This window comes from Cenococcum geophilum, assembly GCF_001692895.1.
Source record: "Cenococcum geophilum 1.58 unplaced genomic scaffold K441scaffold_26, whole genome shotgun sequence".
NCBI classification, from domain to species: Eukaryota; Fungi; Ascomycota; class Dothideomycetes; order Gloniales; family Gloniaceae; genus Cenococcum; species Cenococcum geophilum.
Window position 1 is genome coordinate 1,963,150 of NW_027137584.1, and position 71,538 is coordinate 2,034,687.

Below are 71,538 nucleotides of genomic sequence, written 5' to 3' on the forward strand. Positions count from 1 at the left end.
ACGAAGGTATTGGTGGAGGAGATGCAGCTGGGCATGGCGGGAGCGGTGATCCAGGGAAGCGTGGAGAAGGAGAAGGAGAACCTAGCCTTTGTTTCCGTAGCTAAAAACATTCCTTCAGCAAGTTCAAAGCTTCATTGTTACGGCCTTGTGACTTCAACGTAAACGCAAGGTTTTTCATGCTAGTTAGCGTGTCTGGATGCCCCTCCCCCAACACCCTCTTACTTGTCTCTATTATTTGCATCTCCAGCTCTTCGGCCTTCTTCCATCGGCCTTGCTCCCGATACTCAACGCCGAATTAGCTATACTGGTAAGCATGTCTGGGTGCTCCTCTCCAAGCACCCTCTTTCTCACCTCCATCACCCAGTCCCTCCACCATCGCCAGGCGGGTAAAGTCCAGATCCACTGGCGCCACTCCCGCCAGCTCCACCACAAGAGCTGGCACTTTGCCAGCCCTCATTCTGATAGTGGCTTGGAGAGCGGCCGCGCACTACAACGGCGGCAGACCTGTGCTGTGTGACTTTAACCCAGGCGTCCAAAGGATCGCGGACATCGGCCCACAGCTCCACGTTGACGTGGTAATATTGTTGTCCGACGCTTCACTTGCGATTGTCACCCGTCACCGACTTGAATTAAATCTGCTCGAAAGTGTACTGGCAGGTTTTGGTGTTGTGGGATGAAGGTGAGAAGCGCCGGTGAACAGCCACAGGATCGTGTTCGGACTGGAGAGGCAGGTACAGAGATGCGATCTTGCTTAGTGTATAGCTGTGCGGCCCTCGCTGAGCCTTGCCGAGTGGTATCGGTGCGAGCTTCTCCTTCCTAATCTGCATCTGGGAGCTCTTGTTTCGCTCGGGAGTGTGTTGGACAAGCTCGATGGTTTTGCCATGGTTGCCAACGACTGCCAACAAAGACATTGCTAGAGCTCGTATTTGCTCCGGTTTTCCGCTGCGATTGACGTACATGCTTCCATTCGGAATGTGTGGATTCAAAGAGTACGAGCACAATACGGAGAAATAATTGCGCCTGTAGCAGGTCCATTTCCAGTCTAAGAAATAGAAGAATCCTTTCCCAATCTTGGCGCTAATATAAGGCCGTAGATGTTGGTCATTGCAGCTTATTTCTAGGAACGTCTCCTGTTCGGCGAAAGCAGGAGTCTCAGGGTGTCTTTTGTGTGATGGTTGACAACCAAGCACCGGCAAAACGTCTTTGGAACGGGCGCCGGTCAGGGTTAACACAGATACGGTGGGAGTGGATAGAGATCGTGGTGTAGTCCCTGGCAGCACCCGTACTGTGTCCTCGCCAGCAGTTCGGCGTTGCTGCGGAGAGGATAGCTAGGATAAGTGTATCACTGGATATGAGGGGTGGCGATAATCCAATTGTCCCCACCGGTCGCACCAAGCAATGGTGGAAACGAATTACCAACCCCAGATGATCGAATCAGAGGGGACATAGCCGAACTAGAGGAATTATCCCTTCTCTAGTGGATCGCACCGACTATACCCAGCCTCCTCTACAAGACGGACACCGGCGTAGACGAAACTTCCTGCCCGAGACATCACACTCAACGGGTAGTGAAACTTACCAATACCATAAACGGCATCCCTGCGCCAGCCCTGCTCGTCCTGATATCGATCAATCTTGGGGCCCGATTACTCTAGGTTTTCCGGGGCCTACCCACAATTCGAACACGCAGCAGATCAGCACCCCTAATCTCCCTTTTCCAAAGTATTACTGGTTAGGCTTCCAATACATCTGTGCAAATATCGGAACGCCGCACAGGCACAGAATGACGACTCCTTCTGCTTACTTCGGGCGGAGAAGCAGGATCCGCGAGTTGAATGCTCGGTTTGTTCTAAAGACAATAGGCTTCCGCGAGACCGGTGGGATTGTGCGCGGGATATCTCGCCTCGTACAGGCGTAGATGCTGGGTTTAGCTCAGGGAGTGATAGTGGTAGCCGCGAAATGCGACCATTCAGTTCGTGTGGACCTGCGATAGCGGGGAGATGCTATCTTGCCAAGGGGGGAGAGGTAGTGAGTGTATAAGAATGAAGCAGAGCATCGGGAAGGGGAAGGCACAGCGCGGGAACAGGCGGTTACTCTAACACTTTGCTCTGAGGGCAGCATATACTAGTTACTAGCGCGAGCTAAGAGACGGGTCTAAAGATGCTAAACGACGCTGAAACAGGGGTAAAAACATGAAGCCTTAGAACCAAGGGTGGAAGCTCAACTTGACCACACTGACACAAAGAAGGCAGAATGCGCCTAGAGATCAGCTGAGCCAGCCTGGCAAATATCGGCATCCGCTTCGACGACGAAGCTTGAGTTTCGGCTGCCCCTGCAGACAGTGTACTAGATGCGATTAAAGATACAACAGATGTGATAGGGATTGGACTCGGAGTGATGGATGACTCCGCGGCTAGAGTAGACGACAGAATAACCGACGATGCCGTAGCAGCGATAGCACCGTCACTCGTAGCTGGGAGTATTGCGCTGGTAAAAGTAAGGCTGGATTCGGCAATAGCAGATGCGTCAAAGGCGGTCGAACCAGATGTGTCAGAACTTATTGATCTGCAAACCCAATGTAGCTTTTAACACGCTGTCTCCGTAGAAAAACTCGGTTCTGCATCGGTTATAAATCGATTAGCTGTCTCACACTCACGAAATCAGCCAATGACCTTGACTTACCCGGCGTTTCCAACATTAACGTAAGTCGAATTTTTGAATCTCCCCAGTGTGACCATAGCTTCCAACCAATCTTTCAAATCACCCGTGAAGGACCCGTCAAACTGCACTTCGGGCAGTAAGCTCCGAACCATGATCCCTGTCTTCTCATTCAGGCCTTCGTATAGCTTCCAAGAAGTGCCGAATAAAGAATCGATAGTTGCCGTTGTGCCGTTACCCCAACCAATCGGAAGCTGACCGCCTTCGTATTGGAGCCAGAGCATGAGCTCTTGTGCGGCAGTGGAGGTAGAATCGCCTTTAGTATCACTAGTCATGAAGTCGAAGCAAACGTTCCCTAATTAGAGTCATCAGTATGAGCTCATGAGCTTAATCGGCGATTGTCATTTGCCTTTAAAAGTGGAGGTGTTAGTGCGAGTCCAATCATAAGTGGCGGGAATAGCACTGATATCGGAGATAGGAGTCTCGAGATTTTGGGTAAGTCCCACGAATGAGTATCCTTTTGGCACATTATTGCTGTCGCAGCCATGTTAGCACTAGGACGGCATACGGGTTCCAGTGACAGAGGTCGTGGACATACGTGCTCTCAATATATTTAATATTCGCCGTGCTGCTCCACACGACTTCTTGAGTCCCATCTGCAGCTGTTATTACATGATTATAGTAGGTGCATTGAGTGCCGACTGTCAGGTCTGCGTTGTAAAGCATGTTGTAGACAATCCAGGGTGTGCCTGTCAGGATAACATAGTCGTAGTCTCCGCAATGATTTGATGAAGGTAGAGAAGTCTGCCGAGATGAAATAGCTCGAAGGTCTGAGGGATGAGTAAGAGCTAGCGGCACTGCCGCCAGAGCTGCAAGCGCGACGACGAGTTGGAGGGAAGATAGCATAATGAGTGTAGAGAAGTGAAGATATACGAAAATAAAGTCCCGCGAGTGCACAATTGGACGGAATAAAGAGCAAAAATAAGAACTCTCACGAAAAGAGAAATGTAGCACAGCTACTGCTTAAGGGAAGATGTTGACCTTTGACGGCAGCGGAATGGATGCTTATTTCAACTAAATAGGGGCATGACTGTATAAGATGGCGACGCGGAGACGCCGAGGTTAACATGGATTCTTTATGAAAGGAAGAGATGAATGCGGAGATTGCTGAGGATGAAACACGCTTTTAATTTTAGCACATCTCTCCGGGGAAGAAAAATTTCCAAAGTACGATGGGAGAGATTTGCTGCATTAATTTAAAACTGATGACATGTTTGAATGCAAATACTGCAAACAAACACCGTTTATTCATTTTTTCGTACCGACCGTGTATACGTGCAACAGCACGTGCCTCTCGCGTCCTTTTAGAGCCTCGAAGCCTCCCTCAAAGCCGTCCTCAACACCACGCCAAGCCTTGTAATAACCATCTGCACCGTATTGTTACTATAATTTATGACTGTAGAGGAGCTTTAAGGCGACCGCAGCCTTAATTTTATATACACTAAAAATTTCTACACGAAATCAGTCAAGCGGCCAAGCAAGCAAGCAAGCCAGATGATTTAACCCAAACAAGCCAAGCCAGCAAGCTGAGGCCTCTCAGCTTGGCTTGCTTGCTTATTACCAGCTCTAGACCATTTCCGGCCTCATTGTTCAGAATGATATTCTCAATCGTCAAGTTTGCGCAAATTGATATGCTGAAGCAGTGAATTGGGTAGTTTTGAATGTAGAGATTCTTAATCACGGAGATCCCATAGACCTTATTCAGTGTCACGAAGTGATTGGGCCTCAACATGTAAGTATATCTTTAGAGTGCTCCATGATTTTGAGGGACTCACTTCGCAATATCGCCGTTAGATCCTAGGCCGTCCCACCAGGACTGTCGATTCCCGTTAGTAACTGCACCTGGTCTAGAAGTGACTGCGATATCGGTGCCGCCGATCTCAATAAGATTTACGTTACCGTTATAATAGTCGAAAGTCTACAGCTAGATTAGTGGTATGCCGCCAAACGATTAAAACAGCGAGAGCATAATGTTTGCCGGCAAAGGTCACGGTGGCGCCCATGTTGTGCTGGTGAAGCGCCGGAAAAATCATCTCCGTGTACCTTCTATTGCGGGGTTCAGGGGGTGAGGAATTGGAGCATGGAGAATTTTTTTTGCGAAGTGAGTCTGCTGAAAAGGAAAATACCAGAGCACCAAATTTCTTGAAGTATCGTTCTTTAAGTTCTCTCAACTTTACTCAACACCATGCCAAGCGTCACTATGCCAGGCATCACCAAATTATGAGGTAATCACGTGCAACATATCACCGACCTTGCTTCTCTCCTCCCTTCGCTTCTGGAAAACTAATTCCGCCTTAGAGAATCCTCATTATCAATGCACTGAATTTGTAAGCGTCCAATCCAGTTCGCCATCTCCCAAGCCTTTGCCGACTTCAACCCTCTCACCAGTAGTAATTGCATTGCCGCTCCGAAAACTACCGATAAATATCAATAAAACACGTTGAGGCTCCACATTGCGGGGTATTATGCTTATCCTTCACATACTTCCTTGCCGAATGCTTGCATCGGGACTAGTACGGCTTCGAATGCGTGGATGTTCCGGCTTTCGATCGTAAAGTTTAATGATAATCCAGGAACAAGCTGAGCTATCTCATTCCACTAGAGAGCTGGATCCTCGCAAGTGCCGAATCGTAAGGCCCACCTGAGCAGGATTCTGCTACTAATGCACAGGCATTACAGCGTGACGTGGTTTCTTTTGTCTCGGAAAACTGCCGTCGCGTCGGATGGCGGACAGAAAATGTAGGAGCAGATGCAAGAAATAGGACATGGATATCCCCATACATTACTTTAAGACACCCTGGCCGATTGGCATTGTTCTGTTTTCCCTATACCCAACTACACCCTTCTACTCTCCCATACAACAGCTCCAAGCTTTACCATGACTCCCATCCCTGCCCGGTACGCCTACCGCCAGGAATATCCTACGAAACCTTCTCAATCTTCATCCAATCCATCTGCACCCCCTCAAACATCCACATCATTGAGCCCTCCGACCCGCTCCATAATGGCGACTACATCACCCTTGTAAAGGACACGACATGCACGCGATCCTGGACCGCGACTACTTCGTTGCCTCCGCCGTCATCCCGCCCCGCTCAATTCCCGAGGTGCAAGCGCTGATGCGGTTGTGCAACGAGTTCTCGATGCCAGTGTGGCCGTATTCGATCGGGCGCAACGAAGGCTACGGCGGCGCCGCGCCGCGAGTCCCGGGCAGCATCGCGCTCGGCCTGGGCCAGCACATGGGGCGGATCCTGGAGGTCAATGTCGAGGACGCGTACGGTGGTCGAGCCCGGTGTCACGTTTTTCGACTTGCATGAGTACCTTCAGAAGCACGACCCCAGGAACCATGTCCGGCTGGACGTGCCTGATCTAGGTGGGGGCTCGATTATCGGGAATGCCGCGGAGAGGGGTGCCGGGTATACACCTTATGGTGGTCACTAGATGATTCATTATGGTTTGGAGGTTGTGCTGCCGAACGGTGCGGACTGGGACGGTGCGATGCCGGATTTGGATGATGCTAGGGCAGGAAGATGAGTCCAGACTTGCACCCGGGGAATAGAGCGTGGCACGTATTCAATTATGGGTTTGGGCCGTATAATGACGGCATCTTCACTCAGAGTAGTTTGGGAATTGTTGTTAAAATGGGAATATGGGTAAGCACAGTTATGTTGAAAGGAAGTAACCTGCTGATAAGAGTTAGCTGATGCCAAATCCTGGAGGTTATCAAGCGTACATGATTACCTTACCCAGTGATGAGGCTCTTTTTAAAGCTCTAGATATCACTCGGCCATTACGCACACAGATGGTACTTCAGAATGTTCCCACTTTCAGGCACATCCTGCTGGACGCTGCCGTTTATGGGCCCAAGTCGTCGTATAGCTCTTCAGAAAAGCCACTTACTAACGAGGAACTGGATAAGATTGCCGCAAAACTGAACCTTGGTCGCTGGAACTTCTATGGAGTTGTTTATAGTCCCGAGCCAGTACGAAAGGTGCTCTGGGAGGCCATCAAAGGCGCCTTCTCAACTATACCTGGCGTGAAATTCCTCTTGTCAGAAGACCATAACGAGACGAAGAGTGTGTTACGCACGCGGTCCGACACGCTTCAAGGCATCCCGTCTGTTGGCGAACTTAGCTGGACAGACCGGCTTCCAAACGGCGCACATCTGTTCTTCTCACGCATTGCCAAAATCTCAGAGAAAGACGCTATGAAACAGTATGAGCTCACGAACCGACGTTGTAAGGAGGCCGGAATAGACTTTATCGGCATATTTGTAGTTGGCATGAGGGAAATGCATCACATCGTTTGTATCGTCTTTAACCGCTCCTCTGCCGACTCACGTCGCCGGGCACATTGGCTCATCTGGACTCTAATTACGAACTGTGTCGCGCACGGCTGGGGAGAGTATCGTACGCATCTCGCGTTGATGGACCAAATTGCTAATACATATAACTTCAATGATAATGCACAGATGAAATTGAATGAGATGATTAAAAACGCTCTGGATCCGAAAGGTATTGGCGCAAAAACCCCTATACCGTAATAAATCCATTATTTACGCATCTTAACTCTCTCCCCTATTAAGGCACTAGCAGAACTTGGCAGAACTTTGCAGTCCTCTATACTGACAAGTTGCCACAAATTGCCGCATATTGTAGTTATGTAACGTGAAGATCTTATAAAACATTAAGCGGCGTTACTCTTCTTCTCCTTTCCTTTCTCTAGCTTTAGATCCTTGTTTATAGACATTCTAATTATATAGGCTTGCGCGTCCCTTTTACCATGCTTATGCCTTAATTAACTAAGTCGCTAATATCCCCTACGATTCTATCAAGTTATAATTATAGTAGTAATATTCTCTAGATACTTCCCTTTAAGAAACTAGTATACAGCCTAAAAAATACAATACTTTTAATTATACTGTTGGTCGTTCTTTTTAAAGTATTAAGGAGAGGCTAACGGGGGGGCTTAGCTATATATAGTGGAGCTAAGTATCAGAGCACGTTTCTTGTTCATACTTATACGAGATTGGTTTAATTAGTATTTATACGCAAGCCCCACCAAAATTACCAAAAAACCGAAGCGAATAATGGTTTTTTTAATAGTTTTACGACTTTTTTTTTAAATTAATTTTAGTTATGTTTTAATAGTATAGGCCTAATTAGCAACTTCTACCTTATTGCCTTAACCAAATTTATATACTGTACCCTAGTACTATAGAATTAATTAGCGGACATATATATATCTGCAAGCGGATATCGCTAACTCTTTTTGTTAAAAGGTTAATTCTATATAGCCCTTCGTGTGGCAAGAATTCAAGGACTTTTCGTATATGCACGCCTCATAAGCCAATCTAGAGGCTCTATACTGTATAGAGCTTGGTGTTGAAGCCTCCGGTCAGTGCGATTCTCGGCAGCAAGGGTACTGGCGCCTCATTAATGCTTGGATATTGAAGAACCGTTGGTTAAACCGTTTAACCACTTGTAGCACTTAATACACCTTATTTAACGTATATAGCACGTCGTCCCTGTAACCTGGAGCTGGTCCTTTACCGGCCTATCCTTATCGACGTTAAGAACGCGTATCCCTTAACCCGCCGGCGTCCATCTAGTAGATGGTCCGTGCGGAACAACAGAATCAAAAGTACGCGTGTGGTCACGGAGCCTTGATCCTATTGATCTGATTGGCTAAATCCTTATCGATAACAGATGAACGTAACTCGGCGGGTTAAGGGATAAAGCAACTCTAATAGAAGATTTTCCTATATAATCAGCAGCTAGTTAATGAAGGAAGGGTAGAAACCTATTTATAACGTTATATATTACGACTTTTTGCCTAGCTTCCTTAAAAAATATATATATATAGGTGTTCTTAGTGGTGGCCTTCTGCAGCATTTTATTGGCATCGTGTTTGGTGAGGCTTGCAAATAAAATCACGCTAGCTAGGGTGCCTGCAGTATGCTAACCCAGGTAGGAGCGCCTAAAGCGCCTAATATGAAAAGTCATACTTGCTAGACGAAGGGATGGGGTGTAGCCACTAGTCCCAAAAAGGAAATGGAAATCTCTTTTTGCTCCGTCCTCCGTATTGGCTATAGTATTGATAGGCGTTTCTTGCGAATTGAACGCCTTCTACTAGGCGGAAAGCACCCCTGTTTGGCGTCTAGAAGAGGCGCTTATATCCTGAAGATTGCGCCCAGGTGGGCCTTAAAATCGTCGACCTGGCTGTGTCTACCTGGTGGAGTCGACCTGGCTATAAAAAGTCATTGAACGTACCCTTAGATATATAGTATGCCTTTCTTCTTATCTGGAGAACCCCTAAAAAGAAACTTAAGAGGGTCTCACCGCCTACAATATATCATTACTGTTCTGCCTTATACCGGCACACGGCTCGTTCCGGATTATTTCTGCTTTATACCGGAACAGATCGTCTTTAAAAAGGAACAAATCGTGTATCGCTTTGAGCGTCTTTATTCCGGATTAATTGCGTTATTCTGGAAAAGATTTGATATTATATTGAACTTTTGAAGCTATATAAAGCCATTTAATAAAGCTTTTTAGTAGATTTTGGCCGTTTCTACGAGTTAATTTAGAAAGTATAGTGTAGTCAATGGTTATAAATAATGATTAATATATAATCTTATTGATTTTGGGCGCAAAATAAGTAATAATATATCCTTGATATTACAATTGATTATCTGGTGGAGCATATTTAGAATAAAAATATAAGATCTTGATTTTCTAATGAGATTTTGAAAGGTTCTAGAGATTACATTTTACTACCCCCCTAACCACCATAATATTATTAAATTTTATCTAAACTAGATTACGCTGCGATTGATAAGTATATTTAAAGGCTTTTCCGCGTTATAGATATAGCCTATAAGTGGTGAAAGCCAATTGGGTAGGGGGTGATTGATTGCGTTCCCTAATACTAAAAATTAAAAATCTTGTAAAGCTCTAATCCCACTAAGATCTATTAAAAACCGGGCCCTCTAAGGTTCTGCTAGCCGTAGACTGATTGCCTATTTAGGTTTAGCGTAATTGTAATTTAGATTTCTTCTAATTGTGCTAACCTTGCTTGCTTTATAATCTTCCTTTCCTTCGCCTTACGCAGCCTTTATAGTGGGCTTAATTAATTACCTTCTTAATTTGCTATTATTAATTAAGGTAGTATAGGGCTTTGTAATAAGGTCTCCCGTTAGACTTACTTTAATTAAGGGCTGAGCTAAGTACTAGTAAGTCTTTTATAGCCTCTTATAGGAGGCTCTACAGAACCCTTTGTTGGTTAATTTGTATAGGGCTTCCCTCTATAGCAGTATATAGAACACTCTGTATTTCCTTTTCGATAACTATATCGGTAATTACTGCATCCTTATTTATACGCACAGCTGGTAGGCTGTGTAGTAGTTAGATAAGCTTTTACTACTTTTAAAAGTGGTATAATCTTACTGACGCTTATAGGAATTTAAGCGTTATAGGTCTCTTTTAGTTTAATAAGCTCGCTGCTAAGGAAGGGCTCTTTTACAATTCTATATTAAGTACAAATCTTATAGTAGCCTTAATTTTAAATTTTATAGATGCAGCTAGGTATCTAAGAGATCTTAGTAACCTTTTAAAGCTTTTTAGGAATTGGAAAAAGGACTAAGTTACCTACACTAAATGTAGTAATAGAGTGCTGTGTACCGTACTTCTTCTTTATCTAGTTACAAGAGTAAGCCGATCGCTGTTAAACTCTCTTATAAATATCTAATATATTATAAATAGAGCCTGACTCTACTAAACGCCTCTACAGCCGTAGTTCCTTTTAGTACTCTTTAAGCTTCTTTAATACCTACCACTTAAGCTCTAGCTATGGTAGAATAGTATAAATAGGGTTATTAGAGTTCTTAATCGCCTAAATTAACTTACGCCTAAAAGTAGGTATAACTATATTATAATACTCTTAAAGATCTGCTAGTGGAACGCCGGCTCTACTAGCTTTGTAATAGAGCTATAATTATAGAGCTTTAATTTAAATAGTAAGATTATCCATAAAGTAGCCTCTAGGGGTATAGTAAGGATTATCCAGATCTTTAATCCAGTTATCTAGATATAATTGCTCTTGCCACTAGATAGATTATAGAGCTCTCTTAGCTATACGCTATAGATCTATAGTAGGTTTAGATTGTACTACTATTAAGGCTTCGGCCTCTCTATCTATTGTCTTAATTGCCTCCTATATACTAGCCTCTTAGCTTAGTATAAGAAAGCCTTTTAGTAAAGGTAGAGGCTGCCTAAATCCACTTAATCCTAATAATTAAATTTAACGAGTTTAAATTAAGATTGGTAAGTAATTAGGAGAGAGGCTATTATCTTTAAATAGAGTATGGTTTATAGGAGTCTCCTACCTTTATAATCTATTAGCTAAATCGCGGTCCTTTTTAGATAGATTGCGGTCGCCTATAGAGGCAGTTCCTAAATTTAAAAGGCTCCTATTATTAAAATCCTTATCTTCCTTATTAGAAGATTTACCTAAGGTTAAGAGCCAATTACTATTATCTCCTATATTAGAAATATTATTATAATCCTTATTAGAAGCAGTAAGGGCGCTTAAAGCAATAGAGTAATTATCCTCCTCATCGCGCTTCTGTTTGGCAGCCTCTTACCTATTACCATTCTCTTCTAGTAGAGGGCCCAAAACTTCCTTATTGCTATTTAGATCATTATTCTTAGCTTTAGAGACTTTAATATTAGGTAGAGGCTCTACTGTAGCCCTTAGGGTAGGCGCCACTAAAGTAAAAGCCTAAGGATCTCTCCTATATAGACAGCGAAAAGGCGTATAGCTAATTAATTCGTAGTACGTGCGATTAATTAAGGCCGCGACAATTAGGTAAGCTATTGCCTATTATAAAGTTTCTAAGAATCGCTTTACTATATAAAGCTTCTTCTTTATAAAGCTATTAGCCTGCTCTATAAGGCCTTATAATTAAAGGTAGCGTAGGCAGCTATTAATAACTTTTACTCTATAGCGACAAAGTAATATAAAAAGGGCGCCTTTAAACTCTATACCATTATTACTCTATTAAATACACGGGTAAACACTGTAGTAATATATCCATTATAACACAGCAGTAGTAACTTCCTTAGTAGTCTTCTGCTTAAGAGGGTAAAGGGCGCAGTATTTACTAAAGTAATCGCGTATCTATAGGATCTATTTATATTCGCTATCGGGCTTAGAGCGCATATTAATTAGATTGCCTTAAATGCGATTAAAGGGAGCTAAAGAGATAATTATATTAAGTAGAGGCCTTATAGTAAAGGAAGCCTTTTTATAAGAATATTAGCATATATATACAACTGAGATTTTTTCTAAAAGTAATACTTACTCCTTATAGATTTAACAGTACTTAAGCAGCTATTTAACTTTAATAAATCTTATACTATAATACTCGGTCGCAATTATACGGTAAGTCTTTTTTTGCCCTAAGTATTTAACATTACTATACTTTCTTATAATTATATTATAAATATCTGGCTTAGGAACTACCTTTAAGGCCCATTTATTAGGCCCTATTAAACGCCTCTAAAGACCTTATAGCTCTAGGGGAACATTCTCTCTTATATACCACCATTGCTTAGCCTTTAATTTAGCGTTGCGTTTTACCTATAAGTAGGCTATATAATTTAGATCTACGAGCTAGGAAATAAGATCATTATATTTAGGCTAGGTGACGCGCTTTATTAAGTTAACTCTAGTTTCTTTTAGATACTTAATAAAGGCAGGCTTTACTATAACTAAGAAGGCAGAAATAGTATAAGAGACGTTATAGGAGTTATCTATAGTAGAAGGAGAGGCAATTATATTAGGTGTGGAGGTGGTTATAAAGGTCGCGGAGGTTAATATTACTATTACTAGTATTAGATTTAAGCTGGCAATTAAGTTAATATATATTTAGAACTTATAGATAAGACATATATCTTATTAAGGATCTAATTAAGTTATATATAGAGGCGGTAAATAAGGACTAATAAGAAAATTTAATAGACGTTAAAGCTTGCGAAGTTTGACTTTTAGAGCCCCTGCGCTAGTCCCAATTAGGTAATTATAATAAGAAAATTAATACCTTAGGAGGCTCCATAAGAGCTCTACAAAAATGCCTTATACTTAGGTATAAAATATAAACTAACTACTAAGCTTAGGCTTATTAACTAGCCGTTTTAGCGACGTCGTGTACGCATAGTTGGGGTAATTTAAGGCTAGTTTAGATGTTATCCGATAACAATTTACTAATTAGATTAAGAGGGGAAGAAAACTAAAGTTATTAGTATAATATATTTTAAAGAGCTTTATAATTTGTGTATAGGCGTTAGTAAGCCTTACGTTGTTATACTACCTTATAATTAACTTAATCTTTTAAAGATCTTTTCTAGAATAAAGCAATTGTTCTAGAATTAAGACGATAAAACCAATACACGAATCGTTCCTTTTTAAAGACGATTTGTTTTAGTATAATGTAGGAATTTTCCGGAACGAGGCTTAAGCTAGTATAGGGCAGAATATATGCTTTACTAGATGATTAATTATAATATTAAGGATATATTATTACTTATTTTGCGCCTAAAATCAATAAGATTATATATTAATCATTATTTATAACCATTGACTGCACTATACTTTCTAAATTAACTTATAGAAACGGCCAAAATCTACTAAAAAGCTTTATTAAAAAGCTTTATATAGCTTTAAAAGTTTAATATAATATCAAATCTTTTCTAAAATAACGCAATTAATCCGGAATGAAGACGCTTAAAGCGATATATAATTTGTTCCTTTTTAAAGACAATCTATTCCGGTATAAAGTAGAAATAATCCGGAACGAGCTATATACCGGTATGGGGCAGAATAATATATTTAGAATAAAAATATAAGATCTTAATTTTCTAATAAGATTTTAAAAGGTTCTAGAGATTACATTTTACTACCCCCATAACCACTATAATATTATTAAATTTTATCTAAACTAGATTACGCTGCGATTAATAAGTATATTTAAAGGCTTTTCCGCGTTATAGATATAGCCTATAAGTAGTAGAAGCCAATTAGGTAGGGGGTGATTAATTATATTTCCTAATACTAAAAATTAAAAACCTTATAAAGCTCTAATCCTATTAAGATCTATTAAAAACCGGGCCCTCTAAGGTTCTGCCGGCCGTAGACTAATTACCTATTTAGGTTTGGCGTAATTACAATTTAGATTTCTCCTAATTGCGCCAACCTTACTTACTTTATAATCTTCCTTTCCTTCACCTTACGCAGCCTTTATAGTGGGCTTAATTAATTACCTTCTTAATTTGCTATTGTTAATTAAGGTAGTATAGGGCTTTATAATAAGGTCTCCCGTTAAACTTACTTTAATTAAGGGCTAAGCTAAGTACTAGTAAGTCTTCTATAGCCTCTTATAGGAGGCTTTATAGAACCCTCTATTAGTTAATTTATATAGGGCTTCCCTCTATAGTAGTATATAGAACACTCTGTATTTCCTTTTTAATAACTATATCGGTAATTACTGTATCCTTATTTATACGCATAGCTAATAGGCCATGCAGTAGTTAGATAAGCTTTTACTACTTTTAAAAGTAGTATAATCTTACTAACGCTTATAGGAATTTAAGCGTCATAGGTCTTTCCTAGTTTAATAAGCTCACTGCTAAGGAAGGGCTCTTTTACAATTCCATATTAAGTACAAATCTCATAGTAGCCTCAATTTCAAATCTTATAGATATAGTTAGGTATCTAAGAGATCTTAGTAGCCTTTTAAAGCTTTTTAGGAATTAGAAAAAGGACTAAGTCGCCTATACTAAATATAGTAATAGAGTACTGCGTACCATACTTCTTCTTTATTTAGTTATAAGAGTAAGCCGATTACTATTAAACTCTCTCGTAAATATCTAATATATCGTAAATAGAGCCCGACTCTACTAAACGCCTCTACAGCCATAGTTCCTTTTAGCGCTCTTTAAGCTTCTTTAATACTTACCGCTTAAGCTCTAGCTATGGTGGAATAGTATAAATAGGGTTATTAGAGTTCTTAATTGTTATAAACGCTTTAAGTACAATGTTATAACTACTTGGAGAAGAGACGGAAGAAGCTAGTTAGTTAATACAGGCACGGTCCAGGATGGAGCCGATAGAACTATGTGACGAGGAATGGTAACCAAGGTCATATGATGTGATCTATGTAATTTGTGTAATCTATGGGATCTATAATAGAGCAGATAGAGTACACGTATATTATATATAAGAAGGATTTCATAGAAGTATGGTTATGTATTTAAGGACCCTTAATCCCTACCTAAATAGTTCCTTCCTTATAGTAATTCTCAGAATATAATTAGAGTTAATCTATTGGGCAACCACTCCACTAGTTGTTATTACGTTGTTAACTTTTATACTTATATTTCCTACACACCTAGCCTAATAATGAGCCTATTGTAGTTCTTGCTATAAGGTTCCGTTACACAATCACTACCTAGTTATAGTATTAATATAAGAAGTCGAACAACATACCACTAAAAGTAGCCATTATAATGCCATTAACGGCAGCAACTACTTTAAGAATAGGAGGTAATACTAATATGGCGGATACTAACTTATAGCAACCTATGACGGTTAGACAGCTATAGGAGATAGTTAACTAGCTAATAGCTAACTATATAGTGTTAGAAGAAAGACTTAACGGAATAAGAGTAGTAAAGATTAAGCTACTATTAATTAAGAGATTTATAGGAGAGAAGTTAAAGCTTAAAGGATTCCTTACGCAGATGCACTTTAAGGTCTTATAGGAGGGAGTAAAGTTACCTATACCCGTGGATTGGATAGCCTACGCAGGACTATTCTTATTAGAAAAAGCACTTAAGTGGTTTAAACTTTACCTTATAAAAATATAGGTAAATAGAATGACGACCACTAACTAAGATATGCGATTTATGTTCTTAAGTTAGGAAGGATTTGCAGAACGACTTACGCAGATATTTGGAGACCCGGAAGAAACAACTATAGTAAAAAGAAAACTCCAGAACCTTATGCAATAAACTTTAGTAATTAAGTATATAATATAGTTCTAGACACTAGCAATATAAGTAGAGTGGAATAATAAGGCGCTTATAGCACAGTATAAATAAGGACTTAAGGCTAAAGTCTAGGACGCGATTATCCTAATGGAAGATGTGAATACCCTAAGGGAACTAATAGATTAGGCAATTAAGATTAATAATTAGATCTACTAAAGGGAATAGGCTAAGAGGGGCTAGGATAGGGTTTTATAGTTATATAAGGCGCAGAGTACGCAACGACAAAAGCTAAGTTAGAAACTATGGTATAGCGCCAAGCTAATGGACCTAAGTAGTACTAAAGAAGCCTATAAGAAATGGAGCAAACTATAGAAACCTAGAGGATAAGGATTAAGTAATTAAAGGTCTAAGGAGTAGAGGCCGAATTAGGGATCTTAATAGTAGAAGACATTTAGGCGGACTCTATAATAAGAGAAATAGTTTAAAGAAGGAGCTTATATAAATTGCGGAAAATAGGGTCATTATATTAGAGACTGTAAAAGTAGGTAAAGTTACCACGTAGTAAGAGGTATAAGACTAGTAGACAATATATACGTATAGAGGGACGATAATATGCTATAAGGAATAAAAGAGTGTTTAATTAGAAGTTTTGCGTTTTGTTATAATAATATATGCCGAATTTATAAGGACGCTAAGTATAGCGCAAGCTATTAGCTATAAGAGCTAGCACCTATAGGATATAGAGGAACTAACAAACCAGTTCGCAGATTGGATATTAAGGATGATGAATTTAACTTAGGTAAAATATTCCGTAATAATAAGGCAATAAGGGCCGCTTACTGGGAGCGAGTAGACCTTAGAGATGTTATACTAAAGGTAGAAGATAATTCTACTATAGAATAGGGAACATTAGTAGGGATTAAAACCCCACTAGATATAATGTCTATCACTTTATAAGACGTAAGAGAAGTAGGATAATAAACCACTTCGGCACTTAATAAAGGCAAAAGGCTAAAGGCTTAAGATTCTTAAGACGAGATAAGAGATAACTAAGATTCTTAAGACAAGATAAGGTATACCTAAGGACCTATAATAGACGAAAACCGATAGAGTAGGGCAGTAGCTTAGTTCAGAAACATATAAATAAGCTTGGGATAGAGTTTCCTATAGGTATAAGACTCTTAAGACAAGATAAGTGAGATTTAAGACTCTTAAGATAAGATAAGGACACCACGGACGCCTAATTAAACTAAGGCGGGAGCTAAGCTTAAGTTAGAAGCAAGCTTAGGATTAAAGAATTTAAGGGACTAAGATTTCGGAGTACAAATAAGGACACCTATAGGCGAGAGGCAAGGAGCTTCTTTATAGATCAGAGAATCTGTAATATAAATAGTAGTTAGACTAGGAGACAGATATATAGACCTAGAAGACTTACTAGGGGAACGCAGTGTTCAGCCTAAAGATTAAAAGTTTAATACTAGGATTAAGAAGTAAGATAACTTTAAGGATTAAAGCATAAGGCGCAAACTAAAAGAAACCATAGAAGAGTTTAGACAAAGAATTATTGTATAGTAAGAACAGAAACTAGATAAGAAATCTAGTACATTGGGATGTATAAAGGATAGAGTACTAGTATAAAGAATTACCAATAGGCCAAGAATAGGTATACTAAGAGCTAAGTGGCTTACCGAACTAGAAAATAAAGAAGATCTAGGGATTTTAACTAGGTTTGAGGAATAATACATAAAAGGCTGTCACGATATAGTAATAAGAAGATACTTCCTTACGGACAAGCCGTATACACTCTAGCAGCTATACTAAAAGTGGTATAGGCAGAGGCGCAATAATAAGTGGGAAGATTTCTATATATAGTTGGATAAAAAAGTTATCCAAAACTACCTAATTACAGAAAAGGCTATAACGCATATTAAAGGAGCCTTAATTATAACATCAAAGGATCTAAAGGAACGTTTAGAGGACTAGAGAAGTAAGAGATATATTTTAGTACCTATAAATAAAGTCGCAACATTTAGATTAGTATAATAAAGGTTTAAACTTAGGGATAAAGACGAGCTAAGAGTTAAGCCAAAGCACCTAGCACACTACACGTTATCATGGATTGCGTACGTGGACAACATATATAATATATATAAGAATCTAAAGAAAAAGAATCGGAAATACCCTATAAGGATATACTGGATAATAGATAAGTAATAATACAGGAATGCCAAATATATATATAGATGGCATCCAGCAGAGGACCAAAAGGAAGAAAGTTTAGTACTTTAATTAGGAAGATTTCTTACGGAAAAATGCTTAGACGGACAATAGTAGTGGGAATACCCAGAAAATACATATCTATAGTATATTAAAGATAAAAAGCGAACTAGGTATTGGCTAAAGAGCGAGCTAAGTGCACTAGGATTAAGTAGCTAATAGTTAGGAAAAGTAGAGGCCCACGGGACTAAAGGGAGCCAGTGGTAGAGCCTTAGACCCTTAAAGGAATTTAAGGACGATACCTAAATTTATAAATTAATTAATAAGATTAACAGTTTAAGGCGCTAATAGATAGTAGAGTAACGCGAAACCATATCTTACTAATAGCAGTTAAGAGAATGGGACTACCTTATAGATAAAGGGAGCAACCTTACCTATTAGTTACAATTTTAGGAGATTTAATAGCCTATAAAGGAGGGATCATTAACCTTAAAATAGGACCTATTTAGATAACTATTAAAGGAAGACAAATTAAGATGTCTTTTAATATCCTACTATTAGGACGGGACGAGGTAGTATTAGGTATACCTTAGTTACAGAAATATAATCTAAGGATTAATTGGATTATAGGTTAGGTTAATATTAAAGATACTTAATAATATAAGATGCAATAATAAGCCAAGTTAGTATAGTACTAAGTAGGGGCAACCTATAAAGAAATAGAAAAAGGACTAAGTCACGTACTAAAGAGATACTATAAGTATAGCAAAAAGCTATTAGAATATGCAGCATAAGACTATAAAATAGAATTGGAACCAGAAATAAGTCTAAAGTTCTTTCCAATCTACAAGCTTACTAAAAAAAAAGGTAGAGCATTAAAAGAGTTTGTCTAGGAAAATCTACGAAAGGGATATATTAGACCATTGCAGTTATTAGTGGGTTATCTAGTACTATTTATACTAAAGAAAAATGGCAAACTAAGGCTATATATTAACTATAGATAATTAAACAGCATTACTAGGAAGAATAGGTATCCTTTACCCTTAATTAGCGAAATCTAAGACAGGATAGGTAATGCGCAAATCTTTACAAAGATAGATCTAAGATAGGCATACTATCAAATTAGGATTAAGAAAGGCGACGAATAAAAGGCAGCCTTTAGGTTAAAGAAAGGACTATATAAACCATTAGTTATACAATTTAGGCTTATAAACGCACCAGTAACGTTCTAGAAGCGTATTAATAATATATTAGGAGAATACTTAGATGAATTTGTTATAGTATATTTTAATATTATTATTATCTACTTAATAATAGAGGAAGAATATAGAGAATATGTTAAATAGGTTTTAAGGAGACTATAAAAGGAATAGATGCTAGTAGCAATTAAAAAATACGAGTTCTTTACTAGGAAGACCGATTTTATTGGATTTATTATTAAACTAGGCTAACTTAGTAATAATAATAATAATAATTCATTGCTTAACGTCCAATTCGGATCCCTACTAGGCCTACGCAGACTACTCCTTATTTACATATAGGGAGAAAACTCTATTTAAGAAAAATGAGAAAACCCCGTAATCCATCTCCCTGCCTTTTAGGACTCGCCTACTTAGCGCCTATAAGTCGCCTATGGTGCTCTACTACCTTACTATTTGACCTCCTTGGGAACCACTACTGCCGTAACAAGCCTATAGACGCGCTAGTATCACAAACTTTTACTTTACTACTGTAGAGTTACTAGGGGGCACCTACTGCTCGCCCCCTTACCTTTTATTATTATTTCCCTTATAACCCGGAACTAATTTAGCATATTTTAACTAATAAGCCACTAGGTAACCGCCTTAAGGCCTTTTTATATTAAGAGCAGTGTATTATAGTTCTCTATACTAGCTGCTAAGAGCATTATTTCTTAATTAGTGCGTAGGGGGTATAGCAGTATTACGTGTTTTAGTGTCTGTCTTAGCTAGCTATATTTGCATCTCGGGCTACCTACTAGGACACCTACCTAGTAAAGCCAATCTTTTAGTCCTATTATTCCTGTTCTTAAGAGTGTTGCTATTATATTTTCTACCTTTATTAGGCCTTCTCAGAGCCCTTAGGTATTTACCCCCTATAGCATTAACTATACTATAGCTTGGGTTTATTTTACCTAAGTTAGCCTCTATACCTTTAACTCCCATTTACCTCTTTAATGTTAGTCCAACCAGTATTATATTGCGGTAGATGGTTTCCTGGCGTTCTTACGTGTTCTACTTTAGCTCCTTTCTCTATCTTACTATTATCTTTGCTAACCTCTTACGCGTCTCCCTTCCTCCTCTATATAGGCCTAGGCCCTAAAGCGGCACTATTCTTCTTCTGCTTTCTTTACCTATTTCTCTAATATCTCTTCCCTACTTTAGGGTTATTAGTTTATTCTCCTATAGGGCACCCTAGGGTCCCTCTATAGTTTACTTAGGCGTGTCTTAATATACTTTATAACATTAGAGTTATATTTATTTTACGTTCTTTATATTATAGCGGCTTTAATATATAACTATAGGGGGGGAATATTAGATTCCTTCTTAAGTAGTGCTATGGCCGTTCGCTTATACCCGCCTATAATACTCTAAAAGTAGGCTATTTAGACCTTTTAAAGTAGTTTAAGGAGTAATTTTAGGGGGCCCTTTTTAGTTTCTCTAATGGCCTAGATACTGGATCTATATATTATAGTTGGCCAGACAACTACTATATATAGTAGGCGTGACCTCTAGAAGCATAGACCCTAGATAAAGTAATAAACTATACTTAGCCTTTACAGGCCGCTTACGCTGCATATGCGCTTCACTAGAGCTTACTGTCTACCCATACTCCTAATACCCTTAGACCCTAAACTAGTTAACCCCCAAAGCCTTAGATACGAATTATATACTAAAGATCTGCAGATTAGTTACGTTTTCTTATAAAATAGATTAGCTAGTATTTCTCTAGTAAGAATTAGACTCTATAACATTTTGCCCACTCTATATAAGTGTTATAGGCTTTCTCTAGTATTCTACAGTTCTTTGCGGCTGTTGGCCCATATATAATTAGGTTTGTGTTATCAACAAAGCCTATCCCCTAGGTCGCCCCTTCCTTAAAGGAGTTAAGTAGGTTGCTTATAAAGAAAAGGAAGAGTATAGGCGAGAGGGGTGATCCTTATAGTATTTCTGTTGCAACTACAATAAGGGGGCTCTAGTATCCGCTAAAGACCAGTGATATTTCTTTCTAGCCTATAAACCCTTAGATAAATTATATAATTTATTCTAGGAAGCCCTTTACCCTAAGGATATATAGGAGACGCTCGTAGGGTATATTATTATAGGTACCACTAATATCTAGGCTAAGCATTAATACTACAAAGTCCTTTCACATCGCCTATATAGATTTAATAGTAGCAGCGAGTAGCGTAAGTGCTAATAGTGTTAAGCGGTTCTTTCTTACCCCTATTTAGCTTTATAGTAGTAGGGCGTATTCCTCTACTATATCTACTATGCGTTCCGCTATTACCCTTTCTAAGATCTTACTAAGGGTGTTTTCTAAGGCAATAGGGCGGTAGCTTCCTGGGATTAAGTAATCTACTTTACCTTCTTTTTATAAGACAACCGTCGTTATAGATCTTCTAAATCGCGGGTAGTAGCCTATAGCAAAGCATGCTCTGGCTATATCTGCAAGCTAAGGTACTATAAGTGGCCCATAGGTTTTTAGGGCCTTATTTAGAATCCCATCTAGTCCTAGTACTATATTATTTAAAAGGCGGCTAATAGTTCTAGCCATTTCCTCTATTGTTATATCGCTGTTAACCCACAGGCAAGTCACCGGTATTTCGCCCGTAATATTACTAAGGTCTACTAAAGCTAGTTAGGGGAAGAACCTTTCTATAAGGATCTTTGCCTTCTTATTATTATCATTTATAGCCTATAATTCTCCTACTCTTCGTAGGGGTAGTAGGTATAGGTCTTCTACTAGGCGCCCTACCTTTTTCTTTACCTATTTTACTATATCCCAAAGGCCCTTATTATAGGGGAGGCTTAGGTTAAAAGTATGCTTATTTATAAACCGTCTCCAGTTATTCCTTACTTCTTTTTTTAGGGTATTCTTTAGCTAGTTTCTTATGTCTTTATATCGTCTCTCGTCTTTAGGGTTGTGGCTGCTTATATATTTCCTTCTTACTCGTTATTAGCTGGCAACCAGAACTGCGCATTATATAGACTATGCGTATCGCGCGTAGGGGCCCGGTTTTAAGATTGGGCAGTGCTTTTCTAGCCTATTTTTAATTGCTGCCTAGATTCTTTTTAATCTTCGGTTGATTTCCTTAGGGGTAGTTAATAAGCCTCGCTTGTTTAGTATTAGGTGGATTTCTTCTAGGTCTTAGAGTTGTTATTTAACTATATTAAGGAAACTGTCTATTTTAAGCTTCCTTATTGCGTATCTTTTTCTATTTAGTTGCGCTTTAGTATCTAGATCTAGCTATATCTAGATAGGGATATAGTCTAGGGTAAGTGCCCATTCTTCTTCGGGGTTATACCTTTTAAGTCTTTGGTATAGGCCTTCGTCTATAAATATAAGGTCAATTATACTTCTAGCGGTGCCTTATTGCCATATAATTGCTCCTAGGGGGGTGGCTAGCTTAAGGCCCTAGATATCTATAGCTCTTAGTAGGCACTCTAACTGTTAGTCTACAGCAATATAGATACCCCCCTACCGCGGGTAGTGGAGGTTTATATCTCCTAATAGGATAGACTTTATACCTTCGGTTTCTAGTAAGCTTATTACTAATATAATATTCTCTATTTATGGGACCCCTTTAACCCTAGGGTTATATACATTAATAATTTATACCGGTCCCCTATATATTTAGATTATTATAACTGTAATATCTAGGTTAACTGCCTGCTATAACTATAAGGACAGGCTGATAGCCTTGCTAATTATAAAGCACACACGTATAGCTGCTTTTGGTTTATATAGGAGCTAGAATCCTTAGGGGCAGTATGTTGATTGTATAAAGGTATTATAATACGGCTCTTGTATAGCAAGGATATAGTATTTCTCTAGGTCTAGACTATCTAGTAGGGGCCTTGTAAGGCGGTAGTTTGTGTTGCCGCAGTTATACTATATAATGGATAGGTGGCGGACCCCCGGCAAGGGTCCTTCGACTCTCCTTTATTCCTTACTTCTTCTATTTCCACTTTCTCTAGGATATTTAGAGCTTCTATCTCTTATGTCTATACCCTAGTTACTACTTATTTTATATAGAGCTTTCTATTTTTATATCTTGTGTTCCTGTTAGCGCTTCTATATCTAAATCTATTATTATTACCGGTTCTTCCCCTATTCTTACTAGTCGGCTATATACCCTTTATAGGTCGGCTGTAAATGTTATATTTGCCGCATTAAGTCTAATTCTTAATTGTCCTGGTCTTAAGCCTGCTATTGCTGTCTATAGGGGTCTTCCTACGGGGCGTCCTCTCCCTTGTGTCCCCTGTGACCCTTATATCCCTAATTGGTTTAGTAATATCGCGCGGCATCGCTTCTAGCCCGTTAAGGCTTAGGATAGCTGGCCTAGCCCTCTAGTGTTAAAGGTAGGAAACGCTAGGAAGGCACTTGTGTCCCCCTAGCTTATCGCCTGTTATTTCTATTTATATAACTTAGCGTGCAGTTATTCCCGTAGCTGTTAAGCCCTTACCTTTTGTCTTCTATATTTAATACAGTCTTCTCTCTCCTACGCCTTATATATGCTTTAGTGGCAGTTCGCGTATTTTGTTTAGTCTTAATTTAAGCAATATCTTATATTATAGGGGCCTGCATAGTGGCCGCAGCACACCTGTGCTGCGCATATAGATTAAGTATGTCCCTATTATGCACAGCGATAGCATTATTCTAGGCGTAGTCTATAGTTATAGAGCCTTATGTTGTATATAAGGCCATTTATAATTATTCCTTTTTAGATAAGGAGTTTTTGCATTCCTGGTGTATATATGCTAATGATAAGGAAGCTATACGTTCGTCCGGCGTTTCCCTAGCGAGTCTCCGGCGACCCTTATATCCTCTTATTATTCTTATTATATACTTAGTTTATATTTTCCTATTAAAGCCATTAGATTTAGGTGATTTTAAGTCCTAGTATAAGGCGTTCCGTTTATCTTACTATCTCCTATATAATTACTGTGTTGTCCGCCTAGCGTCCCTTTTCTACCCTAAGGCTTATAGGAACCGCTGGGACTTTAACTAGGTAATCCTTACGGAGTACTTTTATGCTAATACGTTCTCCTAGCCTATCCCCTACCCTTACGGCTCATTCCTTTGCCTATTAGTTCTTTAAGGTAACTCTAATATCTCCGCTCTTAAGGTATTAGACTATAATAGCGTTATGGACCTCTTTGCGTATCTCTATAAGGACTTCTGTTTTTAATTATCCCCTAAGCCCCTCTGCTTATTCTATATTTGGTTATATTATAATTATATACCCGGTTATTAACTTAAGGGGAGTAGGTTCCCTATGCTGTAAAAGCACAGCTATGGCGGCCTAGGTGCGGTTCGCCGGTAAGGGGGGGTTATACTTATTTTTAATTTTGCTTAGCCGTTAGAGGATTTAATTAAGGGTTTACTAGAGGGGCGCCTAAGGTTTACTAGACTAGCGGAGCCATTTTACTAGCTGTATTAGTTTATTATAGCTAACGGTTACTCCCCCACAATTCTAGATACTAGACGCGTCCAATAGGCTTTATATTTTGTTAGATGCCTTCTTAATAGAGGTATTTCCGCTTTATAGTGTGGTATTTACCCATCTTTATTATGGAGGGCCATTGCTGGGCGTAGTTCTAGCGGTCGCGCGNNAGTGCGAGCCACNGTCGTTCGACGTGTGCCTCCCCTGCGATGCATGCATCTCAGGGGGATTCTCTGGGTGTTTTTCAGGGTTCTTTTGGTTGGTTTTGGTCTTTTTGGGCCGGGTGCAGCAAGAGCTCCTTAGTTAATATCACTATATATACCTGTAGCTTTAGGCTAACTTAGTATAGATCTAAAAAAGATTAAGGCCATAGTAAATTAGTAGGAACTAGAGAATGTTATATAGTTAAGATTGTTTCTAGGGTTTTGCAATTACTATAGAAGGTTTATAGCGCAGTAGTTAAAGGATATTAAGCTATTTACGCGGTTAATAAAGAAAGAAGAACTATAGGTATAGGGAGAGGAGCAAAGAGAACTCTTTAAGAGAGTTAAAAAATTATTCACCTAGGAGCCAGTTTTTAAGATCTATTAACTAGGACTAAAGACGGTTATAGAAATAGATGCATTAGACTATATACTAGGGGCGTACTTTATATAAAAGTACTAAGATAGATAGCACCTAGTGGCATACTATAGTCGGAAGATAACACTATTAGAGTTAAACTATAACATCTATAATAAGGAGTTATTAGGTATAGTTATAGTATTAAGGAAATAAAGAGCATTCTTATAAGGTATAGAGAAACTATTTATAGTTAAGACGGATTATAAAAACCTAATAGGATTTCTAATGACGAAGGAACTTAACCGAAGATAGGTTAGATAGGCAGAGATACTTATAGAATACCATTTTAAGATTTAGTATACTAAAGGTACAGACAATACGCGGGTAGATGCTCTAAGCCGTAAAGCTAAATTACAAAATAAGGAAAAGCCATTAGGGGCTTTATTGCGAAAAGATATAGACGGATTAATTAGGTATAATTATCTAAAAATTACAGTAACTTAAGAAGATAATAAACTAGAAAAAGTCTATAAGATACCGGAAAGCTTTTAGGTATAAAGAATTCTAGAAGCATAACTAGAAGATCTATAGATGGATATATATGAAAATTAAGAAGTAAAATATATCCTAAGAAGTATAGCAGAGCAGTTTATGGAAGACTTTTATAAAGAACTAACTTAAGGATATAATAGAGCCATAAGCTTAGTGTTAAGACTCTAGGAGGAGTATATTATTAACGGAATCTAGAGGATAGCTAGAAAAGTTATAAGAGAATATCTAGATTGCTAAAGGAATAAACTAATAAGGCATAAGCCGTATAGGGGGCTATAACCTGTCGAAATACCAGAGAGACCATAGGAGGTTATATTATGGGACTTTATTATTAAGTTATTAAAATTAAAAGATCCTATTACTAGATAAGATTATAACGCGATCTTAGTGATAGTGGATAAGCTTATAAAGTAGGGATACTTTATAGCGTGTACAGAAGAAATCTTAGTAAAAGATGTCGCTAGAATTTATGTTAAAGAAGTGTTTATAAGATATAGAGCACTAAGTAAGATTATATCGGACAGAGATCTAAGATTTATAGTAGCATTTTAGGAAGTATTTTTAGCGGAGCAGAGAGTCTAAGTAGCAACTTTTACCGCATATTATCTATAGACAGACGGTTAAATAGAAAGACTAAATTAGACACTAAAGTAGTACCTAAGGCATTATATTAATTATGTACAGAATAATTAGGTATCGCTATTACTAGTTATACAGTTTATATATAATATAACACCTTAAGAAGGGATAGGTATATTACTATTTAAGGCAAATTACGGATATAAGCTAAGAATATTGTTATTACTATAGTAAGTAAAGAAAACNAGTAGTATAGCTAAAGAAAGAATAAAGATATTAATAAATCTTTATATAGACCTTATAGAATCAATAAAGAAGGTATAAGAGAGAATAAAAAAGTACTATAATGCTAAGAGATCTAAGGGACCAGATCTTAAGGAGGGAGATAAAGTATAGCTACTATATAAAAATTTTAAGAGTTGACGACTAAGCAAGAAATTAGACTATATTAGACTAGGACCTTTTGAAATTACGTAGAAGATTTCATTAGTTATGTTTAAGTTAGACCTACTAGCTAAAATAATGATCTACCCTATATAGTATATTACAATGCTAGAGCTAGTATATAGGAATATTAAGCCACCGGTTTATAAAGCAGATATATATAGAGAATAAGAAGAAGATAAATGGCAAGTTTTGAAAATTATTAATTATAAGGACGTTAATAACAAAATATAGTACGAGGTTAAGTAGATAGGCTATATTAAGACTACCTAGGAGCTACTAGAGAATTTAAAGAATGCTATAGGAAAGGTATAGGAGTATTGGAAGAGATTAGGTTAGGCAGTATTAATAAAAAAGGATTACTAAAGAATAAGTTACCTAAGGGGGACCTAAGAAGAGTAGTTATTAAACTACTTAGATCTGTTTCCTTCTCTATTGGAAGAGAATCCGTTCTTTTATTACCTAGTTCCTGTAAACCTTATTTTATAAGTTTCCACTTCTTAAAACGGACCTTCTTACGCACCTTCTTAAGATAGATTAGCCGAGTGGACGCCACTAAACGAGACTTAAGAGCCCGTTACTGAGTATCGGCAGCCTCCTATTTAGCGTCCTAAGATTAGCGTAATTTAGTAAGAGTAACAGATAGTTTATTATCTAGCCGCGCAGCAGCAGATTAAATATAAAACCCTAAGACAAATTAATTAGGGAACTAGACAACTATTAAGAGTAATAGGTCGTATATATTTAGCATTAGAAGTAGAGTAAACATTATAGAACGAATAAATATTCGCTTTAGTGCACTTTAAATAAGAGGACGGTTATTGCGAGGATAGGTTCGCCAATGTAATATAGACTAACCCCTCTTTCGAGTAACGAGAACACGGAGACGGCATAATCTCACTAAGAGATAATATCGCAGCAATAGTGCGAGCATGACGAGCAGTTAAGGAAGAAGAAATTGCTTTAGGTATAATAAGTAATAATATTAACTAAATTAATTAAACGGATATCACACCTCTAAAGGACGACTTAGAGATATTTTAAATCTTTAAGGACGAAGATAAAGAGGAAGGAGATAGTGTTACGGACGCTTTAAGTATAATATTATAACTACTTAAAGAAGAGACGGAAGAAGCTAGTTAGTTAATATAGGTATAGTCTAGGATGAAGCCAATAGAACTATATAATAAGGAATAGTAACCAAGGTTATATAATGTAATTTGTGTAATCTATGTAATTTATAGGATCTATAATAGAGCAGATAGAGTATATATATATTACGTATAAGAAGGATTTTATAGGAGTACGGTTGTGTATTTAATGACCCTTAGTCCCTATCTAAATAGTTCCTTCCTTGTAGTGATTCTTAGAATATAATTAGAGTTAATCTATTAGGCAACCACTCCACCAGTTGTTATTACGTTGTTAACTTTTGTACTTGCATTTCCTATACACCTAGCCTAATAACGAGCCCATCGTAGTTCTTGCTACAAGGTTCCGTTACATTAATCGCCTAAATTAACTTATACCTAAAAGCAGGTATAACTATATTATAATACTCTTAAAGATCTGCTAGTAAAACGCTAGCTCTACTAGCTTTGCGATAGAGCTATAATTATAAAGCTTTAATTTAAACAGTAAGATTATCTATAAAGTAGCCTCCGGGGGTGTAGTAAGGATTATTTAGATCTTTAATTTAGTTATTTAGATATAATTGCTCTTACCGCCAGATAGATTATAGAGCTCTCTTAGCTATACGCTATAGATCTACAGTAGGTTTAGATTGTACTACCGTTAAGGCTTTAGCCTCTCTATCTATTGTCTTAATTACCTCCCGCATATTAGCCTCTTAGCTTAGTATAAGAAAGCCTTTTAATAAAGATAGAGGCTGCCTAAATCCACTTAATTCTAATAATTGAATTTAATAAGTTCGAATTGAGATTGGTAAGTAATTAGGAGAGAGGCTATTATCTTTAGATAGAGTATAGTTTATAGGAGTCTCCTACCTTTATAATCTATTAGCTAAATTGCAGTCCTTTTTAGATAGATTACGGTCGCCTATAGAGGCAGTTCTTAAATTTAGAAGGCTCCTATTATTAGAATCCTTATCTTCCTTATTAGAAGATTTACCTAAGGTCGAGAGCCAATTAATATTGTCTCCTATATTAGAAATATCATCGCGATCCTTATTAGAAGTAGTAAAGGCGCTTAAAGCAATAGAGCGATTATCCTCCTTATCGCGCTCCTATTTGGCAGCCTCTTGCCTATTACCGTTTTCTTCTAGTAAAGGGCCCAAAACTTCCTTATTGCCGTCTAAATCTTTATCCTTAGCTTTAGAGACTTTAATATTAAGCAGAGGCTCTACTATAGCCCTTAGGGTAGGCGCCACTAAAGCAGAAGCCTAAGAATCTCTCCTATATAGATAGCGAAAAGGTATATAGCCAATTAATTCGTGGTATATGCGATTAATTAAGACCGCGATAATTAGGTAAGCTATTACCTATTATAAAGTTCTTAAGAGTCGCTTTACTATATAAAGCTTCTTCTTTATAAAGCCATTGGCCTGCTCTATAAGGCCTTATAATTAAGGGTAGCGCAGGCAGCTATTAATAACTTTTACTCTATAGCGATAAAGTAATATAAGAAGGGCGCCTTTAAACTCTATACTATTATTACTCTGCTAAATATATAGGTGAACACTATAGTAATATATCTATTATAACACAGCGGCAGCGACTTCCTTAGCAGTTTTCTGCTTAAGAGGGTAGAGGGCGTAGTATTTACTAAAGTGATCGCGTATCTATAAGATCTATTTATATTCGCTATCGGGCTTAGAGCGCATATTAATTAGATTACCTTAAATGCGATTAAAGGGAGCTAAAGAGACGATTATATTAAGTGGAGGCCTTATAGTAGAGGAAGCCTTTTTATAAGAATATTAGCATACGTATACAACTGAGATTTTTTCTAAAAATAATACTTACTCCTTATAGATTTGACAGTGCTTAAGTAGCTATTTAACTTTAATAGATCTTATACTGTAATACTTAGTTATAATTATACGATAAGTCTTCTTCTGCCCTAAGTATTTAATATTGCTATACTTCCTTATAATTATATTATAAATATCTGGCTTAGGAACTACCTTTAAGGCCCGCTTATTAGGCCCTATTAAATGCCTCCAAAGACCTCGTAGCTTTAGGGGAATATCCTCTCTTATATACCACCGTTGCTTAGCCTTTAATTTAGCGTTGTGTTTTACCTGCGAGTGGGCTATATAATTTAGATTTACGAGCCAGGAAATAAGATTATTATATTTAGGCTAGGTGACGCGCTTTATTAAGTTAACTCTAGTTTCTTCTAGATACTTAGTAAAGGTAGGCTTTATTATAACTAAGAAGGCAGAAATAGCATAAGAGACGTTATAGGAGTCGTCTATAGTAGAAGAAGAGGCAATTATATTAGGTGCGGAGGTGGTTGCGGAGGTCGCGGAGGTTAATATTACTATTACTAGTATTAGATTTAAGCTGGCAATTAAGTTAATATATATTTAGAACTTATAGATAAAATATATATCTTATTAAGGATCTAATTAAGTTGTGTATAAAGGCGGTAAATAAGAACTAATAAGAAAATTTAACAGACGTTAAAGCTTATAAAGTTCAACTTTTAGAGCCCCTATACTAGTCCTAATTGGGTAATCGTAATAAGAAAATTAACACCTTAGGAGGCTCCACGAGAGCTCTATAAAAATGCCTTATACTTAGGTATAACATCGGCAAAATATGGTACCCTTTCAATGGCCTCAATGGTTGGTGGTTGACGCAATTGGCGCGCAGTTGAGGTCATTTGGCAACTCGACCGACTAGCCTATGTCATGTTTTTTTGACACGCAACCTGCGCGCAGCCTGCGCGCAACCTGCGCGCAACCTGCCAGCAATCTGCGTATTTGGCAACTATAATTATATTTACCTCTTTTATACTAATAGCATATTTTAAATAAATAAAAGCTATTTTAAAGCTATTTATAAGGCTAGCAAAATAAATATTATTTTAGATAATTTAATATAATATAGCGATGGTTCTCTTCTACCTATCTACTTATTGACTTACCTACCTGCCTATCTACCTACCTGCCTATATTGCCTACCTGTCTACATTACCTACCTGCCTACATCGCCTACCTATCTGCATTGCCTACCTATCTGCATTGCCTACCTGTCTGCATTGCCTACCTGTCTATATTACCTACCTGCCTATCTACCTACCTGCCTGCATTGCCTACCTATCTATATTGTCTACTTGTCTGCATTGCCTACCTGTCTACATCGCCTACCTGTCTGCATCGCCTACCTATTTATATCTACCTACCTATCTATATCTGCCTACCCGTTAGCATCTGCCTACCTGTCTGCATCTGCTTGCCTATCTGCATCTACTTACCTGTCTATATCTGCTTACCTATCTNCATCTGCCTACCCGTCAGCATCTCCCTGTTTGTGCCTACCTGTCTGTGCTACCTTGATTCGATCAATCGATCGAATCGTTTATAGTGTTCGCTGGCTAGTCGTTGTCGTCTGGTTCTGGCGACGGTCGTCTGGTTCTGGCGACGGTCGTCTGGTTCTAGCGATGGTCGTCTGGTTCTGGCGACGGTCGTCTGGTTCTAGTAACGGTCGTCTGGCTCTGGTAACGGTCGTCTGGTTCTGGCGACGGTCGTCTGGTTCTAGCGACGGTCGTCTGGTTCTGGCGACGGTCGTCTGGTTCTAGCGACGGTCGTCTGGCTCTAGCGACGGTCGTCTGGCTCTGGCGACGGTCGTCTGGTTCTGGTAACGGTCGTCTGGTTCCGGCGACGGTCGTCTCTAGCGACAGTTGTCTGGCTCTGGCGATAGTCCGTCTCTGACGACGGTCGTCTGGTTCTGGCGACGGTCGTTGGCTCTGGCGACGGTCGTCTGGTTTTGGTAACGGTCGTCTGGTTCTGGCGACGTCGTCTGGTTCTAGCGATAGTCATCTAGTTCTAGCAACGGTCCTCTGCTGGCTGCCGTTCTAGTGCCTCCTAGGTAGGAGGATGTAAGGAAGGAAGGGTAAAAATAAGCGGCTACATAGGCAGAGACACGTGTAGACGCTATCGGGAATATAGCGGGGACCCGATGCGCAGAGCTTCGTGTAGAGCCTCCGTACGCAGAGCTTCGCGCAGAGCCTCGTGCAGAGCTTCGTGCAGAGCTTCGTGCAGAGCCTCCGTACGCAGAGCCTCGCGCAGAGCCTCGTGCAGAGCCTCTGTACGTAGAGCTTCGTGCAGAGCTTCGTGCAGAGCTTCGTGCAGAGCCTCCGTACGCAGAGCCTCGCGCAGAGCCTCGTGCAGAGCCTCTACGTAGAGCTTCGTGCAGAGCCTCCGTACGCAGAGCTTCGCGCAGAGCCTCGTGCAGAGCCTCCGTAGGCAGAGCTTCGCGCAGAGCCTCGTGCAGAGCCTCTGTACGTAGAGCTTCGTGTAGAGCTTCGTGCAGAGCTTCGTGCAGAGCCTCTGTACGTAGAGCTTCGTGTAGAGCTTCGTATAGAGCTTCGTGTAGAGCTTCGTGTAGAGCTTCGTGTAGAGCTTTGTGTAGAGCCTTATGTAGAGCCTTATGTAGAGTCTCTAAGTAATAAAACTGTGTAAAAATTTATTTGCGTAATTAGTATATAACTTTACCTTAATTGCATGTTAAGGAATATACAGTTAGCTTTTAAAGTTGTTAAGTAGGTTAACTGCGTGTTATTTAACTTTTAAATATGTTAAGTAGGTTAATTGCGTGTTAAGGAATATGCAGTTAGCTATTAAGTAGGTTAACTACGTGTTATTTAACTTTTAAAGTTATTAAGTTAGTTAACTGCGTGTTATTTAACTTTTAGATGTGTTAAGTTGGTCAATTGCGTGTCAAGTTGGTTAATTGCGTGTTGAGTTGGTCAAATTGCATGTTAATTACGCGAAACGCGAAAACCAAAGTCTACTTGAATCTCATCCTGCGAATATTTTCCCGATGAAAATATAAACCAACTACTAAGCTTAGGCTTATTAACTAGCCGTTTTGGTAATGTTATATACGTATAGTTAGGGTAATTTAAAGCTAGTCTAGATGTTATCCAATAACAATTTACCAATTAGATTAAGAGGGGAAGAAAACTAAAGTCATTAGTATAATATATTTTAAAGAGCTTTACGATTTATATATAGGCGTTAGCAAGCCTTGCGCTGTTATACCACCTTATAATTAGCCTAATCTTTTAAAGATCTTTTCTAGAATAAAGCAATTGTTCCGGAATTAAGACAATAAAACCGATACACAAATCGTTCCTTTTTAAAGACGATTTGTTCCGGTATGACGTAGGAATTTTCCGGAACGAGGCTCGAGCCAGTATAGGGCAGAACATTACCATTTTCTCCATTCCCCTTCCTGTCATCATTTGTACCCTTATAGTCAAATTGCGACACTTCTCCGGTCCTCTATTTTAATCGATTGACAATAATGGCTGGGTTTAAGGCTGGATTAATGCTTACCGCTACTAAGCTGTCTAGGACAATCCTAATCCTAGAAATCCAGCCACTGTGAACTAAGCTTTCAACTTCACCGGCACCGGAATTAACGAGAAAACTTTGTGCTCTACTTTTATGTGATGTATTCTCTATCAAGCCACAGGAGACTATCTGTCTTATTAGTCTTCAGCTGCGAGTATCTTAGCGTTTATACCTACTATTGTTGGTTTACTTAGCAATAGTATTAAAGAAATAGTTGCTATTGTGTATGAAAGCAGAGTTGCTAATAAGCAATTCAGATTATTTAGATTGCTTGCTTAATTATATTATATAATTAATCTTCAATTCAATCTAAAGGGTTTAATTTAGGCAATCAATCTATTAAGGAAGGCTTAGATTAATTGATTGATTGTATATTTTATATATAAATTATATAAGATCTTAGTAATAGGCTTTTAGTTAGAGGTCTAAGTGTATAGGCGCTAAGCCTAATATAGCAGTTACTAGGCCTAATTAAATTATTTTTCTAGGCCGAAATTATATACCAGGGTCCTTAAATTTGCACTATTCCTAATTTAAACCTTAATACTAGCGTTAAATAATTATTATTTAATACTGCTATAATGGCAGAGGAACTATTATAGGCTAATATTAACGCGCTAAATATAGGAAATAGAATTAACGCTAACCTTACCCTCTCTAAAGCTGTTACTCCCACTAAAACCTCTATTAAGATTAACAGCGACTCTAAAGATAACGGGATTAATTAATATAATGGTATTAACTGGAAATAACTACCTAACCTTATAAAGCCTTATTATAGCCTACTATGGACGCCTAGCTAGATATATAAGTATAGATATTAGTTATAAAGCAGGGTTAATAATAAGCAAATTATCTTTATTTACAAGTACTACTATATCTATAAGATTATTAACTGCGGAGGCTAAGGCCGGTATAACATTATATAAGCAACTAGTGCTGCTACTGCCTATCTTAGGTAGAATAAGAAGGGCTATGGAGTTAATAAGCATGGTAAGATTATACTGGCTATAGAGGCTAGGTAGAGTACTCTTCTAGAGTAAGTTATAAGAAGTGGCTATTATGTCTCTTAAGCAGTTACTAACGCTCTAATTGGTGGCTTTAATACAGAAGCTTTTAAACAGTTAGCTGTTGATTAGATTATAGAAAATAATCACCCTTTACGCAAATTCGAGACGCCTGCCTTCCGTAAGATATTATAACTTATAAATCCTAAGGCTAAGCGGGTTCTATAGAAGAACTATTAAGCCGTTATAGATTTCGTTATAATAGAGTTTAAAGCCTATATTCTATCTATAAAGGAGTTCCTCTCTACTGTGTAGTTATAAATCTATATATCTTTTAATAGCTGGTTAACACTAAATAGTAGATACACTCTTACGGGTATATAGGTTTATTACCTTAACTATAAAGGCAAGATTCGCGACTATATAATAGCCCTACTAGCCTAACTCGGCCGTTACTTTGGAGAGAATTATACGGAGGTTATTAGAAGCGTTTTTAATATATTTAACATTATAAAAGAGCGGCTAGGCTATTTTGTTATAGATAATAAATTCAAAAATAACACCGTAGTAAAAGGCTTAGCTATTAAGTTTAACTTTATTACGGCTTACCGTTATAGCCAGTGTGCCTATTATATACTTAATCTTATAGCCTAGTAAATTATATAGTTAAAAAACAAGGACTTATTTAAGAATGATAAGAATATTCCTATAAGTAGCCTTAGCCTATTTTTTTACTGCTACTAATTTAGGCTAGGAAGAAGAGAAGTTTCTTATAGAGTGACGAAAGGAAGGTGCTCTTAGAGCCCTCTGTAATCTTATTGTTTCTATTAATATGGCTTAACAGATTAAGCTTTTTAAGTCCTTCCAAATTACATAAAACGTTCCTCCTAATTTAAACTTTAAGGTTAAGTAGCTAGTTAAACCCATTAAGACGCGCTAAAATAGTTACTTTAACGCCTTTAAGAGAGCTATAGAACTATAGCCTACCCTTAATGTATATCAAACCTTTAAGATTAATAAGTTCGAGAAGAAAAAGGCAGTATTTTAATCCTTTATAAGAAGCCGAGGTCAAGAGCCACCGGAAATAAAGGCACGCCTCTATATTAAAGTTGGCGGAATTACTACATATAATTAGCAAGTCGTAAATAACTACCTTAATATTCTTCGCCCTTTTTACAAGGCTATAAGTATGCTTAAGGGTAGAGGGAAGGTAGGCTCAAATGGTGCCATCTAGGAGGTTATTTCTACATTTAATTAGCTACTTATAGTTCTTAAAGAACAGAAGGATTGAGTTACTAAAGCTATAGAGGAGGACTACCCTGATTAGGAGGCTATAGAAGATCATATTAAGATTAACATTAATATGGCCTAGTTAAAGTTAAACGAGTATTTTAAAAAGCTTAACGAGACGCCTATCTACTACGCGGTAGTAATTCTGCATCCTTACACTAAGCTCTTCTACAAGAATGCTTGGAAGGATAGGCCAAATTAGCTTAAAACGAACGACGCCAATTTTTAAGCTTTATGGGTAGAATATAAAGCTCTTCCAAATAAAGCTTTGGGCGAAGCTTTAGATAAGCCTATGTCATCAGCTATTAAGCCGCTATGGAAGAGGCTACGTCTCTATACAGCCTGTGACTTATACGTTAAAGCTAACACTAGTGTAGCAAAGGGCTAAGCTAGCAACAACGATGAATATAAGACTTGGAAGAAGATTAAGCCACTTAATAAAGACCACCCTCTAGCGTAGGATCCTATTAAGTATTAGTAGCAGCTTTAAACTAAGTATCTACAACTTAGCCGCATGGCTCTTGATATACTAACTATTCCAGCAGCAAGCACTAACTATAAGCGAGGATTTAGTAAGTGTGGCGATTTATTAGAAAAGCGTCGATCTAGGTTACTGCCTATAATAATTGCTGCTCTTTCGTGTAATCGATTTTAGAAAAAGATAGGCTTTAAAAAGGCTGTAGCTGTTCCTGCTACACCTAGAGGCTTAACACCACGCCAAGATCCGAATATACAAGCTCTACAGGCTACTGCTGATATATAAGCTAGCGCACAGGCAACCATAGAAGCCGCTTCATAGGCTACTCGCGCCTCATGAGCTTATACTACATTATAAGCTCGTGCTTTATCGCGAGCCGTATCGCAGGCTTCCTCTTATAGCTTTTAAGCTGTATTACAAAACTCCTTATAAGCCTTATCGCGAGGATTATCACAAATTATACCGGTAACACTATAATTTTCTAGGTAAAACGGACGGTCAGGAGGACGGTTAGCATCACATTAAAGGATATAATGGATAAACAGTAAAGGAGTGGAGGATTCTGGGCGAATTCGAGGCTATTAGAAGGCAAATTTTAACGCTACGGCGAAGCGCTGCCAAATATTCGATAAGTCTATATATTAATCAATCAATCTTCAATCAAGCCTCTAAAAAAGCTAACCAATCAATCCTCAATCAAGTCGTGAGTATTAATTTATACAATCAATCAATTTCAAGACCTCAAGATTGATTGCTTGCTTATCAGCAACTCTGTATGAAAGCCCTATGCTGGCCCTGCTTCTTGCGTTGTCCAGTACCGTTTCTTTCAGCAGCCGATTCACCAATTCTGAGCCGCCTAATATTTTCGAGCAGCATACGGAGTACATTCTCACTGCGCAAAAGAGCATCGTGGATCTTGTATCAAAAAGCCTCAACAACGAGAGAGGTGGAAGAAGATGGTTCAAGAATCAAACATTTCATATGATTGGGGCGTTCATGTATCAAAAAGCCTCAACAACGAGAGAGGTGGAAGAAGATGGTTCAAGAATCAAACATTTCATATGATTGGGGCGTTCATGGCCTTGATCGCGTGTGCTGGGGGGGTCTGGTGTTCGGTTTGGAGACTCACCCGCTACGGATGTGTGGTATGGGCTTGTCCGGTCAAGGTCCACATTTCATTATGGGTAGCCTTGAGTCAGGTTCTCGTGGTTCTAAATATCGCCCTACGGCCGTGGCTTTTCCGCATCGAGCAAATCACGCTGCGTATCCCAAAGAATGCGAGAGCGGCCATATCAACGACATCTAGACCTGTCCTCTCTCATTCAGGACAGGGACGAATGCTGACGTCTGGGAGGCGGAAGCTGTTACCAGATGGGCCGGTTAGAGATCTTACCGTCGTTTTGCGGTGCCGTCACCACGGATGGAAACGCTGGATCACCCAGACGACCTCATCTGTCATCTCCTACGCGCTGTACACGTTCGCCACTGTTGTTCTGGCTAGCATGATTCTCATCTTCCCTATTAATGCTGTTTATACAATGGTTATTTTGAGTATTACAGGTGGTGTGGGGCGATTAATTGGATACTGGGCCAGGTCTTCATTGAGGTTGGAGAAGGTCGTTGTTGTTCTTGATGTGCCAGAGATACACATGAAGAGTTTAAGGGAGCGGTTGGAGAATGAGGTAAATTGGCAGAATTTAGATATTGGGTTGGTGAAGAGACAAGTTGCTGTATGACAAGGAAAACATATTGGTGGGCAAGGGACCATCGAACAAGTCAAATAGCATTGGAAAATAGGATATGAAATAACTATGCAGAATTTCACATTTCAGCTATAGCAATCAGGAAGCACCTCTAGCTCCTGGAAAAAACGGGATTTGGCCCCAGGGGTATGACGAGAGTAAGTGGGTGATTGGCGAAGATGGGTGGTGAAAGAAGGAAAGTAGACGTAAAATTTGGTGGGGAGAAGGCGAAGCTATGAAAGCAGAATAAGTCAGGGAGAGTCTATGTTGTTGTGAAAAATTAGAATGCTAGTAAATAAAACCAAACCAGTGGGGCAACCCCGTAACTAGGAGGTCGGAATTAAGACGATTGCTCTTTGTGTTGTTAATCAATGTCGCCGAAACTATTATCATCGCGCAGTGCCTTGTAAACTCTTCTTATATTGGGGCCACGAGAATTTATGACCGCGAACGTCCATATATTTATTCCAATACAATCCCTTGCTGTAGGGATAAAGAAGGACTAAAAGTGTTGCATTATAAAAGAGTGTGAGAGTACAACGCAGTAAGGAAATTCTCGTAACCTTTCAAACATTAAATCTCCATCGCGGATGTCTGTCACCTTTCAGTCCATCTTCACTGATGTCATGAAAGGAGCCTGTTGAAGGATTCTGCTCAAGATATAGACGCTTCTTCCTATTTTCATGGGCCAAGATATACCACAAAGTGCTGATTACTACAATATTCATAGCTAAGTACCCGAGCGCAAAGGAGTGCCCCAACACATATTTTGGCGAGGTATTTGGTCGGTACAATTGCGTTCCGAGAACTGCTCCAAGATTGCCAATGCTGATCTGCATTGCATTTGCAGTGGCGCGCTTGGTCTGTCCAGAGACGTTGTTTGCTGGCCAGGACAGCGCCAAGGCGGTGCTTGGGTAAATGCCAGCAGCAGCAAAAAAGGTGCCCAGATAGGAGACTCCGGGCCTCTTAGTAGGTGAAGGGTTTGCTAGAAGAATTATGTAGCCAAGTATTCCGATGCCGGACGATGCAATGATGAAAGGAGCCCGACGGCCACTCTTCTCGGAGACGACAGCCCAAATAACGGTAAAGATAGTTGCTATGGCATACGGCGGCACGGTAAGAAGTTGGGATTGGGCTGCTGTATACCCCATAGCTTTAATGATTGTTGGCTGAGTTACTGTGGTCAGCCCCTATTCAAGTATTGCACCTGAGGTTTCACCTACTAAAAATAATGATAGGGTGTACAAAGGGAGACTCAGAGTATGGAAGGCCAGGCCGTACAACCAGCACTTTGGGTCTTCAACTGCAAGCCAAACATCGCCCCAGTTGAACTTCTCGTCATGAGCGGCGTCGCTATCGGCTTTTAAGCGGGCATGGATGTATGACTTCTCCTCATCTGATAGCCAACTAGTCGTCAATGGATAGTTGGAGATGAAGAAATAAGCCGCGAGGGAGACCACAACCGTCAGTATACCTTCCTGGGATGGCGTTAGAAATATTACAGCGCCTGACAAATCTCCCACCTACAAGTATGAAGATCCAACGCCAACCATTTAGTCCTCCAACCCCTCCCATGTGCGCAATTCCCCATGCAAGGATGCCTCCAAATGCACCGGCTAAGGAAGCTGCGCTGAAGAAAAGTGCGATGCGGTACTGTCGTTCTTTGCGTTTGTACCACATAGAAAAGTAAAAGACCACACCGGGAAAGAGACCGCTTTCAGTCATGCCCAAACTGGAGATGTTAGTAAGTATACAAGATGGACTTCAAAAGAGCAATTACAAGAAGCGAACTGCAAAGAAACCCGCAAGGTTTTGCGTTACACCCATGAGAGTGGCAACAACTCCCCATGTCAGAGTCAAGGTAGGGAGCCATAGCTTTGGCGTCGTTCTTTTAAGAACGATGTTACAGGGTATCTGATATTCGTTAGCCAAGCTCAGCCTGCGGCCGCTTAGGAGGTACTTTCCTCGAACAAAACGTAACCAATGAAATAAAGCGTCAAACCAGTGAGGTACTGGTTGCCAGCTATGCGTTTGTCAGATGTGCCTGTGGTGCATGTTGATCAAGGAAAGCTTGCTCATATGCAAATCAGTCGTTAAGCCTTCCAGCCGGGCATTGGCAACTGGAAGAGTATCAGTAAGATCTTCAATTTGTGACCTATGGCTTAAGGGATAACGTACCGTTGCTTCTGTCAAGGAAAGAGAGCAAGTAGAGCACAGACACTGCTGGCAGTAGCCTAAGATCAAGTTTCCTCAAAAGCGCCTTCTCATTGACCGGTGATCCCGTTACTCCTTCAATCTCGGAGTCAGATGAGATCGTAGAAACTCCAGGCCTACTTTCTGCAAGGTCCCGATCTGCCTTTTCCAACACCATGGCTGTGGTAAGGGACCGGAGTGGTAAATGGAATCGTGCTGGAGGACTGGCATACTGGAAATCCGGAACAAGATTACATATACATACCGTTTGAAAAATGACCAGGGGGGCATAAGACTAGAAATGATGCAATACAGCAATGAAAGCCCACAATACAGCCATGTCGCCGTTGGATTGGCTGGATTTCTCTGCTAACGTCCTATATAGCCTGACCTCGAACCCATTACTGATTACACGCCAATTATCGCATTGCTGTGGTTGCTCCTTTGGCTGGCAAATTAGCTAATATGGACTGGTTGAATACGCCTTCGCAAGGTACAATGTCGTGATTAACGATCTGCGCTAGAGGGTTACAACATCAACATGNCCCGAGTGGATCGCACTAAGGATAAAGCTGCAGATGGGTCTCGATGAATGTATCCATTAGAACACTGGTTTTTAAAAGGTGCATTGGAGAAATGACTGTTAATTTATTTTTAGCATGAGGTATCCAGGTACCTTCCCGTGCTCGTATGCTTGAGCTTGGTAATATTCGGAAAGGAAGACCATGCCTAGGCCAGCCTAGGCCGGTCTTTTACTTTTCATTCATCATGATCAAACAATTGTGGTCCTAAATGATGTTGGATAGGATGTGTCGAGAGTAACGGGGACGAGACAGCGGAGACAGCCAGGAATAAACAATAAGTCGTGGCACATTTTTCTTTTAGCCTATGCGGAGAACACCAGAGGCTCAACGAGCCCAATATTTATCAAAATTTCTAAAAGTTAGCAAACTAGGTTTTTTGGTAGCATTATACTTAACGGGAGATTTCAAGATTTTATCTTTTATCAGCGTTGCGTTGTTACATCTTAGAATCGCAACTGACATACAGTAAATGTTTTGGAACTACAATTACCGATAGCAGCAATGGCCCAGTCATGTTTGGAGAAATATGCTCATCTAAGTTATCCAGGTTTTGTTTTAGGATTGTTCATTTCATCATAATGACCAAGACCCAGAAATTTTGTGACATGCTGTTGGTTATTGAGCTTAGGAATAAGTTTCCATGCCTAGTTCACCCGTAAGGGCCTAAGCATTCCGTAGCTCATGGTATGTAAAATGTATCGGATCCGTTTGAAGCCGTAAAGGAAAGAAACACGAAGAAACTTAAAATAAGTGTAGTCCCGTGGTGAACTTAACACTTCCAAAGTGCCAAGGCAAGTGTGCCCCTTAAAATTTAGCACCGCGAACTTTTATCAACGAAGCGAATGACACATTAAGTCGTTGGCAGTCAGAGAAAATATATCCTGGCCATATCATCCTACCGCTATCCTTCGACTAAGCAACTTCCTCCTCAGCAGCTTCCTCGGACTTGACGAGAGTAGTGGCTTCGCTGGCATCGGTGACAGCATCATCATTAGTAGGAGCTAAGTGAGAAGTCAGCTTTGGAGTTGGCTGTGAGATAAAGCTCCCGGAAACACTTACTGGTTTCAGTCTCAACATCTTTCTTGGGCTTGCGGCCCTTCTTCTTCGGTGAACCACCGTCCTCCTTATTCGCCGCGGGCTTGCGCTTACGAGGAGATGGGGTCTTCTTGGGAGCTCCACCGACTTCGCCATTAGCTTCGGTGGTAGGTGCAACGCCGCTCTCAGTATTTGGATTCTTGCCTTTCGGCTTCCTGGGGGTAGTAGGCTTAGTGGTGGTAGCATCACTGAATAACTTTGGCTTTATCTTAGCCCAAGCGTTGGAAGCAGACTTGGGGTTGGACATTCCAGCGAACGCGGCCAGCTTGTCGTAGTCTACCTGTGAAAGGCATTAGCGAGTCTGAAGGTGCTATATGAACAGTCGTTATAGTGCCAAAGGGCATTGAACCTCAACTGATGGTGCGCAATAGGAATAAGATGAGCCTCAATGTGAAATAGATCTATGTACGGACCTCTGGTGGTCCAGATTTGAGTGACTGCATGACCCATCCGAGCATTTTCGACTCTCTCTCAGTGAACAGCGTGTCTGCGGGGGTGCCTTGAGTGTCCGACATTTCGATGATGCTAGATGATGTTTGGAAATGTTTTGAGACGGTATGGATAGATAGAAGAGGGGTTTGAATGGATGGTAGAACTTGAGAACGAAGAATTCTGAGGCAAGACAGTTGGTGGAGTGAGGTGAAGGCAGCTCCTAGATTGTCACGGGTGCGGCCAATACCGTTAGCGTAGAATTTAGCATTCACTGGCCAGGTGTCCCGGAGGCGATAGGCCCAAATGAGGGGAACTTGGCGATGACCGAATTATAATTTCCTTCGCTAAATCTTTGAGCTATTCAGCAGGAATAAGTTTAAATCCAGAGCATATCAAGCGTCATAAGCCAAATCCAGGAACGGCCATATGTTTCAACATGTGCTTTGAAGATGCGTCTAGACTGCCTCCAATACAGCTCAATAACGTCTGTCGAATACGTAGACCTAGTAAATTGCTGATCTTTCTCTAATTGCAATAGCTGGATAAATGGAACTTTACGCTCACTCAGGGTCATTCTTCACTCCAGCCCCGCTAAAGTAACACCCTAACCTAATAGCATTGCTTCAAGGTCGAAGAAGAATCCTGCATTTCCACCAACTGCTGCTTGATTGCAGCTTCTGTTGTGGAGGAGTCCAGAATTTAATTAGAAGAAAAGAACACCATTATTAACTCGCTTGAAGCCATTGGCCTCCTTGAAACGAGAAATGAGTTGAGACACGAGACGCGAGCGTCGATTACAAAGCTGTAGTAATAATAGGAAGATGATATGCTTATAGAGGGATCCTGGTGTCCTTGAGCTACCTTTGATAGGAACTGGAGAAGCAATCCAAGGCGTCAGTTAGGTAAAACAGAATGAAGATGTCAATAGATACAGGGAATTAGAATCTGCGCTGGCGCTGGGCTGAAAATAAAGAATTCTAACATTGTGTGTTGTTTTCTCGTGGATATATGATCGATTACTTAACAGAGAACTCCAATCAAGATGCGGGCTAATAAGGCTCGCCTCATGAATAAATTTATGGAAAGAGTCGAGTACTTGAAAGGCCTATGCAGGAATTTCTGTATCTATCGTGCAATACTGAGATTATGGCACTGGTAAGCCAGCACAAAATGGTGATAAGATGGGATCTATTTAACACGGTTGCTGGGTGGATGTCCGCGTTTTATGTTACCGGATTATGGGAAAGAGAATGGAAAGAGCACCTGGGGGTCTCGGAGATGACAGGAACAACAAAGGGAACGTCATAATCTCTAGTGGAAGTTATAGGCCATCTCTTCACGTTTTTAGCATCCAACAATCATCAGCAGGGTTGTGAAATCTTCACCCCCGCATGTTTCTGAGGAAAGGGAATACAGACTGAGCAAACTTGCCAAGCCAGCCCACCAAACACTCGGTCTCATCTTCGAGATACAATGTTGACAACTCCATACCACCTCTCTTCAGAAAAGCTTTCTCGTAGCATGGCTTCTGCGGACCCACTAGACAGTGCTCTGTGAGTATTAGCATATTATTCAACCTCGATCCACCTAACAATTTACTAGTGACCTCCTTCGCCGCCTAAACCCTAAGGATGTTAAGAAGAACGTTGACTATCTCTGCCAACTGGCTCCCTCGCTCACAGAAGAACTCCTCGAATCTGTTGATATACCACTAGCTGTTAAGAAGTGCACAAAAACTGGCCGGGACTTTCTCTGCTGCGACTACAATCGCGACGGGGATAGCTGGCGAAGTCCATGGAGCAATGAATTTGAGCCCCCTGTAGAGGATGGAGAGGGTGTCGTACCCAGTGACCGTATTAGGAAGATGGAAATAAAGGCAAACGAAGCATTTGATGTCTACCGGGAGCTGTGAGTAAACGCAGATAGAGTTGGAGGAGAATGAGCTTGGAAAATACTTCGAATTCTATTATGGGAACATCTGGCTGATATTGAGGTCTCTATGATCAGATACTTTGAAGGGGGCATTTCCAGTGTGTACTTGTGGGATATGGACGACGGTTTTGCAGGCTGCGTCTTGCTCAAGAAGTGTACGTCTCCTTCTTGTTAATGACCCCCACACCATCCTATTAGTTTGAGATTTTAGGAGATGATTAATTAATTCTATAGCCGTATTCCCATCGTCCAAGAGCTCTGGTAGCTGGGACAGTATCCATGTATTCGACGCACAGGACCGTGCTCGTACAGCACACTACAAGCTCACGAGCACCGTCATACTCAGTCTTGGGACAGACTCAGAGAACCTGGGGACAATGGATTTGAGTGGCAACATGGTTAGGCAAGTAGAGCAAGATATGGCTGTTGAGGATGATGGTAGTCATGTTGCCAACATTGGCAAGGTGCGTTGTCCCTTAAAACCTTCAATACAAAGCTTCCGCACAATAAAATGCTGTTGCATTTCTATAACCCTAAAGGTTCGTGGAAGCTAACCCTTTCTTGATGGTTTTTAGATGGTTGAGGATATGGAGTTGAAGATGCGCAACCTCCTACGTAGGTCCACTCTATTGTTGGGCGTTTATCTAGCGTCACTTACTTACGAGAAGCTAACATTACATTTTAGAGGAGGTTTATTTTGGAAAAGGTTCCCTGTCCGAAACCCTAACTATGTTGCTCTTTACTGATGTCTCTTTCAGCGAAGGATGTGGTTGGAGATCTTCGAAGTACGTAGAACCGTACTGCCTCGAACTGTAGCATGTTTACTGACTCTCCTCACTAGGCATTCCAAGTTTGAGCGAGACAAACAGAGACAGAGCTACCCAGCGAGAAATGATCAACAGCATGGGACGATGATGAATGTAATCTTCTGGCTTGATATCCATGAATATTCTCTTACAGATAAGGAGAAATGCAACATTCAAAATCCCATAAGCTGCCATTACGGCTTGGGAAACCCGGGTAAGAACATACCTTTTTGCCATGCATAATGACCTGTGATGTCAAGTTTCTGCTCTTCTAGTTCCTCGCCGTTACTATGGTAGGAAGCGGAGGAATAATACGGCCTTGTATTGCAGCGCAGCCTAGGAGGCTGTTCTATATTGATATATTAGTACATTTACTGTGTAAAGCATAACGTACCGTTTGTGGTGATTTTACAATGAAATATGAATCCATTGGGCTCTTTGTGTGGTTTCTCTCTAGCCTCGCCTGAGCCAATGACATTTAGCGTGACTACTGATCGGCCCCATGTTGAGATTCCGATTGCTCTATCAAGTGTAGCCATTCGAAAGAATCTCTATATGCTAGAGATGCCTTGGCAAGGCTCTGTGCATAAACGAAAAAAGATCGTCCAATCAACTGCCGTGATCTTGGTCTTGGCGGAAAAGAAGACAGAAACGTCACACCTGTTACTACTGCGTCCCGAAAACTATCAACAACTTTTATCCTCGCAGTCATCCACCTCAACTTGCTAGATTAAATATACCAAGCCCTAGTGGATATCACCGTCACTTTGTCCCAAGGTCCCATCCAGAGTTGCCGTGCCAGTGACAGAAAATATCCTCCAGCCTAAAAACTACCGGTAGTATACGGGAATCCGCACATCATCCATATGAGAACTTCCTCTAAGGCTCTAGCATCAAATATAAAGCACCATTATGTTTTCCGCCACCCCACCTAGTATTGGATCATCTCGGCGGAAGCAAGTCTGCAAAAGCTGTAGACAACGCAAGAAGAGATGCGATGTATGTTGCTTCTCCCTTTATCTCCTCCAATTTGTGATGAGACTTGAATAACTTGTTGTTCTTCAGGGAGTCCGTCCAACGTGCACATTGTGTCGCAGGTGGAATGTTCATTGCGACTACTCCGCCCCCGCACCAAATTTTAGCTCGCAGCGGGCGTCGATGTCTGCTAGAAGCGACTTGACGTCTTCCGAGACACATGACGGCCAGCCTGAATGGCGTCTAAGCTCGGCAACCGTATTTCCAATGTTACAGCCTTCCGAGAGTAACTCCGCATGACGGCCAGCCTGAATGGCGTCTAAGCTCGGCAACCGTATTTCCAATGTTACAGCCTTCCGAGAGTAACTCCGGAGGCCTTTTATATCCAGTTCAGCTGCAGAAGGACTTGACAACCTCTTCTACAGCATTCCCATCATTTGATATCCATCCAACTACACTCTTTATTCCCGGTACGGACAGTTGGTCTCAAAATACACCTTTGTCCCCAAATGCGCAATACATGTCTGCTTCCGGTGGATTGCAAAGTCCAGAGTTCTCCAGAGATTTCTCTTCACATATAGAGATACCGTGGCAATTTCCTGAATCGAATAATTTTGAAGTGTCTGCGTCAGCAGAGTTGTCCCGCCCAAGCCTACCACCAGACCATCAGCTAATCGAGCTGTTTGAACTGTTCTTTTCGCACTTCTATCCTTTACTACCATGCTTTCATAAAACTACTCTTCTAGGTGAGGTCAAAAGTCAAGAGATACAAAAGCAGGCTCCCTTCCTCGTCTACGCTATCATATCAATGTCAGCGAAGGTCCATCCTAATCCGACAACTCAGGCCTACAGAGACGTATGGTTCAACCAAGCTAAAGAACTGTATGAACTCACCCAGAGAGATACTCTACCAGGTCTACGAGTAATTCAAACTGGGATTTGTATTGCATTTCATGCCTCCAAGCTTGGCCAGTATTCCACAGCTTGGCTATCTCTTGGTAAAGCTTGGAGGCAGGCCTGCGCTCTCAGTCTGAATAGACTAGATGATGAGACCGGAGGTAGGTTTGGGCTTGGTCCTCCGCCAAAGTCCAGTCTGGAGAGAGAGGAGTATCGAAGGACGTTGTGGAGCCTATTCATTCTTGATAGAAGCCAATCCTGGCCCATAGGCTGGCCGCATGGAATAGATGATCGGCAATACATGGTTAACCTACCGATTGAGGAGCGAAGGTTTCAATCGGCAGCAACGTTGGTAGGTCATCCGCTAATCAACACCTATAGATCCGTGATTAATATTTTCCTCTTTTCGATCTCTTTTATATCATAATTGCTCACCATATTTCAGACACTAGATGATATCCGATCCACTCCTTTCAGCCGGAATCTGAGCAAGCTTATTGCAGCGCCCAGTACGCAAGGTGGTTCGGCGGATCTATTCCAATACCTGATTAAGAGTTACGTTATTCTTGGACGTGTAGTGGAGCATGTCCATGACCTCCACGGATCTCCCGACGATGAGGATTATTTTCGTGAGTCCAATTATTTAGACTCGCAAATTATTCGATTTCGACTCAGTCTACCACGGGTAGCCACTTCAATTCTCGCAGCATCAGCTGATGACTACTTGCACGTGGCATGGCTCAATGTAATGCTTAACACAATTGCTATTCTTCTTCATTATCGAGCTACTGTGCTCAAGCCTGCATCGTTGGAGGCGGAAAATGATGAAGAGAATACGCGTTTTGCGCAGTGCGTTGCCGCAGCTCGAAGTACAATTCAGTTCATCAAAGACATGTCACGCGTCTCTCTCGATCCGCTTTTTAATCCTCATATTGCACCCGACATTTACCTCGTATCCTGAGCTCGCCTCATGTCACGCGTCTCTCTCGATCCGCTTTTTAATCCTCATATTGCACCCGACATTTACCTCGTATCCTGCGTCCTAATTATTGATTGGAGGCAAACGGGAGATGAAAATGTGAAGTCTGACATCGATATGCTTGATCTATTCTTCGACCGTCTATACGAAGTATACCCTATGGTAGGGAAGAAGTTCAAAGTCGCGCTCCGGTATGATCTGCAACGTGATAACGAAGGTGTGCGTAAGATGCGCGAAGCAGGCGCTAGAGGTTTACTCGCAGACTGCTCGACATTGCGACGTTTACTGAAGACGGATGAACAACTACAACAAGATAGCTTTCCATTAATCCCGAACCGGGGGTTGCAGGTGAATGGGCAGGTGATATGAGCTATATTCATTACGAAATTATATTCATTTCTCTGCGAAACTCATCCTTCAACTGCGTCCTGTGACCCCTTGAAACACGACTAAAAATATGGGAACCAAATCCTTCCTAGTCTTACCTACTACCTTCAAAACTCTCCATCCCCATTGAAGGCTCCGAGTCCTACGCTACAAACCTTCCTCCATTCGTGTCGATCACAGCTGCGGTCACAAATTGGTCCTTCATTGCATACAAATATGCCTCAGCTGTGTCTTCCGGCTTCCCGATCACACCCACCGTTGTCTGAGTCACTACATTCTTCATAACCATATCCAGCATCTCCGGTGAGAAGCTGTTAATCAACTCCGTCTTCNCCATGCCCGGACTGATCATATTCACCCTCAGCGGCTTCAAGTCGACCGCCAATCCACGCATCAGCCCTTCTATCGCTCCGCCCCAGCCAGCAGCTATCGACCAACCCGGCGCAGGCTTATGCGTGTTAGCTCCGCCGGTAATCGTAAAGGAAGAAGCGGGCGTGAGATTCATATATTTCGGGATCAACTTGGCAATCATGATAGGGCCGATGAAGCGCACACCCCCAAGCTTTATAACCGCAGCCGGCGTCGCGTTGGCGATAGTAGGGAAATCCAGCGCATCCCCGGCCGTGAAGGCAATATGGTCGATCTTCTTCTCTCCGCCCGCCGTCACCTTGCTCAGCAGCGCGTCGAGATTTGCTTCGAGGTTGCCAGAGTCGGCGAGGTCGCACGTGTAGCCGTTCAGCTTCTCGGCGGGGACGTCGGGGTAGGACGACCTGAGGCGGTTGAGGGCGTTGGAGAGACGGGTAGGGTTTGAGCTGGAGATTGTGACGCAGGCGCCATGCTCGAGGGAGGCTTCGGCGACGCAGAAACCGATGCCGGATGTTCCGCCGAAGATTAGGATGTTGCGGTTGGCGAGCTTGGAGGTGTATTTTTGGGCGTTGGCGGACATGGTGGGTGGTTTTCTGGAGCTGGAGTTGGATCGGTAGGGAGATTGTAATGAGAAGTGAACTTTTTGCACGGAAGGCTTGTTGCAAATGAAATCAGTGCGTCTTATGGATATCTTCGTGGGCTTTCCTTTCTTCTTAAATGCCTCTGTAGAACTCCCTCACCCCACAACGGCGTAAATATCCCTCCGCATACTGCCATCTTACAAATCCAGCGGAGATAATATAACCTATCATAGCAAATCCTACCTCGAATTCAGTATTCACTATGAGATCTAGCGGCGGCGACAATGGTGTTGAATTCGTCCGTGTCGGCGCCGCTATGTCTGTTTTCGGACCTGATACGCAGAGGCGGGCCGCTCGTGCGTTAGCGTCGCCGCTCGCGAGGCTGAGTTTTGAGGCGTGATGCACAATACTATCCCTCGTCTTTGTGAAGGTCCTCGAAAGCCTATTAGAGTATGTTTTTGTGATCGTATGGAATCCGAATGGACTCCATGCTCCCTTTACAAATTTTGAGCTTCTTGATTTGCCATATTCTGGAGACTCTTTGTCTTAATATTCTGCAGATTTACGAGCCCAGGGCTTTTACTTTTACCAGCTTCCATTCGTTAAACATTTTAGGTTTTCAGCATTAGACAGCGATATTAATGATCTCTGGTCAGGTTAAGGCTCTGCGTTGGATTGGCGAGGGCCTTTTAAAGGGTTTTAGGTGGCTCCCAGACGTACGTTTCGCGTAGTAGCTATTGAACGAATCGAGCTTGGAGCTTTGAGGTGCGGGGTTTTGAGCGATCACCGTAATTTGCGCAGGCCAAGGATTTAGGAATTGTGTTAGCGGCAGAACTAGATATTTTAAGTTGCGTGATGGCATATTTGGTCACTCAGCGCGCGGCATGATCTATCGGGAAATATCCATTCGAGTTGAGAATCTTATTTGCAAGCTGTCTATCGTCTACTTTCGCTAATTGAGACAACCCAAAGTCTAAAGTGGCTATTCTAATATTACTTGGGCAGCATATATTACAGATGTGAATAACTCTTTTGTTTCGTTGGAGGGTATCGATAGCGCTTTTGTTGCAAAGGAAGCGAAACATGCTAGCTTCTATGCGTGTAGAATATGATTTTAGGATGCAGGCGAGAGAGAGGGAAGGCTAGACAAAAAGGTTGCTTGGGCGATTGGGCGTGGTTTAAGTGTTTGTGGAATTTACTCTTTGACAGTTCGTTAAAAGAGATGAAACGGCGGGTATTGGTAAAACGAAAAGGTGTCTTTGCAAACCCGAGGATTACCTCAGCAAGCTTAGACCATAGAATCAATTAGCGGACATACGTATATCCGCAAGCGGATATCGCTAACCTTTTTTATTAAAAAGTTGATTCTATGATCTACTCGCCTAACGCGCCAACCCCTGCGGGGTTGTGTCGGACGGACAAGTCACTAAGAAGAACTCTGTCTATTGAATGTGGCTCTAGAGCCTCTATAAATACATAAGGAAAATAGGTAGTAGACTACTTCGCTGACCGTATCGTAGACCGAGTCGTAGACCGTGTCGTTGACCGAGTCGTTGACCGAGACAGTAGTAAGACATACGAGAACAAGGTGGTGAGTCATAAGGTGGTACCTGAGAGTGACCTCAACGTTCGACAGGTTGGCCCTAGCCAGCTCAACACCAAGGACCAGCTTAACGCCAATTTTGCTACACAACCTGTATACAAGTTACTCCTAAGGCCGCAAAACACGATATATTTTGACTATTTACGCAGTTCTTAGTGTTGTAATAGTATAGGATCCAGCCACTGTAGCTGTGGAGGCGCTCCCTGCTCTAAAGCCTTAGTGGCTGCGCTCTAAGCGTCCTGCTTAAACTTCCTTATAGCAGCTCTACCAGCCTTCTAAGCCTTTACCTTAATGCGCGCGTTAATAGCAGCGCAAGCGCTACGTGCAGTGATAACTCCACCCTTCTATACTACCTTTTAGTTTATTATTTAGCGGTGCTATTACTATTTTACCGCAGCTGTAAGTATTATAAGGTCCTCCTTAGCTAGGGTTTATAGAGCCATATTTATATTAGCAACGTTAAGGTATTTAAGCAGCCTAAATTTATTTATAGGCCTACTACGCTTAGCAGCCCTTCTTAGCTTTATGCTCTATCGTTTATAAAATTATACCATTATTAGAGTAGGCGTAGTAGGGTTAATTATAGGGTTATTATAAATATTAGGTGGTGGCGTTTAAGGCTAAGAAGGCTCTACCTTTTAAAGCATAATCTTAGGGTTATATAGGTATAGGCCAGCCTACTCCCAGCTTAACAATATAGAGCGTTTCTTAAAGGTTTATCACTATATAAAGTTAATCAGTGTAGTTAGTAATAATACAATAATTAATGATACAATTATCATTATTAATCATTATTGATCATTATTAATTAATTTAATTATAATAATATCTGTATTTCTAATCTTATTGCGTTACTTAGGCCTCTATATAATGGTGCTAGGGTATATTACCTACTACATTGCCGCATTACTGCATTCTACCATATTCTGCCAGTCCTATAGTTATTCCGAAAATATCAGTAAAAATTGCTAAGCCGTATAACGTACATCAATAGTATATCACCAAGTTCCACCATAACTTGTCTACTAGGTTCCACCACAACTATCCACTAAGTTCCACCGCAACTGTCCACCAAGTTCTGCCGTAACTGTTCACCAAGTTCCACCGCAACTATCCACTAAGTTCCACCGCAACTATCCACCTAGTTCCACCGCAACTATCCGCCTAGTTCCACCGCAACTATCCACTAAGTTCCACCGCAACTGTCCACCAAGTTCTACCGTAACTATCCACTAAGTTCCACCGCAACTATCTACTAAGTTCCACCGCAACTGCCGTTTTCTGCCTATACCGTAATAAGTAGTAAGTAAGCCAATAGTAGGGTGACAGAATATGGCAGAATATAGTAGAATATGGCAGAATATAGCAGAATATGGCAGAATATGGCAGAATATGGCAGAAATATAGCAGAATATAGTAGAAATATAGCAGAATACGGCATAATGCGGCATAATGCGGCAATATGTAAGAGGTAACCTGCCCTAGTACCATTATAGGCAGAAAATGGCAGAATATAGTTAATATGGCAGAATATAGCAGGAGACACGCCCAGATAGTATTCTATAAGCTTTACTTTAGATACTAGCTCTTTAAGCACTTAGTTTTTTTAACCATCTCTACTCTAAGCTGCATTCTTTCCTATAATATTGTACGACGCCTACTAAAAAAAACTCTCTCTGGCTTATCGCTTATTGCAGAAATTAATAGAACTTTAAATATAAATGCTAAAAGCCGCGGCCAACGCTTTTATTACTGCTCCTACGCCTACTACTAAATTGCAGAAACCTTAGGGTCGTACGGCTCTCCAGAACAGTAATCCTCGTACTTATCCTAACTTACTAGACGAGTATACTTATTATTAATATCCCGCTTAATACGATTAAACAAATTAAGCTATTCTTCCTATACCTCGGATTTAGGCTCCTTCTTATATAATACAGAAACTGGATACTTATCTTAGTGCTTTTCCTAAAGCTTCTTAACCCTTAATAGGGTATTATTCTACCACTTCTCTAGCCAATATCTCTTAATATAATTTATATAACGCTTTAGGTAAAGAATAAGAGCAGCTGCATAAAGAGGCGACTTATTAGTTTCTATATAGTACTTATTAAACTTTACCTAGTAATATATAATTCTAGAAATAAAGACTTTATTGCTATAATATAGTTTCTATTATAGCATTAGTTTTTATAAATAATAAATAAGAATAGACATATAAGAGCCCTATTTATATGCTTAATTAAAATATCTATAGTAGGAAGCACTTGGTTAAGTGTTACATTATTACCTTATAATTTCCGTATTGCTTTCTTAAAGGGTATAAAAAACTCCGACATTATATAAAGTAATTACCAGTCTTATAGAGTAAGACTATCCTTTAGGAGCGTTAATAAGTTTTCCTCTACATACTTGTTAACCGCACTCCTATACTTAAGTGCTATAGTAAGCATATAAAACTAGCTATTCCATTATATATAATTATTAAGTGGAATCCTTCTCCCTATATAACTCTTAAATAGTTTTATACGTGCAGCTAAGGAGCGTATATAGACAATAATATTATAAAGCTTACTAAGTACACCTATACGCGAAAATAAGTCTTACTTCTCCTTCTTTTCCTTTTTACTAAGTTCCTTCCCACTCTCCTTATCCTCTTTGTATAGCTCAATTTGCTTAATATTAATAATATCTTAAAATAAGAATGCTAGAATAGTAAGATTAATAATATAGCCCTAGCAACGGATCCGCTATTGCGTGGGATCCCATTTAATATCTTTATTCTTAAGAAGATACTAACTAATTGCACGGCAGAGAGTGTTATTTATACTAGAGTTATCGGCAATAATAGCTCTAAGCTTTTATACGATTCTAAAGTTCTTTAAAACTAGAAGTAAAGCATCCTATTAGTCCTCCCCACTATAACTAGCTACCGTATAAAAAGTAAAAAGAGCTTTTATTAGTACCTTCTGGTTGTTAATAAAGTAAGCACAGATTATAAGAAGAAGGTAGTTATTTAGTAAGATCCAGATATTAATAGCAAGATAAATATTTATTAACGTAGACTAAAGCTTCTTCCGTATAATATCCATTTGTAATTAGAATAAATTATTAACTATTTTAGTAATAGTTGTATAAGATACTGGGATATAGCTTCTTAATTCTGGATTTAGAGCCTAGTAGAGTATATAAAGTTCTAGCCATTTAATAGCCCGAAAAGGAAGGTTTCGTATAATAATTAAGTTAAGAAAAGCCTGTTTAATAACGTCCTTATTAAGAATCTTCTTAAGTACCTAGAAATTAAACTTGGTTATATTATTCTAGGCGGAAGCTTTATTATAAAGTTGCTTTAATTTCTTATATGCTGCAACTTTAGTACTACTATCGCTAACTGCCAGAATGATTTAATGCTTCGACTTTAAGTAATTCCGGAGGTTAGTAGTTACTAATACGCCGTACAAGCACTTAAAGCAGTAGATAATCTTATAGCCTTTTTTATTAAGCTTTGGCTTATTATTATTTGGTAGGCGGGAGTATTAATAAATTAGGGACCTTAAACTCCTCTCTTATTATATGCTAGAGGCGTTAATTAAGTTAAGAGTACCTATAAGAAGAGAGGAATCAGCTTCTAAAGCTATAATTATATATAATACCTAGAGAAACCAGGAGATTTGATATTTTGCTCTATAGTAGGGTGCGCTAAGAAATTATTAGTAATTATTAAAATAAGCGAGTAATAAGCGATAATCTTTAATAACGATTATTGATTAATCTTATCATGATAAGATTTATTACTAACTACACTAAAGTTAATAGTATAGAGAAACTCTACCTTGTTAAAATCTATATACCTAGTTTAAGTTACTACCTTAATAGCTTGCTTATAGTAGTGCTTAAATAGTTAAAATATAACTACGTTATATGGCTGTAGGTTGTGGCTTATATAAAGTAGTAGACTAAATAGTATAATTTTATAGTCGTTGTAGTAGTTAAGGAATTCCTTTATTAGGTATAAGCCGTAGCCGTTAAAAATTAGGAGCCGGTAAGCGCCACGCTATTACTTTACGCTCTACTTATTAAAGTACTTAAGCCATTTAATTAAAAGGGTATTATTTAAGTATCTAAATAGCAACGTACTAATTAGGTAGTTATTAGGCAGCGCGGTAGTAGCATACTATTACTAAAGGTAGTAGATGCCTTATATAATAAGGAGCGGAGGTAGAACCTTACTATTAGCTAAAATAGTCTCTACCAACGTAATATAATCGCGATTTAATTTTAACGGCGAGAGGTAAGTCTTCTGGTAATCTATAGTAATAATCTACTAGCTACTACTTATACTAATTCTAAAGCTAGTCTTGTCTATATTATATATATCTCCCTAAATAATGCCGTACTTATAGACTATAGCCTTAAACTCGTTAAAATAAGCCTTATATACCTCTATACTATTAGCAGCAACCTAATTAAGCTCCTTTAACTTTTACTTAACGCGTTTACAATTTAGGTTAGCAGCTAGCTAGTGCGTAATAAAGTGCTGCCTAAGGGGAGGTGCTTTACCATCAGGGTGGTTAAGGTTAAGGATGCGCTAAATAGCACCTTTTAGCTGCGAAACCATAGCTAGTATGCCTAATTTATTATAGTAAGCAATATAGGACCTAACTGCTCGCTCCTAGGCGTCATTTAATAGTTTATTTATACTAGGGCGGTTACTTTTGCTCTATCGGCCTCTAACACGTTACGTAAGTCGATTGTACAGCACGTAGAATTTACGCGAAAAAGACGTAATATTAGGCTTGTTAAGACCCTCTATTATATCTATTACATACTCTATACGCTGCTCGATAGAGCAATAATCTCCATACTATTAATTTATAGCGTGGTTGTGTATTATAGGGCGTTAAAAATAGATGGTATAGTAAAATTGGCGTTAAGCTGGTCCTTAGTGTTAAGCTGGCTAGGGCCAACCCCGCAGAGGTTAGCGTATTAGGCGAGTAAGGGACTTTTCTAACGTTTTTTAAGCGATCCGACTTTGTTTATATATAGAGTAGTTACCTTTTTTAACGAAATTAATCTACCACCCTATAGCAGCTATTATCTCAGAAATACCGTTAAATTAATCCGTAGAAGTAGCTCTATAATTAATAAGTATATCTACCTTATTAGCCCCCATAATGTTAAGTAAAAAGCGCCGCTAAACGGGTAATATGTTAATAATTAAATCGCCTATTCCCACTATAAATATAATATTAGTTAACCAGCGGACGCCTATCTAAACACTAACTGGGGCATCCGCTAAGCAGATATTAAAGGAAGAAAAGGTTAGAATTATTCTATAGTATTTATAGAAGTGGCGATAGTCCTTTAGTAACCTTTCTTTAGTATAGCTATAGCTTAGTGTTAATAAAAGATAAGGTATAAGAAATAATAAGGCGTAAAAAAAGAAGAAAGAAAAAAAGAAGAAGGTAAAGGGGCTTATTGCTACCCTTTTAGGGGACAAAGAAATCCGTAATACGATTATAGAGATTATATATATTTATTCGGAACTAATTAATACGGTTGTAAATATCCTCTATAAAGAGCTTTATAATCTTTAGCAGAAGACAGTTATCTTTAGCCTATAGAAGTTAGATCTAGAGTTTAAAGATGTTTAACTCTTATAGGGCTATAAGGCAATTAGCTAATATACCCCTCTACTTTGCTAACTAATAGAAGGATTATTAGTATAATTAAGAACCGATAAATCGCGAAATCTGCACCTAGGGCGGGTTATTCTTCTTACGTCTATCCTTTTATTAGGCCGCGCTTAAAGCTCTACTAACTATTTTACTTGGCTTCTTGGTCTTTATCTTTAAGGCATAGGTATAAAGCGTTAGGTTCTATTACTACTTTATAGACTAGGGCTTATTAATAGATATACGGCGCTTAACTACTAAAAGATAGAATTAGCTGAACGCTTTAAGGAAGGTTATAATACTAGTAGTAAATATACTGGCACTAACGTTATTAAAGACTTATCTCTAATTAATATCCGCTTTTAATAATATCTATATTATATATAATAATTTTAATTACCTTAAGCAAACGCGATATTAGTTAATTAGAGACACTAATATTTTCTATTTCTATACTACTAGAAAGCTTATCCGCGGATCTTATATTCCCCCTAGTAGCCTTTTTTAAAGTATACTATATAACTAAGTATAACTTTGGATTAAGGATATTACTAAGGTGCTAGGTAATATATATAATAGCGTTTAAAATTAGATATCTATTTTTATAATTGCAGATACTCTCTAAAGCACATATCCGGCCGCTATAAATAGTATTTTTAAATCTAATACTAAATTTAAATATCCGCGTATACCTAAGATTAATATTCTACTATTTATAAAGATAACCTATATAAACCTAGGCCCTATTATAGAAAGCGAGGCTTTTATAAATAGTAACTACTACGTACTTAAGACGATCTTCCTAGAGCAACTACAGCTTAATTACGATAATGATTTTTAGGACCGATTATATCTAGTATATAGTAATTAAAAAACCGTAAAGCTTATTTATACCTATAAGCGGGAGCGGGCGGAGGCTATACTCTTATATAATAGCTACTGTTAGGTATTACCTATTCTAGGTCTTTGGCACCTCTAGTTAAACTTCTTATATATAATTATAAAGACTTTCTTTAGTGGTAAGTAATATACATAGTAGTACTCTACGCTCTATACTTATATAAATTACCTTAAGCAACAAAATATTCCTATAGAGCGCCCTCCCTTTTACTATTTTAAGGAGCTAGTACTACACAGTTTTAATACCTATATTATTGCGCTCTTTTTAATATATATCTATAATAGGCTTAATATCTATAAAGAAGGTATAGTTAAAAGATATATTAGATCCTTAACGCCCAAGCAGTTTCTATAGCATATTAAGGATATCTACGCAGTGGGTTTTAGCTCTAAAGTCGGCCGTAAGGCTAATAAATTGGTTCCTCCGCAGACCTCTACCCGCGGAGGTTCTTAGATTATAAATTAATTACTTATAAAACCCAGCTCCACTACTATAAGCCAGCCTACTTAGATTATTAATATAAAGTTCTTTAATTATATTTAGTATCTATAGGTGGTTAAAATATATAAAGTGTTAAAATACGCTATTAAGTATGCGGATATCGGCCTTTTAAAGCGTATAATTGCCTACCTTTGCCTTTACTTTACTGGATTAAGAAGTAATAACTATATATCTAAAATAATGTACTTTTGGAGGTTAATTATAATGGAGGCGTATAATCTAGTACTTTAGTAGGCTATACTTATAAATAGGCTAATTAATAATCGCGGAGAGCTAAATAGCTTTTTTAAAGCTGATCGACTCAATAAACTACTAAATCTTTAACTAAAGGAGTTACTCCAATTATGTGGAAACTTAACCTTTAGAGTAGACTCTCTATTTAAGTGGAGTATTTTTACTATAAACTATACTGGACCTCTTCGTGCTAAGTTTAAGGATGCGTTTAGTAAGCGGACGATATCTAATTATATAATTAAGTCTCCTATAGTTAATATCTAGTCCCTTACAGATATAATTACTAAGGATTTAATTATACGTTAGTGTATATAGGACGTTAGGTTTAAAGTACCTACTATTCTTTAACTTAGATTAGAGCGGCTTTTATAGGGCGGCATTACTAATTTTAATATGCGGATGTCTTATATTAGCGGTTTACTATATAACCCTTATAAGGACGGATTTAATAAGGCTACAGATAATATACTAGAGGACTTTTAAATGCTTAGGCTTATAGTACATTTCTATCTTAATATATTAATTAAGTTCTTTTTATTAATATTAACTCTAGCCAGCGTATAATCTTCTTAGTGCGTAGTATATAACGTAGTAGTAAGCTGTTTTATAATGCGGATATATAAATATCTTCATCTTAGCTTATACGGATATTATAATATTAATTAAGTATATCTATTAAATATAAGGTAGAGACTTAATTCCTATATATATAGTAGCAAAAAAGTAAGAGCTACTATTTTATTATTATAAACTAGTAATAATAGCCAACTCGTAGCAATAGCTAATTTATATCTACCTATATTTAATATCTAGTAGCCTAGCATTACGTATAAGTATAGTAATACCACGCCTTAGGAACGCAAGCTTATCCTTTATCTTACTTAGAGAATCTTTAAACTTATTAAACTGGCGATCTATAGCTTAAATATCTTTCGCTATATTAGTTACCTATTTATAAACTATATTAACGCGCGTAGAAACAGTAATTATTAAATACACCCTAATAAATTTAATGCTAGTAAAAGCGGTAGCAGCACCTGGCGTGCTAGCAATTAGTAAAAGAGTTAGAGGAGTAGTAGTAGAGTAGGTGCCTCTACGGCTACGCGTACTACTATAAGTGGGAGTCTTAATAGGGGGGGAGGCCTTAGAAGGGGGGGGAGGCGTAGTAGCGCGGGCGGGGATGGTGCGAGAATAAAGCTATGCGGATATTAGTAATATCCGTATTATTAACACGCGGATATTATACCTTCTTAGTAGGTGTTTTAGCTAGACTATTAGCAGAAGCTAACTTCGTATGTTTTTTGCCCTAAGGTATAACCGGCTCTGGATTTAGTAAACTTTTTTATATATATGTTAGCTGATAGAATAACAGTATACTATTAGCACGTACCTTTCCGCACAACCTGCCACCTATATAACATCTTAAGCACGCACCCCTAAAATGAGGCCTAGAGTCCTTCTTATAAACGCGACATTTATAGCTATACTTCTTATATAGAGTATATAGCGGGTTACGCAGCTTACTAAAGCTACCCTTAATATTCTAAACGTGTATTAATATCCGCTGGCGACTTTCCTTTATGTTCTTCCAAATACTAGCTTTTAGAGTGTACCATTTATTCGCTAACGGCACTTAGATAGGAAGGCGCTTGTTTATATTTGTAGTACTATAGAGATTGCAAGGGCTATAGAGATTATAAGGACTATAGAGATTGTAAAGGCTACGGAGATTGTAAAAGTCAGCGTTATTAAGATCTTTATCTTTACCGCTGTCTAAAGATTCGCTATCTAAAGAAACCTTATAAATATTTAGGTCACTATAAGAGGTAAATTAGTAGACAAGATATTAAAATAGTATAACTAACACATACGATTTAATGGCTATCTTAGCCTTCAGATTTATATTAGCAGCCTTTTTAGCCTGCTTTTTAAGAAAAGAAAATAACTAAGTTTTATTAAGCCTCCTTTTAGAAGTATTAGGTGGCAGTAGTAGAGAGGCAGATAGTAAAGAAGCGGATAGTAAAGTGGTTTACGGCAAAGATGCAGGTAAAGGAAAGGCAGGTAGCGAAAAGGTACGCGGATTTTTAGCGGATTTTGCTCTATCTATATTTTTGTTATCTACTAAATCCTATAAAGAGCGCTTCGGTATATATTTTCTATAATTATATTAGCTATAGGTACAATTTAGTATTAAAAAGCTTACTCTTTAGAAATAGAGCCTAAAGGTTTAGTAGAAGCAGCTATAGCGTGCTTAACAGCATCCTTATTTATTTCGCGTATATTAAGCTCCTTAACTGCCTAGCTGCTGTTATTTATATTAATATCGTTTATAGGTGTAAATAAAGGCATTATAGATAGAAGAATACTAAGGGATAGTAGATAAAACAATAATAATAAAGTTTATAGTGCGGTGCTATAAGGTAAAAGGTTAGTAGAGGAAGAAGAGGTGCGGAGGTTAATTAAAGGTAAATATCCACGCTACCTATTTTATTAAATTAGCTTACTAATAAATAATTGCTACTATAGTGACTTACCTTAGTAATTATTAACGGTGCGGATATATAAATATCTTTATCTTAGCTTATATGGATATCTTTATCTTAGCTTATACGGATATTATAATATTAATTATATCTATTAAATATAAGGTAAAGACTTAATTCCTATATATATAGTAGCAAAGAGGTAAGAGCTACTATTTTATTACTCTAGACCTATAATAATAGTTAACCCACAGTAATAGCTAACCTACAGCAATAGTTAACTAGTATCTACTTAAATTCTATATCTAGTAACCCGGCGTTGCGTATAAGTGCTGTAATACTACGCCTTATAAACGCAAGCCTATCCTTTATCTTACTTAGAGAATCTTTAAGCTTACTTAACCGGCGATCTATAGCCTAAACATCTTTCGCTATCTTAGTTACCTATTTACGAACTATATTAACGCGTGCGGAAATAGCAATTACTAAATACACCCTAATATTCTCCGTGCTAGCGGGAGCGGTAGTAGTACTAGAAGTAGTACTAGGCGTGTTAGGAATTAGTAAAAGAGTAGAAAGAGCAGCGGTAGAATAGGTGCCCCTATAGCTGCGCATATTACTATAAGTAAGAGTTTTAGGGGAAGGGGAGGTCTCTAGAGGGGGGATAGTGCGGATATAAAGCTATACGGATATTAGCAATATCCGTATTATTAAGATATAGATATTATACCTTCTTAGTAGGCGTTCTAGCTAGACTACTAGCAGAAGCTAATTACGTACGTTTTTTGCGCTAAGGTATAACCGGCTCTAGTTTTAGCAAACTATCTTATATATGTGTTAGCTAATAGAATAATAGTATACTATTAGCATATACCTTTTCGCATAACCTACCACTTAAGCAATATTTTAAGTACGCACCTCTAAAATATAGCCCAGAGTTCTGCTTATAGACGCGATATTTATAGTCTTACTTAACGCATAGAGCGTATAGTAGATCGCGCAGTATACTAGAGCTGCCCTTAATATTTTAGATATAGGTATATATCCGCTAGTGAGTTTCCTTTATATTCTCCTAAGCACTAGCTTTTAGGGTGTACTATTTATTTACTAACGGTACTTAAATAGGAAGGCGCTCGTTCGTGTTAATATCCAATATTATAGCTTAGGCCGTCTATATACTGCAAAGCTTATAAGGGCTGTGGAGATTATAAGAGAATAGAGGAGGGCTTTTAGGAGAGTTGGCGTTATTAAGATTATTCTTTTTATCGTTGTTTGGGGTCTCTAATATTTCTATTGGGTTACTATAAGAGGTAAATTAGTAGATAAGACACTAAAAAAGTGTAGCTAATATATACGATTTAAAGGCTATCTTATACTAAAAATTTTACGCAGCAATTCTATTAGCCTACCTCTTAAGAGAAGTAAAAGTACGGCAAGGATTAAACTCCTTAGAAGTAATAGGCGACGAAGAAATAAGTAGCTTAAAGGTAGGCGGCGAAGAGGTAAGCGGTAAAGAAGTAGGCGGCAAAGAGGCAGGCAGTAAAGAGGTAAGCGGATTTCCGGCGGATTTTGTAATAACCTTATTATAGTGCTCTGCTAGATCTAACAAAGAGTGCTTTAGTACGTATTTCCTAAAATTATATTAGCTATAGGTATAATTTAGTATTAGAAAGCTTACTCTCTAGGTAGAGATTCTAAAGGATTAGTAAAAGAAAGAGCGTCCTTAAAAGCGTCCTTAATTATTTTATCATTAACGTCGCGCGTATTAAGTTCCTTAACTAAATAGCTATTGGATATATTTAGAGGTATAAAAGAAGTATTATAGATAGTAGTATGCTAATAGATAGTAGATAAAATAACAATAATAAAGTTTATAGTGTAATATTATAAGGTAAGAGTACAGAGGTTAATTAAGGTAAATATCCACGCTATAGATTTTATCGAATTAGCTTACTAACAAATAATTACTATTATAGTAACTTACCTTAGTAAATATCAACTACCTTTTATACGCTTATTTGTAACGCGCAAATCCTTTATAGTTAAATTACTACTAATTAAAGTAAGTAGGCGCTATCTAGTTAACTTACAAAGTAACATTAATATAAAATTACCACTTAATTAAGGTACTGAAAAAGGGTTATAAGCGGATATCGGGTTCACTTAGTAAGCGGATTTTTTTACTTTTAAAGTGCGCAGATATGTCCTTTTATTTTCTCTTACTATGAGGTAGATCTAATATTGGCTAAGAGGCTTAAGGTATAGTAGCCTAAGAAGAATAAATAATATCTAGTTAAGAGGATTATAAGACACTTAAACTAAATAGCTAATATAATATAGGTTCTACGGGTTTTAGAAGCTTTTAGTATAAACCCTAGTATCTTTTTAGATAAGAATCTAATAGACTATTTAGATGCGTATATAGAGATTAACAATTAATACCCGGATATTAATTAGAGCTCTACCCTAGTCTTAGTTAAGTTAATAAATAAGTAAAACGCTAAGGAATATTAAATACTAACCTGCTAAAGCTGCGTTATATCTAAAGCCGAGGGCGGAGATTAAGCACTAGGCCGTAGGTTCTAAGCTATACCTAGTTTAGAGAGCGGAGATTAAATATTAGACTGTAAATTCTAAGCCATACCTAATTTAAAAGGCGGGGATTAAGTATTAGCACGCGAATTCTAAACTGCGCCCAGTTTAGAGGGCGGAGATTAAGTATTAGCCTATAAACCCTAAGCCTTAGAGTTTCCTAGGAGCGGAGATTTAGTATTATAACTTAAATCCTAAGCCTTAGAATTCTCTAGGAGCGGAGATTTAATGCTATATTACGAATTCTAAATTTCTAGATTTCCTACTACCTAGGAACTAGTGCTACGGTGCAGATCTTAAACTTTAGAAATTTTCGTAATCGGAGATCTAGTGCTATATTGCGAATATTAAACCTTAGGCTTATCTAAAAGTTAAGACTTAGTATTACACTATAAGCTTTAATACTTAGACTACCCTAAGGATTTAGATTTAATGCTGCGCTATAAGCTTTAATATCCGGATTACTCTAAGGGCTAAGACCTAATACTATGCTATAAGCTCTAATATCCGGATTATTTTAAGGGTTAAGGTATAATACCTAGCCTATCCTAAAGACTAGTTTCTAATACTATAATATAGACTTAGATATCCGGGAGCTATAGAAAGTTAATATTTATTATTATAGTATAGACCCTTATAACAGAACCTTATAGTAAGTACTATAATAGGCTTATTATTAAGCTAGGTATATAGGTAATATAAATTAAAGTTAACAACGTAATAATAACTGGTGGAGTGGTTGCCTAATAGATTAACTCTAATTATATTCTAAGAATTACTATAAGGAAGGAACTATCTAGGTAGGGATTAAAGGTCCTTAAATATATAACCGTACTCCTATAAAATCCTTCTTATATATAATATACGTATACTTTATCTACTCTATTATAGATTATATAGATTATATTATATAACCTTAGCTATTATTCCTCATTATATAGCTCTACTAGCTCTATTTTAAACTATGCTTAAATTAACTAACTAGCTTCTTTCGTCTCTTCTTTAAGTAGTTATAATATTGTACTTAAAGCATCCGTAATACTATCTCCCTCCTTTCTATCTTTATCCTTAAAGATTCTAAATATCTCTAAGTTATTTACTAGAGGTATAATATCTATCTAATTAATTTAGTTAATATTATTGCTTATTATACCTAAAGCAATTTCTTCTTCTTTAACTGCTATAACGGAACCTTGTAGCAGGAACTACGATAGGCTCGTTAATAGGCTAGGTGTGTAGGTGAAGCAAGTTAAAGTTAATAAAGTAATAACAACTAGTGGAGTGGTTGCCCAATAGATTAACTCTAATTATATTCTAAGAATTATTATAAGGAAGGAACTATCTAGGTAGGGACTAAGGGTCCTTAAATACACAACTATACTCCTATAAAATCCTTCTTATACGTAATATACGTCTTATATATAAGGTACGTAAGTTCCTCTTATTCCTCTCGTTTAATATATAGCATATTATATAACCTCAGTTACTATTCCTTATTATATAGTTCTACCGGTTCTATCTTAGACCGTACCTAAATTAACTAACTAGCTTCTTCCGTCTCTTCTCTAAGTAGTCGTAATATTATACTTAAAGCGTTTATAATACTATCTCCCTTCTCTCTATCTTTGTCTTTAAAGATTCTAAACATCTCTAAGTTGTTTATTAGAGGTGTAATATCTATCTAATTAATTTGGTTAATATTATTGCTTATTATACCTAAAGCAATTTCTTCTTTATATGCCTAACGTCGTGCTCGCACTATTACTACGATATTATCTTTTAGTAAGATTATACTATCTCTATATTCTCGCTGTTTAAAAGAGGGGTTAGTTTATATTACGTTGGCGAACCCATCTTTATAACAACCGTCCTTTTACTTAAAGTGCACTAAAGCAAATATTTATTCGTCCTATAACGTTTACTCTACCTCTAATGCTAAATATACGCGACCTATTACTCTTAATAGTCGTCTAGTTCCCTAATTAATTTATCTTAGGGTCTTGTGTTTAATCTGCTACTACACGGCTAGATAGTGAACTGTTTTAAACCCTTACTAAGTTAGAACGTTCTTATAATACGGAACAGAAGGCTCTAAATACTCAGATTACGGTGTCTACTTATTTACTTCATCTTAAGAAGGTTTATAAGAAGGTTTGTTTTAAGGAGTAGAAACTTATAAAATAAGGTTTATAGGAACTTAGCGATAAAAGAACGGATTCTCTTTTAATAGAGAAGGAAACAGATCCGAATAGCTCAGTAACTACTCTTCTTAGGTCCCCCTTAGGTAACTCATTCTTTAGCGATCCTTCTTTATTAATACTACCTAACCTAATCTCTTCCGATACTCCTATACCTTTCCTATAGCGTTCTTTAAATTCTCTAGTAGCTTCTAGGTAGTCTTAGTGTAACCTATCCACTTAACCTCGTACTATGTTTTATTGTTAATGTCCTTATAACTAATAATCTTTAAAACTTACTATTTATCTTCTTCTTATCCTCTATATGTGTCTACTTTATAAACTAGTGGCTTAATATTCCCGTATACTGGCTCTAGTATTACAATATACTATATAGGGTAGATCTTTATTTTAGCTAGTAGGTTTAACTTAAACATAACTAGTAAAATCCTTTATATAATTTTAAAAGGTCTTAGTCTAATATAGTCCAACTTCTTACTTAGTCGTTAACTCTTAAAATTTTTGTATAGTAGCTATACTTTATCTCCCTCCTTAAGATCTAGTCCCTTAGATCTCTTAGCATTATAGTACTTTTTTATTCTCTTTTATACTTTCTTTACTGATTCTATAAGGTCTATATAAAGATTAATTAACGTTTTCATTCTCTCTTTAGCTATACTACTCATTTTCTTTACTTACTATAGTAATAATAATGTTCTTGGCTTATATCCATAATTCGCCTTAAATAGTAATATACTTATCCCTTCTTAAGGTGCTATATTATATGTAAACTATATAACTAGTAATAGCGATACCTAATTATTCTATGCATAATTAATATAATGCCTTAGATACTGTTCTAGTGTCTAATTTAATCTTTTTATTTAACCGTCTATCTGTAGATAATATACGGTAAAAGTTACTACTTAAACTTCTTACTCCGCTAAGAATACTTCCCAGAATGCTGCTATAAATCTTAAATCTCTATCTAATATAATCTTACTTAGTGCTCTATATCTTATAAACACTTCCTTAATATAGATTCTAGCGATATCTTCCGCTAAGATTTCTTCTATATATGCTATAAAGTATCCCTACTTTATAAGCTTGTCTACTATTACTAAAATCGCGTTATAATCTTATCCGGTAATAGGATCTTTTAACTTTAGTAACTTAATAATAAAGTCCTATAATATAACCTCCTATAGTCTTTCTAGTATTTAAATAAGTTATAGCCCTCTATATAGCTTATACCTCATTAGTTTATTTCTTTAGCAATCTAAATATTCCCTTATAATTTTTCGCGCTAAGCTTTAGATTCCATTAATAATATACTCCTTTTAGAGTCTTAATACTAAGCCTATAGCTCCATTATGTCCCTAAGTTAGTCCCTTATAGAAGTCTTCTATAAACTGCTCTGTTATACTTCTTAGGATATACTTTACTTCTTAATTTTCGTATATATCCATCTACGGATCTTCTAATTATACTTTTAAAATCCTTTACGCCTAAAAGCTTTTTGGTATCTTATAAACTCTTTCTAGTTCTTTCTAAGTTATTATAATTTTTAGATAATTATATCTAATTAGTCCGTCTATATCTTTTTGCAGTAAAGCCCCTAATGGCTTTTTATTACTTTATAGTTTAGCTTTATAGCTTAGAGCATCTGCCCGCGTGTTATCTATACCCTTAGTGTACTAAATCTTAAAATAGTATTCTGTAAGCATCTCCGCCTATCTAACCTATCTTTAATTAAGTTCCTTTATAATTAGGAATCCTATTAGGTTCTTATAATCCATCTTAACTATAAATAGTTTCTTTATGCCTTATAAGAATGCTCTCTATTCCTTTAATACTATAACTATACCTAATAACTCCTTATTATAGATNTNATAGTTTAACTCTANTAGTGTTATCTTCNAACTATAGTATNCNACTAGGTGCTATCCNTCTTAATANCTNTATATAAAGTATACCCCTAGTATATAATCTAATATATCCGTCTTTATAACCGTTTCTAGTTCTAGTTAATAGATTTTAAAAACTGGCTCTTAGGTAAACAACTCTTTAACTTTCTTAAAAAGTTCTCTCTATTCCTTTCCCCATGCCTATAGTTTTTCTTTCTTTATTAATTGCGTAAATAGCTTAATATCCTTTAACTATTGCGCTATAAACCTTCTATAGTAATTACAAAACCCTAGAAACGATCTTAACTACATAATATTCTTTAGTTCTTACTAATTTACTATAGCCTTAATCTTTTTTAGATCTATACTAAGTTGGCCTAGTTTAATAATAAATCTAATAAAATTGGTCTTCCTAGTAAAGAACTCGTATTTCTTAATTGCTACTAGCATCTATTCTTCTTATAGTCTCCTTAAGACCCATTTAATATATTCCCCGTGTTCTTCCTTAGCTATTAAGTAAATAATAATATTGTCGAGGTATACCATAATAAATTCATCCAAGTATTCTCCTAATATATTGTTAATATACTTCTAGAATATTACTAGTGCGTTTATAAGCCTAAATTATATAACTAATGGTTTATATAGTCCTTCCTTTAACCTAAAGGCTACCTTCTATTTATCGCCTTCCTTAATTCTAATCTAATAGTACGCCTATCTTAGATCTATCTTTATAAAGATTTGCGCATTACCTATCCTATCTTAGATTTCGCTAATTAAGGGTAAAGAATACCTATCCTTTCTAGTAATGTTGTTTAACTATCTATAGTCGATATATAGCCTTAGTTTACCATTTTTTTTAGTATAAATAGTACTAAATAACCTACTAATAACTATAATAGTCTAATATATCCCTTTTATAGGTTTTCCTAGATAAACTCTTTTAATACTCTACCTTCTTCTTTAGTAAGCTTATAGATTAGAAAGAACTTTAAACTTATTCCTAGTTCTAACTCTATCTTATAGTCCCATGCTATATAATTTAACAGCTTCTTACTTTCCGGTAACTATAGTTTTTTACTATACTTATAGTGTCTTTTTAGTACGTAACTTAAGCCTTACTTAGTCTCCTTATATATTACTCCAACTTAGTACTATACTAACTTAGCTTATTATCGCATCTTATAGCGTTGAGTATCTTTAATATTAACTTAACCTGTAATCCAATTAATCTTTAGATTATATTCCTATAACTAAGGCATTCCTAATACTGCCTCGTCCCGTCCTAATAGTAGGATATTAAAAGACATCTTAATTTATCTTCCTTTAATAGTTAGCTATATAGGTCCTATTTTAAGATTAATAATCCCTCTTCTATAGGCTATTAGATCTCCTAAAATTATCACTAATAGGTAAAGTTACTCCTTTTATCTGTGCGGTAGTCCTATTCTCTTAACTACTGCTAGCGAGATATAGTTCCTTATTGCTCCACTATCTATTAATGCCTCAAACTGTTAATCTTACCACTTAATTTATAAATTTAGGTGCCGTCCTTAAATTCCTTTAAGGGTCTAAGGCTCTACTACTAGCTCTCTCTAGTCCTATAGGCCTCTACTTTTCCTAATTATTAGCTGCTTAATCCTTATATACTTGGCTTACTCTTAGGCTAATACCTAGTTCGCTTTTTATCTTTAATATACCATAGACACGTATTCTCTAGGCATTCCTACCACTATTATCCGTCTAAGTATTCTTCCGTAAGGAATCTTCCTAATTAAAGTATTAAATCTCCTTCCTTTTAGACTTCTGCTAGATGCTATCTATATATATATTTGGCATTTCTATACTATTACTTATCTGTTATCTAGTATATCCTTATAGGGTATTTCCGATTCTTTTCCTTTGGATTTTTATACATTTTATATATATTGTCCACGCATACAATCCATAATAGCGTATAGTGTACTAGGTGCTTTAGGTTAACTCTTAGCTCGTCTTTATCCTTAAGTTTAAACCTTTATTGTGCTGATCTAAATGTTACGACTTTATTTATAGGTACTAAGATGCGTCTCTCACTTCTCTAGTCCTCTAATTATTCCTCTAGATCCTTTAACGTTATAATTAAGGCTCCCTTAATATAATTTATAGCCTTTTCCGTAATCGGGTAGTCTTAGATAACTTTCTCGTCTAACTATATATAGAAATCTTCCCACTTATTATTGTGCCTCTGCCTATACCACTTTTAGTACAGCTACTAGAGTATATACGGCTTATCCGTAAGGAAGTATCTTCTTATTACTATATTGTAACAGCCCTTAGTGTGTCGTTCTTTAAACCTAGTAGGAATCCCTAAATCCTCTTCGTTTTTTAGTTCGGTAAGCTACTTAGCTCTTAGTATATCTGCTCTTGGCCTATTAGTAATTCTTTATATTAGCGCTCTGTCCCTTATACGTCCTAATATACTAGATCTCTTATCTAGTTTCTATTCTTACTATATAATAATTCTTGCTTTAAATTCTTCTATAGTTTCCTTTAGTTTGCGCCTTACGCTCTAATCCTTAAAGTCGTCCTACTTCTTAATCTTACTATTAACTTTTTAATCTTTAGTCTAAACACTATATTCTACTAGTAAGTCCTCTAAGTCTATATATCTATCTCCTAATCTAGTTACTATTTACACTATAGATTCTCTAATCTATAAAGAAGCCTCTTACCTCTTACCTATAGGTGTCCTAATTCGCACTCCGAATTCTTAACCCCTTAGATTCTTTAATCCTAAGCTTGCTTCTAACTTAAGCTTAGCTCCAGCCTTAGTCTAACTAGGCTTACTTAGTATTCTTATCTTGTCTTAAGAGTCTTAAATCTTACTTATCTCGTCTTAAGAATCTTATACCTATAGGAACTTCTATCCCAAGCTTATTTGTATATCTTTAAACTAAGCTACTGCTTTGCTTTATTGGTTTTTGTCCATTATAGGTCCTTAAGCTTACCTTATCTCGTCTTAAGAATCTTAGTTATCTTTTATTTTATCTTAAGAATCTTAAGCCTTTGGCCTTTTGCCTTTATTAAGTGCCGAAGTAGTTCGCTATTTTACTTCTCTTATATCTTATAAAGCAATAGACATCGTGTCTAGTGGGGTCTTAATCCCTACTAATGTTTCCTATTCTATAGTGGAATTATTCTTTACCTCTAGTGTAATATCTCTAATGGCTGCGTGTTCCCAGTAAACCGCTCTTATTACCTTATCGTTACAAAATGTTTTGCCTACGTTAAATTTATTATCCTTAATATCCGATCTGCGAACTAGTTTATTAGTTCCTCTATATTCTATAGGTACTAGCTTCTATAGCTAATAGCTTACGCTATACTTAGCGTCTTTATAAATTTGGTATGCGTTGTTATAACAAAACGCAAAACTTTTAATTAAACATTCTTTCGTTCCTCGCAGCATATTATTATCCCTTCGTACGTATATATCGTCTGCTAGTCTCGTGCCTTTTACTATATAGTGACTCTGCCCACTTCTATAGTCTCTAATATAATAACCCTATCTTCCGCAATTTATGTAAGCTCCCTCTTTAAACCATTTTTCTTGCTATAGAGTCCGCCTAAATGTCTTCTACTACTAAGATCCCTGATTTGGCCTCTACTCCTTAAACCTTTAATTACTTAATCCTTATCCTCTAGGTTTCCATGGTTTCTTACTCCCTCTCTTATAGGCTTTATTAGTACCACTTAGGTCTATTAGCTCTGCGCTATACCATAGTTTCTAACTTAGCTTAGGTTATTACGTACTCTATACCTTATATAACTATAGAACTCTATCCTAACCTTTCTTATCCTGTTCCCTTTAGTAGATCTAATTATTAATCTTAATCGCCTAATCTATTAGTTCCCTTAGGGTGTCCGCATCTTTTATTAGGATAATTACGTCCTAGACTTTAGCCTTAAGTCCCTATTTATACTGTGCTATAAGCGCCCTATTATTCTACTTAACTTATATTGCTAATATCTAGAACTGCGTTGTATACTTAATTGCTAAGGTTCGTTGCGTAATATCTTAAAGTTTTCTTTCTACCGTGGTTACTGCCTCTGGGTCTCCAAATATTTATATAAGTTACTCTATAAATCTATTCTAGCTTAAGAATATAAACCGTACCTCTTAGTTAGTAGTTATTATGTTATTCGCTTATATCTTTATAAGGTAAGGCTTAAACCATTTAAGTGCCCTTCCTATTAAAAATAGTCCTGCGTAGGCTATTTAATCTATAGGTGTTACCGGCTTTACTCCCTCCTATACTACCTTAAAGTGCATTTATATAAGGAATCCTTTAAGCTTTAATCTCTCTCCTAAGTACCTTTT

At 38.1% G+C, this 71,538-nt stretch overlaps 10 protein-coding genes across 10 annotated transcripts; 4 read left to right on the plus strand and 6 right to left on the minus strand.

Annotated features, from left to right (window-relative positions):
* Positions 1-100: 100 nt before the first annotated feature.
* Positions 101-283, minus strand: K441DRAFT_565439 (uncharacterized protein; the record flags this gene model as incomplete). Its single annotated transcript, XM_067643703.1, has 1 exon — positions 101-283. A coding segment is annotated over one exon (183 nt), but the record flags the coding sequence as incomplete, so codon positions are not given.
* Positions 284-2,095: 1,812 nt separating this feature from the next.
* Positions 2,096-3,916, minus strand: K441DRAFT_612897 (glycoside hydrolase family 12 protein). Its single transcript, XM_067645631.1, has 4 exons — positions 3,257-3,916; positions 3,068-3,192; positions 2,683-3,013; positions 2,096-2,617 (listed from the first exon to the last, which is right to left on the minus strand). Exons 1-4 carry the CDS (start codon positions 3,562-3,564, stop codon positions 2,551-2,553), a joined length of 831 nt encoding a protein of 276 aa, XP_067503087.1. The 5' UTR covers positions 3,565-3,916; the 3' UTR covers positions 2,096-2,550.
* A 1,840-nt stretch (positions 3,917-5,756) lies between these two features.
* Positions 5,757-7,261, plus strand: K441DRAFT_687768 (vanillyl alcohol oxidase; the record flags this gene model as incomplete). The annotated part of the gene is made up of 4 exons (XM_067652122.1): positions 5,757-5,975; positions 6,007-6,134; positions 6,245-6,371; positions 6,419-7,261. The coding sequence occupies 4 exons, from the start codon at positions 5,757-5,759 to the stop codon at positions 7,259-7,261; spliced, it is 1,317 nt and encodes a 438-aa protein (XP_067503088.1).
* A 29,933-nt stretch (positions 7,262-37,194) lies between these two features.
* On the plus strand, positions 37,195-38,065 carry K441DRAFT_723120 (uncharacterized protein; the record flags this gene model as incomplete). The annotated part of the gene is made up of 2 exons (XM_067654081.1): positions 37,195-37,841; positions 37,951-38,065. The coding sequence occupies 2 exons, from the start codon at positions 37,195-37,197 to the stop codon at positions 38,063-38,065; spliced, it is 762 nt and encodes a 253-aa protein (XP_067503089.1).
* A 241-nt stretch (positions 38,066-38,306) lies between these two features.
* K441DRAFT_706149 (MFS nicotinic acid transporter-like protein Tna1) lies at positions 38,307-40,246 on the minus strand (the record flags this gene model as incomplete). The annotated part of the gene is made up of 7 exons (XM_067653639.1): positions 38,307-39,044; positions 39,099-39,353; positions 39,403-39,607; positions 39,656-39,814; positions 39,847-39,898; positions 39,951-39,995; positions 40,054-40,246. The coding sequence occupies 7 exons, from the start codon at positions 40,244-40,246 to the stop codon at positions 38,442-38,444; spliced, it is 1,512 nt and encodes a 503-aa protein (XP_067503090.1). The 3' UTR covers positions 38,307-38,441.
* Positions 40,247-41,564: 1,318 nt separating this feature from the next.
* Positions 41,565-42,262, minus strand: K441DRAFT_706150 (uncharacterized protein; the record flags this gene model as incomplete). Its single annotated transcript, XM_067653640.1, has 3 exons — positions 41,565-41,653; positions 41,712-42,027; positions 42,161-42,262. The coding sequence occupies 3 exons, from the start codon at positions 42,260-42,262 to the stop codon at positions 41,565-41,567; spliced, it is 507 nt and encodes a 168-aa protein (XP_067503091.1).
* Positions 42,263-43,700: 1,438 nt separating this feature from the next.
* K441DRAFT_687771 (F-actin capping protein beta subunit) lies at positions 43,701-45,026 on the plus strand (the record flags this gene model as incomplete). The annotated part of the gene is made up of 8 exons (XM_067652123.1): positions 43,701-43,732; positions 43,782-44,087; positions 44,187-44,266; positions 44,346-44,575; positions 44,687-44,726; positions 44,797-44,817; positions 44,870-44,896; positions 44,953-45,026. 8 exons carry the CDS (start codon positions 43,701-43,703, stop codon positions 45,024-45,026), a joined length of 810 nt encoding a protein of 269 aa, XP_067503092.1.
* Positions 45,027-46,412: 1,386 nt separating this feature from the next.
* On the plus strand, positions 46,413-48,217 carry K441DRAFT_723145 (uncharacterized protein; the record flags this gene model as incomplete). The annotated part of the gene is made up of 3 exons (XM_067654082.1): positions 46,413-47,141; positions 47,235-47,658; positions 47,752-48,217. 3 exons carry the CDS (start codon positions 46,413-46,415, stop codon positions 48,135-48,137), a joined length of 1,539 nt encoding a protein of 512 aa, XP_067503093.1. The 3' UTR covers positions 48,138-48,217.
* K441DRAFT_697147 (NAD(P)-binding protein) lies at positions 48,100-49,199 on the minus strand. The gene has a single exon (XM_067652952.1). It carries the CDS (start codon positions 49,099-49,101, stop codon positions 48,298-48,300), a length of 804 nt encoding a protein of 267 aa, XP_067503094.1. The 5' UTR covers positions 49,102-49,199; the 3' UTR covers positions 48,100-48,297.
* A 5,407-nt stretch (positions 49,200-54,606) lies between these two features.
* Positions 54,607-54,756, minus strand: K441DRAFT_565142 (uncharacterized protein; the record flags this gene model as incomplete). The annotated part of the gene is made up of 1 exon (XM_067643684.1): positions 54,607-54,756. A coding segment is annotated over one exon (150 nt), but the record flags the coding sequence as incomplete, so codon positions are not given.
* Between the last annotated feature and the right edge of the window lie 16,782 nt (positions 54,757-71,538).

Bases quoted from the DNA above. Each gene is read 5' to 3' on its own strand.
- K441DRAFT_612897 (XM_067645631.1), bottom strand. From the start codon at position 3,564: ATGCTATCTTCCCTCCAACTCGTCGTCGCGCTTGCAGCTCTGGCGGCA. The intron at 3,014-3,067 runs GCAAATGACAAT...GACTCTAATTAG, and splicing joins TAACACCTCCACTTTTAAAG to GGAACGTTTGCTTCGACTTC. The intron at 2,618-2,682 runs GTAAGTCAAGGT...TAACCGATGCAG, and splicing joins GTTAATGTTGGAAACGCCGG to AACCGAGTTTTTCTACGGAG.